Source organism: Ursus arctos, unplaced genomic scaffold, assembly GCF_023065955.2.
Source record: "Ursus arctos isolate Adak ecotype North America unplaced genomic scaffold, UrsArc2.0 scaffold_7, whole genome shotgun sequence".
Classification (NCBI taxonomy): domain Eukaryota; kingdom Metazoa; phylum Chordata; class Mammalia; order Carnivora; family Ursidae; genus Ursus; species Ursus arctos.
This window is the reverse complement of record NW_026623089.1, coordinates 39,084,173-39,155,620: the sequence shown is the minus strand read 5'-3', so window position 1 is coordinate 39,155,620 and position 71,448 is coordinate 39,084,173. Positions and strand designations below refer to the sequence as shown.

Genomic DNA, 71,448 nt, shown 5'->3' with positions numbered 1-71,448 from the left:
ATTTTACATTCCTACAGACTGATGATATTAAGCATCGTTTCATGTGCCTATTGGTCATTTGTAAGTCTTTTTTGAGGAAATATTTTTTTATAATTTTTATTTTGTTATATTAGTCACCATACAGTACATCCCCAGTTTTTGATGCAATGTTCCATGATTCATTATTTGCGTATAACGCCCAGTGCTCCATGCAATACGTGCCCTCCTTAATACCCATCACCGGCCTACCCCAATCCCCCACCCCCCTCCCCTCTGAAGCCCTCAGTTTGTTTCCCAGAGTCCACAGTCTCTCATGGGGGAAATATCTTTTTAATCTTTTGCTCATTTTTTAATTGGAATATTTGTATCTTATTGTTGACTTATAAGAGTTCTTTATATGTTTTGGGTACTAACCCTTTCAGAAATGTGATGTGCAAGTAATCTATCCCATTCTATGGCTTGTTTCTCAATTTCTTGATAATGTCCCTTGAACACAAAAATTTTTAATTTTGATTAAGTCCAATTTATATTTTTCCTTTTGCTTGTGCTTTTGGTGTCATATCTGAGACCATTGCCTGATCCAACATCATGGAGATTTACCCCTTTGTCTTCCTGTAAGAGTTTTATAGTTTTAACTGCTACATTTAGGTCTTTTTCATTTTAATTTTTACGTATGGTGTGAGGTAGGGATCCAACTTCACTTTTTTGCATAAGATATCCAGTTGTCCCAGCACTATTTGCTGAAAAGATTATTCTTTCCCCCATTGAATTATCTTTGTACCCTAGTTGAAAAAATTCCATTAGCTATTACTTTGTGTTTACAAGTGACATTGATATATTCACTTTTTTAATGCTGTCTTTGTCAGGCATTGCTATTAGGTTTCCATAAGTGTCATAAAATGAGTTGCATCTTTTTCTATGGTTTGGGACAATGAAAGGTCTAATGTGGTTCAATATCTAAAATGTTTGCTGGAGGAGTTCTCCACCCTAATACTTATCTTATTTGGTGGCAGTCCCAGGTTTCTAAAAAGTGATGAGTTTAAACCTAATGAATACTGAAGTCAGCTGAGTTTAAGCTACATTTTAAGAACAAGTCACTATTTAAGCGCAATTTTATCCCTTCCTTCCCCATCCATGTCAGCTTAGCTTATCCTCTACATTAAAAGTCTGCTTACCCAAGGTTCCTGTCATCTTTCATTTATTCTGAACACCCATCATTTTCCCCTGATCTCCAGCTGCTGCTACTTAATCTAAAGAAAATACAACCTGTGGAGTTGACGTGTTTGCTTTTCTAAATACCTTGCATCTGTCTTTACATTAAAATTTCCTTCTCCATGTGATGGTTACAGCATAGGCTCTGAAACCATGCTGCCTGGGTGTGAAGCCTGACTCTGCTGTACACCAGCCGTACAGACTTGGCAAGGTCTTAGCCTACTCACCTATCAAACTCGTCATTGGACCCACCTCATTAGATTGTGGAGAGCAAGCATTCCATGACTTAAAATTTACAGGGTATTTAGAACAATGCTAGACCCTTAGAATATCAAGGCTACATTTGTCTTAAAGGCTGAAATTCCCGAGCTTAGATGTCACCCTGATTTCTAAATTGAAATGTTCTCCTCACTAGTGGTCTACTATTTCTGGGTCAGCTGCCTCCCCTCCCCTTAGATCGTTCTTGGATTCTACCTGCCTACTGAGCCTCCCTCAAACACCAAATAGCTCTTCTAAGAAGAGCTTGACAAAGTTGGGCCATTGTCCCATCCCTTTTTCCTTTCAAATTTTCTCCAGCGCCTTTCACAGTGAATTTAGAAAGTCTGTGAATCTGCGGCATCTTGAAAATGGTGACAAGACAGCATCCCCAATGGGGCTGATGCCCATTCTAAGATGATCTCGTGGCATCCTGTTGCACTGAGCCTAGCAGAGAAAATGCATTCCACATGAGGCCCACATGAAGCCCGCATAAGGCACCATGTCCGTAGCTAAGCACATACACATAGATGACTGCAATCCCCAGCCCATGTAATACTCTTCCAAGCTCCAGATCCTTCTAACTCCCCTCTGAATGTTTCTGTCACAAGCTGAGCTTATTCAAAAGTGGACTCATCCGTATCCCAGCAAATCTTTGCTACTCCATTACGTGGAAATGGCCCCAATATTCACCAGCCACCCAGTTGAAAAACCTGGAAGTCATTCTGGACACCTTCCTCTCACCACCCTCATCAAACCCTAGCCGAAATCTATCATTTCCATCTCTCAAATATCTCTTGAACCCATCCTGCCTTCAATGCTTTAACTCATTCTTTGTTGCCAGCAATGCTCTCTCATCCACTCTCAGCCCTGCTCACCAGAATAATCTTCTGCAAATGCAAATCCGACTCGCTTACAATTCCTCAAAAGCTCTTTGCAGGTTTTTTTTTTTTTTTGAGGGGGGGGAAGGGTGGGAATTTAAGTTTTATAATCTTGTCTCCTAAGCCCTACTTGACCTAACTGTTCCTCTGGGTGCAACGGCAAACACAAAGATCTTCTTGTCAAGGGCCCATTTCTTGATATCTGTTCAGGATGCAGCCCTTTCTCACCTGCTTCACTAGGATTTCCCCATTTTTCTTGCATTGTCTCCTCTTCTCTATTGAATCATTCTCATTAGCATGTAAACTTCCTCTCTCCCCTATTTTCGTCTTTTTTTTTAGTTTCCTTTTTTCCAGCTACAACCACGGTTGCTTTCCCTTTTAAACAAAACTTGCCAGCAGAGTTGTCTTCTGCTTGTCCCTTGTGGTTGGCCTCATGTCCACTACTGGCCTGTGCCCAATGGGCCTCTGCCCCACTCAGCCTGAGACTGCTCCCATCAGAGCCATCAGCAGCCTCCATGTGCCAGAGAAAATGAAAAATGTCTCATCCTCAGCTCACTCCCACTCTCTCCCACATTTAACACCACTCATCCCTCCTCAAAATAATCTTAGTTTTGTTGACCCTAAAGAAAACTCCTATGAAAAGCATCCCCCATTTCTCCATCCTTCTCAGGCCACACTCTTTCAGTGTAACTCCACCCAGCTCCCTACTTAACCTTATCCACTGACTGTTGTGGTTTTAAATATGGTACCACCATCCCTGTTAGCTTTCCAATATGTTTCCAATCCAGACTGGTCTTCTGAGATCTAAATCATAAACCACTTCCCACTCAACATTGCTACTTGGATGTGTCAATAGCATTCAGAATTGACCTTGTCTTAATTGACCTCCACCACCACCATCCTGGGCACTGAGGCATGTCCATCCACATGTAGACACTTGTACTCACATACACACGTATACGCACACTCACACATGCACATTCCTGCACACACACAACCAACCTTCCTCCGAAATTTCCTGTATCAGTTACTGGACCACCACCGACCATTTGCTCTTGCTAGGAACCTGCGAGTCTACCTTGACAAGCCCATTTCCCCCACCCCCACATCCACCCATCCCCAAGTCCTTTGGATCTATTCCCCAGATATGTCTTGACTATATCCATTCACTCCCTTTTGGCTTGTGACAAGCCTTAGGCAAGCCACATTGCCCCTTGCCTGGACCACTACAGCAGCCTCGGAAACGATCTCCCTACTTATTCTTCTTTTGCTGCTGTACCAACCCATATTTCACGTACAACCAGCATGAGTTTGAAACATGAATCTGAGTATGCCACTTCTCTTTTTAAAACTATCTGCAAATAGAATGAGGCCTACACTAAGTTCGCATGATTGGGGAAGTCCCCTTTGAAAAAGTAACAAAGCTGAAACCTCAGGGATGAACAAGGGGTCAGCCAAAAGAGTGTCAGAGAAGGCTTGGCACTCCACTTAGAGGACAGAGTAAGTGCAAAGGCCCTGAGGTATGAAAGCTTGGAGCACTTAAGGAAAGAAGGCAGGCTAATGGGGCTGGAGCACGGTGAGTGAAGCAGTGAATGCTATGAAATGGTGGTGGAGAAGTTAGCAAAGCCTGGGCCACAGAGGGCCTTGAAGGTGGTAAAACAAGTACTTCCATAATTATTTCTAAATAGGTATGGACGGAGTCTATATTTGCCCACCAGCCATAAGCTCCACAGGGACCCATCCATGCCTGTTCACCGTTTGTTTCCCATGCCCAGTACGGTGTCTGGCACATAGCAGTGCTAAATCTTTATGGAGCTTATGGGGGAGAAATGTCTCCGGCATTCCAGCCAAGCCAAGTGGATGGCAATTGCCCAAACATCCTGTGCCATTCCCTCTTTCAAGATCCTCATTCTTGTCTAGCTCAGTGATTGTCAACCAAGCAGCACTTTTGCTTCCAGAGAATGTTTGTTAAGATCGAGGACATTTTTGATGGTCACAATTGTCGGGAAGGGGAATACTACTAGCATCTGGTGGGGAGAGGCCAGGGACATTGTCAAACATTCTACAGGGGAGAGGACAGCCCTCCCTGACATGAAGGCAATTAGTCAGCCTAGAATGTCAACAGCACCCACAGTAAGAAGCACTGGGCTTACTAATTTTACCTGTCCTCCAAGTCTTTGTGAAAATCGCCTCTTTTGTAAAGTCTTCCTTCTTTGTCAACCAGTGTGAGTTTGGGGGCCCTTTGCTGAGCTCCCCAAACCTCCTTTATGTGATTCATCCCCTGGATTTGCAATTGCCTATTCTCTCTGCCTCTCACTAGAAGGCTGGGCTATATGTTTCATCAGCCTAACACACAGTGAGCCATCCATGTAGTTTCTTGAATGAAAGCAGGCCCCTGAGCTGGGGGCAGACAGCAGCGTGCAAATGAATTTTGTAACAACATTTTAAAACATGTAGTTGACATATGAACTCATAGGTAGCATCTCTACCTCTGGGAACCTGCCTGTCTCCGGGTGTCTGTGCTGGTGTATAGGCTACAGAAATGGCAATTTCCTGTGGCTCCAACCTAATAGCATGGTTCACTCCTTTAGACATGGCCTTAAATTTTGAGTTACTCAAGTTTAATCCCACTAAAATAAGACATAGAACTAGGCATATGGTGGGTTGCTAACAATGAAAAATATAAGGCTGACGCTTCATTTGCAGTTGGCTCTCCTTTGAGTCATGACCTGCTTGATCTACCAGCAAAAATAGAAATCCCTGTGGCCACAGGCTTGCGGGCTTCGGATCTCGTGCCCATGGTCAGAAACGCTTGAAGCCCTCCTCTGGATTCAGCTTTGAAATGGACTCTGGTTGAAATGCTGTGCCCTTTGGAAGGGTTCTTCCCCTTCACTTGTCATGGCCCTCCCAGCTCTAGCTCCTGCTGGCTTTCTTCCCCCGGCCCCTGTAGTTCTGGTCCTGCTGGCCGGGGAAGGAGCAACGGAGGTGCCGGAGGTGAGGGCAGGGCTGGGCCCATCACCTCCAGCTCACTGCTTCTGCTGCTGCGAGGAAAGCACCCTGGCATGCCGCCTCCAATGTTCACTGCCTTCTGAAGGGCTCTGTGCCTCCTCCTCCAGCTGTTGCTCCTGGACCTGGCCCCGGGCCCGCCTTCTCTCCAGCATCTCCTCGAAAAAGATCTGGCAGCTGAAGCCCTCTTGGATGCCATACTGGGCGTGCTTGAGCAGAGCCTCCAACGTGGGGAAAACCCGACAGCAGGCCACGCAGCGCAGCCCGTAGTTCGTGGTGACCAGCCAGTCCGGGGTGTCCCGCAGCTCCTGCACGCAGCACTCGAGGGGCGCCAGCAGCTCCGCGTCGTCCTGCTCGAGACAGCAGTTGTTCTTGCTGGCTTCCAGCTCCCAGCGCAGGTCGGTGTTGGAAGCCGTCTCGAAGGAGGAGCCTTTCCGCCTCTGCCTCTTGATGAACTCGGCTTCGTGAATGCGCGGCTTCCTGCTGACCGGCTCGAAGCCCGTCTCGGTCTCCCAGGCCACGGCCACGCCCTGCACGGTCTGCACGTGCGTGTAGAGGGCGCACAGGCTCTGCTGGGCCGCGTCCTCCTCGTACGTGCACGAGTAGCAAGACTGGTACTGGGAGTAAGACTGGTACTCGGAGGAGGACTGGGAGGACGGAGAGCTGCTCCAGCTCAACATCGCTCGAGGCCTGCCGGCTGAGTAGACGTCCTCCTCGTGGGGAACAGCCGGCCCGGGCCGCGGAGATGTCTCCTCTCGCTTGTCGGCCCCTGAGAAGTGGAAGGACATTTTCATCAGTGCGCCCGCACCGCAACCCACCTTCAGGACTCCGAAAGGGCTCCAAGGGCCCTGGGGAGGTGCCATCCACTCCTGTGGCTGTTCCCTCATGAGATGGGGATAACGGTGCTTACCTCGGGCGGTAATGATGAGGATCAAATCACGGATGAATGTAATCACCAAAAACGACTAAACCCCAAAACACCATCTACTAGCGAATAGACAGATTATGGTACATCCACGCCATGCAAGCCTATTCACTGATAGAAAGGATTGATCTACTGATACCTGGAAGACATGGGTGACTCTCTCCTGCATATGCTAAAGGAAAGCACCTAGCGTAGAAAGGCGGAACGGTATAGGATTCCACCTGGATGGCATTCTAGAAAAGCCAAAACTATAGGGAGAGAGGAGAGATCAAGGGTTACCAGGAGCTGGGGGTGAGGGGGTTGCAGGGAACTGATTTCAACGGTCACAAGGGAACCTTTGGGGATGATGAAAATATCCCATATCATGATCATGGTGATGGTTACACAAATGTACACTTATCAAAATTCTTAAAATTGATAATATTTCTGTATTTAAATTAACAGCTTAATAAAACCAATTTAAAAAGCCATGCATGGGACACGCTTTGGCCAGGACTTCCAGCCCCACCATCCCCTTAGGCATTCGGGATGTGTCTCCGTCTTACACAGGGAGCATCTCGCCCTCTCCTTGAACTTTCACTACAGCCCATCACCATCTACGCGCTTGCCTACTTTACCTCCATTAGTATTGAAAAAAAACCCAGAAATTACATGGTTGTGCTTCCCATTTGACAGATTAGGAAACTGAGGCCCAGAGAGCTTAACTGACTGACGAGCTGGTATTACCCTTAGGTGCTGCCCATGGTCACTTCAGGGTGGTCTTCAAACTAACTAGATTAACTTTAATCTAGTTAAATCTAGTCTTCTAGATTAACTGGAATCCATTTATTATAAAGCACTTCTTTACATTATTCGGAAATCATTGGATTGACAAGCTAATTCTGTTTCTCCAACGTACATTAAAATATATAATGATGGACATTGAACAGTTTCATCCTCATACCTTCTGAAATCCCCTCATGTACTCACAATGGCCTCAGGCATACCCACCATTCATTTTTATGGCCAATACAACACTTCAGCAACAGCACCGAGGGGTGACCAGTGCCCACTCCTCCCCCTCCAGGACCTCCCTCCCAGGGAACACATCTGGCAGCACCCTCCGGCTCTTACTTCGGACCTACCTGACCAGCGCACTTCAACTCTCTCTTCCGTGGACTCCGGGCTGGCCAAGCTGAGGCTGGCCCCATCTGTTGGTGACCGTTCTCCCCTATGATCTGCCAAGTGGCGTTTCATGATTGGACCCCAGCACCCAGGGGACTCAGTGCTCCAGCTGTTTGATGAGAGTTGGCTTGGGCTGTGCTGAAGCCCTCCACTGGCCCCAGCCCGAGTGGCTGCCGGCCTCCCTGCGGTCGCTAGGATCCTGGCTTTATTCTGTGACCTCATCAATGACACTGGCCTGTTCTGTGACCCGTGGCAAGGACTGAGACCCAGCCTGGAGGCCAGGAGAGGCTTCCCATCAGGATCTCATTTCCCCGTGGGGCCTTTCCTGCCTTGTTTATTGTCAGGGACACAAACACAAAACACAAACACACACATATAAACACTTGTACACACAGAGAGACACAAACTCCTAAACATAGCCACAAAGATGCTTATACATATGTAAACACATATCTCACGGACACGTTATCACTCAGACACACTTACACTCAAACATACACAAACATGCACATTTAAAGACACAGACGCATACATACACATATAAACCAACACACACACACACCCAAATTCACACACATATTTACCTAACAACCCACATATGTTCACACACGCATACACACTAATTCACACCACATTCACTTCACTACACACGTGTTTGCATACACACAGTCATCACCCAACATCAGAATGGGCCTACCTCATACCAAGGAAACAGCAGATGACTGAAAATCTTACCTCCTCCTCAGTGTCCCTCCCCTGCCTCATTTAGACCTCGTGGCCCTTCATGGTCTAGGTCCCCTGGCATGAGGGACACCCTACCTCAGGGCCTTTGCACTTGCCCTTCTACCAGCACGCTCTCCTCTAGGTCCTGGTAGCTCACTCTCTCAGTCCAGTCTGCTGAAACGGCACCCGTCCACGCAGCTCTCCCCTTTACCCTGCTTTAGTGTTTGCCCTCAGGCACTTTTATGCATGTGCGCCTATACGCAATGGGTTTATCTATACCCATCTCTGTTCTTAAAGGGAAGCTCCATGAGGAAAGTCCATTCAATTTTCCTCTGTCACATCCCGAGCATCTAGAATAATGTTTGACACATGAACAAGCATTCTAGAAATAATTGCCAAACCGACGCATCACCAAACAGTACAATGGAGCTGCTGATGGTCTTTGTCAAGGGCGTACCAACCTAGCAGAGCTGCCCTCTCTCTGCATCTCAGTGCTCTGCCACCCCCAGGCAAGATGGTTCTCACCCCATGACACTGGGTCCCCTCCGTTCTCAGCCTGCACAGACCTCAGTCCAGACACAGTCACTCTGGCACGCCTTCCGGCCTGCCACCTCTCTCTGCTCCTGGAGGTCTTCCTGTTGGAACATACTTCCTCTAAAACACTTCTCTCCATTTCCCTCTCACCTCTGCTCGGCGTCACCAACTCTATGCCTCAGCATCCCCAAATCTAAACAGCTCGGAAAGGTAATGGATCGGAAATAAGCCCTATATTCCAGAAGTAACCCGAACACCGCCCACACAGCCAGGACCTAGGTGAATATACTCCTCTCCAGAATAAAAGGCCACTGCGTGAAGGAGAACAACACAGAGCTTTACAGAGTGATGAGAAGTCACACTTGTACCTACAAAGACACAATGTTCCCTGGCGGAAAGAGGAAATACTGTAATTGTGCTCTCTCTTATCAAATAAATCCAGAGGCTTGTCTTTTAAAAATACGGGGGTACCAACACAAAAAAATAAGTAGAGCAATGGAAGATAACAGTAGTCCAGAAAAAGATCACATTATATATTTGAATTTTCCTAAGATTTTATTTATTAAAGAAAGAGAGAAAGCATGCAAGAGCAGGGGGAGGGGCAGAAGGGGAGAGAGAGAGAGAATCGCCAGCAAACTCTCCGCTGAGCTTCAAGCCTGACCCAGGGCTTGATCCCATGACCCTGAGATCATGACCTGAGTCAAACTCAAGAGTCGGACGCTTAACCAACTAGGCCACCCAAGCGTTCCTATGTATTTGAATTTTTAAGAGATAAAGCAAATAACAAAAGTCAGGGAGGAAAAGAAGACTCAGGCAATAAGTGATGCTGAAAATTTTTATTTGCAATTTTTTTTTTTAACCACCATCGGTCTCACCTCATACAAAACAACTAGGAATATTTTCATATGGTACTAGGGTTGTGTTTTAATTAAAAGGGCGTAGAAAAAAATATAAGTTAACACCCTAATTGTAGGGTGGTTTTTCTGAACTCAAGGGATATCAATCATCACAAGCTTCGGGAATCTTTGTCATCTTTTTTTAACTTCATCGCTTAAAAAAAACCTCATTGTTTCAATTTGCATTTCTCTGCTTTTTAGTGAAACGGCTATGAGCAGCTCAGTGAAGGAAATGAACAAGCAATTCCCAGGAGAAGGAATGCAGATGGCTGAGAAACAGAGGAGATGTTCAGCCCAACTCGACCTAACTATAATGAGGAAACTACAAATTAAAAACACATGATGGGCAGTGTATTACGTTTGCCCCTAAGACAAGAATGAGGAAGACTGACAGTCCTCAGGGATAGTGAGGACGTAAAGAAGTGAACACTGTGCTACTCTCCTGCTAACTGCATACCTGCCTTTCTCCCAGGAAACTGGAGAGCACCCATTGCAATTAAAAGTGGGCGTGTTCTTTCACTCCGCTCTTTACTCATCCATCTCATTCCTGGGAAATGTTCACATTTTGTGCTATGTGCATGAAATAACACCTAGAGAAATATTTATTGCAATGTTATTTATAAGGGGGGGGAAGGAAACATTTCAAAGATCCATCAAAAGAAAAAAGAGTTACAAAAATTACACCATAACCAAACTGTGGAATACTATATTACCACAAAAAAGAGAGATCTACATGTGCTAATAAGCGAATTCATGTAAAGTGCAAAAAGCAAAATGCAAGGGAATTCCACTTAAGTGAAAATTAAATGTGCTGCACCCTCCCACAAAAGCCCTACACCGAGTCTTTGTTGTCCATGCGTGCAAAAGCGTAGAGGACATCTGAAGATAATCACATGCCTCGGGAAGAGGGAGAGAGATTAGATGGGGCTGTAGGAGATTATATTTTCCAGAGATGGCCACACTGGTCTATCTCCCATCCCACATGCTTGTCTTACAACATGAAGTCGACACTGCCCCACAGAGATGGGCTCCCTCTTCGGGAAGCAGGGTGGACTTTGTAGCCGCCTACACCAATAAAGGCAGGGAGAGATGCTTCCAGACTCTCAAGGCTGGGTCATAAAAGACAATAGGACTTCCTCCTGGTTCCCTCTCTCTGTCTCTCTGTTTCTCTCTTTGTACTTTCCTTTGGATTCAGCCACCACGTTGCGAGGAAGCCCAGGCCACATGGAGGTGTTCCAGCCAACAGCCCTGACAAAGGTCCCAGCCAACCAGAAGATGGGCGAGTGAATGAACCCTCGGATGATTCTGCCATCTAGCCTTTAGAATTTTCCAGCTGGGTCCCCACACATCTCAGAACAGACGCTAGCCATGCCCTCCGAATCCAGCCATCTGTCCCGCCTGAATTCCTGACCCTCAGAAACCGTGAGCATAGCAAAAGATCCATCTTTTACAAGATTGGGGAGCAATTTGTTACGGGGCCATCATAGTTCAACAGACTGATTTTCCTTGTAATGTTTAAGTGCGTCTGGTTCCAACAGCTCCTTGACCATCTTCTATAGCGTACTTGCTGTCCTGGTGGGGAGCTCTGCGGTTCCGCAAGGACAATAGGAGTTGTCCCCCCCCCCCCCGCCCGTCATCCATTCACGTGTTTGCTTACCCCCCGTATTCACATACAGCAGTTTCAGAGTTGTTAACCTGAACCTTCTGGGAAACTACTTTACTAACTATATTACAGAGTTTATATATAGTTGCTTTTGTATTTAACCTTCCTTTTTCTACTCAAAACACTGTTTCCCAGAGTCACAGGAGACAGTTCCTTTATTCCCATGGAATCGACATATGTTCTTCTTAATCTCCTCGATAATCCTGCCAGATAGGCATCATTAACCGTCCTTCCCAGAGGGAGCCTGAAGCTCAGAGGGGCTGGGCGAGGCACGGGCAGGAGGGATAGCGGGAGGCAGGGCTGCTTTGCCCTGCTGCCCTAATGCTGTTTCCTGCGGGCCCACTTCCCAGCAGGTGGCTTAGAGCAAAGCCCCACCAAAGGTGTGCGAATAGCCTTCACCCCCGCTGGCCTCTGGCTGCCTTGGGTCCACAGGAAGGCCCTCTTTCCCAGCCCCTCCCCCGGCTCCATGCCCCTATTTAGCTCAGGAAGGCCACCCATACAGGGTTCCTGCCCTCCCCCAGGGAAAAGAAGAATGGTTAAGGCCCAGGCCCGCCCAGCCCACTATGTCCCAGGCCCTGAAGTTTTCCAGCTGGTTCTCCAGCCTTGCCAAGAACTTCCGTGCTCCACGGCTGGGGCCAGCAGGGTTGGTGCACAAAACCCCAAAAGGACCGACACAGCATTTTCTCGGAGCTCTGAGTCCTGGCCAACTCACTTCACACATCGCATGTCAGCCCTAAACCTCGTCAAGAAGGCCTGGAGTGTTTTCCAGGCTTAACTTTTCTTCCAAAATCTACTCTTCCCAGCCTCTGTTTTTCTCAGCCGAGAAAAGGCTAACAGGAAACAGACCAGCCACGGGCATGGCAGGAAGCAGAGACGCCGCTTCTCCTTTCCCTTCCCTTCTAACTCCACAATCTACACGACAGGGAGAGTCCGATCATTCACCCCAGAGCCCACGAGTGTCCAGAAACTGCCTGTCCGCCTGGCCGAGGAGCCTGACGTTGCCGGGGGGCGGGGCATCAGTCATGGCATTTCTGTGGCCCCGCTGCTATAGGAAATGTTTTAAGCAGGCAACGCTCTTCTCTTCATGCTGGAAAGTAGGGCCCCTCGAGGCAGTACCCACCACCTTGCCACGACCCCCCAAAGAACTCCTCTGATCAGACTTAACCCCCAAAGGCAGGAGAAAAGCAGGGGGCTGCCCGAGATGCTGCCGGCCAGGCGCAGGGTGGGCTCCAGAGTGGGGAGTTTGTCCTGGGGAAGGTCAGTCCCCAGGAATTATTGATGACCTCTGTCCTGTGCCAATATTGCAGAGAAAATGCCAGAAGATATCTGACCCTTTGAGGATTCCAGTAAGGAAGTACTCTCTTTTGAGATCATTTTCTGTTGCTTCTTGTAACTATTTAAAAAGAAGTGAGTCAGTGGACCACGTAACGAAAAACTCAGCCGCAGAGAAATGTAATATGAAGAACTCTTCCTCAGGCTCCCCAAGCAAGTGGGGAAGGGAGTTTTGATTTTTTTTTTTTTTTCCCCTTCAGCCTTAATGACAGGCTGCTCCTTCTCCATGGTTGGTTTGGAGCTGTCTCGGGGTTTTGACTTTAACCTCAGGCCGCCCACACAAATAGCCCGGGCCTTCTCTGTCATCAGAGAGCAGGGAGGGGGATACCCTTCGGGCTGGGCCCTCGGGCATGGCCGTGGCTGTGCTCCAGGCCCCAGAGCCCTGCCTCCTTCCTGCCTGGTTCTGGCTCCATGGGATCTCGAATGTTCAACGAGACTTCTGGATGCAGAAGTGTCTTCTTCCAACATATGCTTCCTTGGAAGGGTGATTTCAGCTAGTAGGAAGGACAGCCCAGTTGGAGGCCACGTACATGATGACCCAGGAGCTCCAGGATCCTGGCAGCTGGCCACTCCTCATGCATGTTCTTAGCCACACTGGGAGCTCTGGGGAAAGGGCTGGGTCTTCCCTCTCTCTTTGTCCAAAATATGCTGGCCATAGGCCACCCTGGACACAGCTCTCAGGCCACCAGTTGCTAACTCCTACTGAAGAACCTTCTGGAAGCATAGCTCCAACGTGGAAGGTGAGATCCCAGAACCCCAAAGGCCAAAAGTCACCATGATATCTAAGTGTCCCGGGCTTACTCCATTCAGCCTTCAGCTCACATCCAAGGCATTTGCAATTCCCACTGACAAGCAGCGTTTATGCTCACAGATAACTAGAATGTTTTATTTCCATCCCCACAATTAGAAGGGCTAGTGCAGACCCTCATCTTCAGACTGGCTTCTTCCCATCCCGTCCATCAGAGAAAGTGTCTTCTGTGAGATGATACAGTTGCTTAATGGATGCAAAAGGTGTCCTAGGAGAGGCCAGCCACTGTCCCTTCCCTGACACACCACCCAAAGGCCCTGGAGCTTGATCCCAGGCCTTCCAGAATGATTTCTGGGAAGGCCGAGTTAGGCTATGTGAAAGTCCTATGGGAAATTTTCCCAGAAAGGAACCTGAGGCTAAGACTTAGGGGCCCGAATGTGAGGCACTGTGTTCAACCACACCAGTCGGCTGCCAGCTGGACCCCTTCGGGCCAGTGAGACTGGCTCCAGCCCCCTCCACGTTGGGGCGGGAGGCTTTTAGTTTCACTTTTCTTGCCCTTTGTTGGTTAGATTCATTCCCAAATATTTTATTCTTTTTGATGCTATGTAAATGCAGCTGTTTTCTCAATATCTTTTTCAAGTTGTTCCTTATTATTGTACAGAAATACAACTTTTTTATTCAACTTTGCTGATTTTTATTAATCCTAATTTTTTTTTCATGAACTCTTTAGGAGTTCATAAGATCATGTCATCTGCAAATACAGTTTTGCTTCTTCCCTTTCAATCTGGTTGCCTTTTATTTCATTCTCTTTCCAAATCGCCCTGGCAAGAATTTCCATCTACGCTGAACCAAAGTGCGGAAAGCCAGCATCCTTGTCTTGTTTCTTATCTTCAGGGAAAGCTGTCAGCCTTTCGCCATTGAGAATGTTGTTAGCTGTGGGCTTTTATAAATGGTCTTTTTTATGTTGAAGAAGTTCCCTTTGAATCCTAGTTTATTGAGTGCTTTTATCGTGAAAGGATGTTGATTTTTGTCTAATGCTTTTTCTGCATCAACTGACGTGATTATGTGGGGTGTTTTCCCTTCATTCTATTAATGTGGTGTATTACATTTCTGGACTTTCAAAATATTGAACCACACTTTGCATTCCCAGGATCCCATCCGGCTTTGCTCACAGAGGGAGGTCTGGCTCTTAGGGACCCCCGGCTGCATGGGATCATCCTAGTCAGGTTGGTGAAATGCGAGGAGCTCACGGTCAGGGCAGTTGGCTCCAGGGGGGCAGAACTGGGCTCCAGCATCCCCACAGTACACGGGGAATGGACGGATGGTGGCTGGAGACGTGCATCTCACATCTGACCCCCATCGCCTAAACCAGCCAGCATCACGGGACTGTGGGCACCCACTCCTGGGGAGGAGAGAGAAGTCCTGTCGGTGTCAGTGAGAAGGAGGTCAGCTTCACTTGGCTCACTTCACAAGGGAAAGACAACTCTTCTCAGAAGCCATCCCAAGTCCCCCTCAGCTGCCAGAAATTCAACAACCCTGATAAGGATCAGAGGCGAGCACATATGAATTATTTATTACTTATAGGAGGAGTCTACAAGCATCTGTATATTATTTCAATTTTGATTTATAGTTTTAAAACGATTCCCCCAAATTTGAATTCCCCCGTTTCTTTAAAACGATAACCCAGCAAATGTATTATTATTTCATTGGATACAACACCTAACAGGCTATTTACATGGCACAGATTCACAGGCAGTGGCACATTATGGATGGTGAAATATCACTGTACAGGCCAAAAAAAAAATTAGTTATATTGTTTACCTGTCTTAGTGAAAGAGGTATGAAGGCTCATATTTGAATCACAAAGTATACCCAAATGCAAGTGGGCTTATTAGAAAATTCCAGGTCGCAAACATTAGTACTGTGGTAAGGAGCAGGCACACTGTAGGACTCAACCCCCAACCCACAACAAATTAAATTGATCACAATAAAGCCCGACGAAGATAATTAAAAGGCAAGAACAGCAGCAATTGAAAATTGATCTCTCAAGACCTTACTGATGAGGTTCTGGAAACAAAGCACGCTTCCCCCAAATTGCCGGCTTTCTCTCTGCACGAGAGACGTGCGGGGGGAGCGTGGCTGCACTGCACGAGAGCCAGAGAGATGTCTTAGCAGGACCCCAAATCTCAGTCCTTGCTACACCTGACTCATACTGGGCTATTTTATATATAAATGCCAAAACCAAAATAATTCAGATTGCCGGTGTGTAGCCCTCAGTTGAATGTACAAGGTGAACCTGGCATAACCATGCATTACTCCTGCATAAAGCTGAAAAAGTGACTTGCATTTTTAATGAGTTCATTGACAAGACGGGCATCCAATGGTGTGCCAAGGCCACCCAGTTCTGGCTAGCGAGCGCCGATTGTTAAATCTTTCAAGAACTTTTTGCAAGCCAGTTGTTAAACACAGTCCTTATCAAAATTAAACTCATATAAACTGACAAATAAATTATATTAAGCACAAAAGTAATAAATACTTAAAACTCATCAATTCCTAATTATTTTACTCAGTTTTATGACACACTGGCAGCTTGCAAGAGGTCGTGAAGGAAGCAGTTTCGTGGTGGTAATTGGCAAAGGCTAAAATCAAGGCCTCTCCTCTCCCACCCCTCCATCACCCCAGTCAGCAAGTGGGTTGTTGATCATTGACCACCATACCACTGGGGGCTCTTGCTGGCAACTGGTGGAACCCACAGCCCTGGCTGTGAAGACAAGCCCCTGTTAGGCAACTTTCCCCAGTCTCTCTAACCTTCCAGAACTTTCCACACTATAGGCTATATCTTTTTTAATTACTTAAGTAATTTTTTATTGAAATATAGTTGACATAAAATATATTATTTTCAGGTGTGTAACATAATGATTCAATAATTATATACATTATACAATGCTCACCAAGACAGGTGTGGTTACTGTCTGTCGCCATACAAATCTATTCCAATATTACTGACTATATTCCCTATGCTGTATTTTTCATCCACATAACTTATTTATTTTATAACTGGAAGTTTGTACCTCTTAATCCCCTTCACCTATTTTGCCCATCCCCTGACTCCCTCCCCTCTAGAGATCACCAGTTTGTTCCCTGGTTTATTACAGCATTATTTACAATAACCAAGATATGAAAGCGACCCAAGTGTCCATTGATGGGTAAAGAAGATGTGGTGTATATATATTCAGTGGAATATTATGCAGCCAGAAAAAAGAGAGCTTGCCATTCAAGATGGACAACATGGATAGACCTAGAAGGTATTATGCTAAGTGAAAAAAGTCAGACAGAAAAAGGTAAATACTATATGATTTCACTTTATGTGGAATCTAAAAACACACAAACGAACAAATGAAAACCAGAAATAGACTCATATATACAGGTTGTGTCTTAATCCTTCTGGGAAGAGCTCAGGACCCTCCCATCTGCACATGGGTCACAATTTAGAAAGGGCAGTCTCTTTCATCATTTTATGATTCTCACAGCAACCCAGGAATGGGGCAAAGGAGTATTCTTTCCCCTCTAATAGATGAAGAAACCAAGCCTCAGATGAGGAAGGGAGGTTTTCTGAGTTCACACAGCCTGTGGGACAGGAACCTAGCTTTCTCAGCTAGACTAGCTACATGTGGTGGGAACATTTTATTTAGAAAAGGGGGAGGAGGCAGAGGAGGAGGAGGAGAAATAAATACAAACTCCAGGACTGGTAGACTCTGGTGGAAAAAGAAATAAGACCAATTTTCTGGCAATACGTAGCAACAACTTGAGGCCCATGATACCATCTGTCCTGGCAACCTGCTTTCAGAGATTTCTCCTTAAGGAGGGGTATGCCCAAGGTGTTGCTGGCCCATTTTTACCACGTGTCATTTACACTCACGAACTCCAAAGGGGCCTGTGTCCCGAGCAAGGAGTTTCGGCTAAACTGATCGGGTTCCATCAGCCTCCTCCGGGAATTTGTTAGAACTCCAAATTCCTGGGCTCGGCTCCAGTGTGGGTCAGCACTCTGTGTTTAAATAAGGCCTCCCTGTGACTGATTTGGATGCCTAACAAAGTTCGAGAAGCCCTGGGTTAAATAAACTGTGGGACAACTGAACGAAGAAATACAATGCCATTCATGAGGAAAGCAGAATGTATGTTCACAGCGTAGTGAGTAAAAACACACACCGGATCACACTAGTGGTGCAAAACACAGCGAAGTCTGGAATGACACGGCCAAAGTGTAGCAACATTTCTCTTTGGCAAGAGGGTTCTCTTATCCTTTTGTTTATTTTCTAATTTTTGTGCAATAAACACGTAAGACAACAAGCAGTCACTTACTTCTAGCTTTATTTAAATCCTCATGAAATAAAAATAAAATAAAACACAGGCCCACAAGTAGGATTCTGCAAAGCGCCATGCCTCCTACCCATCCATCCCTGGGATCCCGCACACCCGGGGCCAGGGACAGCTCCAGCCTCCGGATCAGGGGCACCGTTTGCCTCCGTGGGTGCCTCAAACAGGACTGGGAAGAAGAGCAAAACCCTGCCCCTGGCTGCACACGGTTAAAATAAACTGGCCAGAGAGAAGCCTCGTGGGAAAGACAGGACATTTGTTTGCAAGGCAACATAAACAGGGACAAAGGAAGACAGAAATGTGGCTCAGTGAGAGGCTGATGAAAGCCAGCTGGGCAAGCAGGCCGGGCCAGGGGGACAGAGCCTACAGGGCGGGAGGCTCCCCGGCTAGCCTGGGGGCGGGGGGGGGGGGGGGGGGGCAGCTCTAGCTACGGGGCTGCCCGCTGCAGTAGGGCCTGGAACACAAGCACAGCCAGGGCACGCTGGGTGTGATGGGCTTCGGCGCTTGGAGGCCTGAATTAGCCAGTTCCAATTGCCTGGAGGAGAAGTTCACCCAGAATTCTTCGGTCTTCTCGGGGCCCCAAGTTCGTGGAACAGAAAAGAGTCTGCCGTCTATTGCCAACTGTGTGCCAGGCACAGAGCAGTTTCATTTCGTCATTTCAGATTACGGTGGTCCTGCAGGAGACACCACGGCCGCCACTGCTGCCACCCAGCCCCGTCCCGCTCCCGTTTTCCAACCTGCCCAAGGTCAGATGGCTGCGGACTGCAGAGCAGACATCTGAACCGGGGCCCACGCGCGTGTGCAGAGCGCAGGCTTTCCCCACCACGGCAAGCCGGGCTGTCGTCAGTGGCCCTGGCGTCCTCCCCGGGTCCTCCCCGTGGCCCTCCCCGCCCCTCTGGACACCGGCCCCAGCCCAAGCCTCCGCCGTGCACCACTCCCGAGCCCCTGAGCCCCTGACAACGCTGGTGTGAGCCTTGGCATCGCTTCCACCCCGTAAAGGCTAAGGCGGCTTTACGACGCTTCGTTAAAATTGTGCCCGGCAAACACTAAGCACGTATTATAAATTATCATTAATTTAAAGAGACATTTCCCTTTGGGAGACAAAGTGCCTCACTGATCTCCCGCACAACAGCTGAGGCTTAGAAGTTACACCGCACTGAAGTTTTCTCTCTTGGCCTTGGCCTTGGCCTGAAGTATGCCCTTGGGTGTTTGCCCTCATTGCTCTTAGAGCACAGACTCAGGCTGCCCGCTCAGCTCCGGGGAGACAGTGGCGGGGTTCCCTTCGAGCCCCAGATGCAGTCTGAGGGCACGACCAGCCCGGCCTGCAGGCTCCAGGTATGAGCCACCCCGGCACTGTGTCTGCCCCTCCTCCCCTTCCTCACCGTCCCTTCCCTCATCCAGGTGAGTCATTGCCATCCTCACATAGGAAGCCACTGAAAGGGGGGAAGCCCCCTGAAGCCGTAGCGTGCCCATCCTGGCTGGCACCCATCTTCCCTTTTTTTTTTTCCTTCTTTTTTTAATTCAAGTATTCCACACGTCTATACATTTCTCAGTGTTCATCACGATAAGTGTGCTTAAACCCCTTTATCTGTTTCACCTTATCATCTTTCTCTATAGGGACATCAGAGGCTTTTCACTGCAAAATTTCTGAAAATTTGTTTTTAGACATTGTTTCCTTTCTAAAAAGTTTCACCCACGGAAAATCTTCTCTCTCTTCTAGAGCAAATCCCCTTCCTGCTGTCTTGCTCTTCCGCCCACCCCGTCTCTGGGGAAGGGCAGTCAGCCACCTCAACCTGGACTTACTGCAGGGGGAGACACCCCCGCAATTCAGGTGCGCAGAACCCTCCAGGCGGTCCTCTACGACTTTGGTCATTCTTCCAGGGTTAGGCCAGATCCATGGCCACGTGAAGAACTGACAGTGTCTGGACGCTGTGCCTTCTCTCACTCCTGGAGGTGCCCCCACTGACTGAAGACCTGTCCCACTAATGGGGGCAACAGCCATCTCTAAGCTAGCTGCTCCCACGCCGGAGAAGAGAAGGAGCATCGCCTTGACCTCCTACTTACTCCACCTCTCCTGATACCCACAGGTCCCCCTCAGCCTGACTCATGCCCCTGTCTGCAGCTGCCCTCACAGCAACCCCACGCTCCACCCCACCCAGGCCCAGGCCAGTCCTGGCCCCCTGAACGTGTTTCTACCATGTTATTGTCCTTTCTGCTACAGTAATCTCACAGTTCATTCTGTCCCCTTCCCTACTTAGGGACTCTCTTGGCCAAGATCACCCGAGGCCACCCCTTCAGGCTGGCAGAAACAATTCTTCTCTCTCTCACTCTCCCCAAGGGCACCCTGGCATTGGAGCCAAAACTTGGACAAAATGGCCAGAGAAGAAGATGCCCCATCCCAACATTAGGGTCAATCTCTCCCAGGGATAATACTATTATACATAATACTATCACACAGACTGTTTTCATGCTGGCCATGCCATAGGCACACTAGGGTTTAGGAGTAAAATTTCTATCTGCCCTATAAAAACTCTCATGTCTGTGCCAAAAGAATATGTATATAAAGAATTTTATTTATTTATTTATTTTTGTGATTGGCTCATGCAATTATGGAGGCTGGTGAGTCCTAATCTTCAGGGTGGGCTAGCAGGCTAGACACCAGGGAAGAGCCAATGTTGCAGTTCAGGTCTGAAGGCTGTCTGCTGGCAAAGTACCCTCTTGCTGAGGGGAGAACAGTCTTTTGCTCCATTTAGACTTTCAACTGATTGGGTGAGGCCCACCCACATCACAGAGAGCAATCTGCTTTTTTCCAAAGTCCATCCATTTAAATGTTAATCTCACCCAAAAACACCCTCACAGAAACATCCAGAATAATATTTGCCTATATGCCCAGACACTGTGGCCCAGCTAAGTTGACACATGAAATCACACCATGCCCCTCTAATTTGGCAGGATTTGAACTTTGAACCATCTCTCAACTTCAGGGCAGCTGCTGAAGACCCCGTTGTGCTCCTTGTAGCCTTCCCACTGCTGTTTCCCAGTGAACCCCTTTGAATGTCACTGTGCGCACGCCAGTTCAGAACCTAGTCAAGGATTTAAGGGAAATTCTAAAGCAGATTTTGGGTCTCCCCTTCTAAGACGGCTTTCTTTCTAGAATTGTCCCCCAAAACTTCTAGCCACTATGACTGCCTTGAGCCCCACTCTCTGTCTCCAGGCCCAGTACGAGAGCCACTTTCTACCTACACTCTCTTGCCCTATGTGCAACGTAAAGGATGTGTCCTCAGGGGTAGAGCCAAATAAATGTGAGCTCACCCGCTTCTCTTCTTCCAAGAGTCAATGTCCCTCTGGCTTATGCCTGCGTGGAGTGGCTCATCAGTACTTCAAATGGTGGTTTATGGTATTTTGCACTAAATTTATCATTGTTATTGGCAGGAGGGTTAGAATGATACACTACTCTGTCATATCCAGCTTCAGAATCCCCCAAGAGCTATTTTTCAAAGTATTTTAAGATTGCTAAGCTAAGAAATATTTTTGGACTAGCATTTAAAATTTTTTTTAATATTTCACTGGGGTCAGTAAATATAAAATGTGTAACTTCAATCCTTGGTAATTTGAACCAAGATCAAGTCCTGACGGGGTGTAGGAGTCATCAGCTCAACCTGACTCCCTCCGGAAGGCTGGTGGAGGGACAGGAGGGTCATCTGCAATGGCAGCAGGTAACGCCTTCTGGATGACGTGGCTGAGGCCACACAACGTCTTCCCTTGGAGTGAGTCTGCTGGGGACAGAGAGCACAGCCCTCGCTGCCTGCCGTAAACGTCCCATCAGAACACGTCGGGGGTCATTCTCGGACATTATTTTCATTCCTAAAATGTAATTCATTGCCAATACGTAAGAACCACCTTCTGATTTAAACTCAGGAAAGGACGAAAAATCAGAACCACATTGTAAGGCTTCTTTGCGGGCGTTTGTTTTTGCTAGGGAAACATAATGGGCAGCTCCGAACCACTTCCCTGGAGAGCTCAGGCCACACCACCGACTCCTGCCTGTCCGCAGAATGAGCCAAGGGGGGCCTCTTTTCTTGGGTCAGGGAGGACCGTGGAGTCCAATCAACACCTGCTCCAAAGAGGGGCCCAAGTACCTTCCTGGTCTCCGCTGCTGATCTAACGGGTGTGGGGGTTGTGCGATGCTAACCTGAGCAACCTCGTAGCAACTAGAAGCACCTGCTTTGCTTTATTAATAAATAAAGCACCTGCCAGTTTAGACTTCAGTGAGATTTGTCAGCGATCTGCCTAACCTAATTTATATGAACCATGGCAAACATTAGTGACACTTGGTTTATTGTAGGATTGTCATCAATTTTATGTTAAAATTAGCTTAAAAGAAACTTATCTTTGTGAGAAAAACATCAAGCTATCAGTGGAGGAACAGTCTACAGACGCCTGACCAGTGCTCCTCAGAACTGTCCAGAAAAGTCTGAGAGACCATCACAAGCAGGACGAGCCTGAGGAGGCCTATGGTAACTCAATGTCTTGTGGCATCCGGATGGGGTCCTCGTACAGAAAAGGGATATCGTGTGACAACTAAGAAGATGCAGATAAAATTGGGACTTTAGGTAATAATGGAATCAAATCGGCTCATTAGTTGTGACACAAGAACTATACTAATAATACTAATAATAACGAAGCCGGCAGTGGGACATAGGGGAACTCTCTGAAGTACTCTCATGACTTCAAGGAACACCTGAAACTGTCCTAAAATAAAACTTTATGCAAAAATATCTATAAAGAAATGACTGTCTAAAAATGAAGACTTCCTGAATCTCGCCTCTGAATTTTAGAATGGAGTAAAAGGTGACTTAACGTGTTTGCTGAGTGCCGACTACACGTCAGCGTTCTAAGAGCTTTACTACATGCATTACTTTGTTTAATGTTGACGAAGATCCCATCGGGTAAGTACAACTATTAGCCCATTTTTACAGATGGGGAAACTGAGGCACAGCAAGGTTAAACCATTTGTCTAGCTCACAAAGCAGCATTTGGCTACAGAGCCTACCTGCTCTATTATGTCCCTAAACTGCACAGAGAGAGGATTCCAAGTGATGAGAAGATCCTAAGTCAGTGGAAACTCCAGAACCATGAACACTCCAACCCAAAATATGTGGATAAGTGAGGCTGGGATGTATGAGGCCTGAGCAACTTCCCCACACTCTGTGTAGAGATGTGCCACTCATTTGTCATCCAGTGATAATGCCCATGTGAGAAATTATATCCTTGGAAGGGTGATTAATTTATCTGACAAGGCCGAGATGATGACAAATGACTCGGAGGGGAAAGAACCAGCCAGCAGGATGGGCCCCGAGCGCAGCCCGGCCCCGGCCCCTCTTACACTTCATGTCACAGGCACCACTCCCTCCGCTCGCATCTATGGGCCCTGCTCCTCTCCGCCTCCCTCTGACTGAGCAACCCCACGCACACTCTAGCTCACGGACAGGAGCCTGACCACTCCTCCAGGCTGACCCTCCCCTGCTTTCTCGCATGGATCCCAGAGCACATTCTGGAGCAGTCTCCAACGTGCGGGGGTTTTAACCCCAGTCCCCAAGCTTGAACACTTGCAGGAACATGGGGTTCCCTCTCCCCAAATGTAGCCCACTCTTCGGTGCCCTAATAGTTGGTACCAGGGACCCGAGGCCAGCTGCAGAGCCTTCCCGAGGCTAGCGCTCCCCAGGTCCTCCACATCCTAGTCAGTGGCACCAAGTCCTATGAGCGATGCTGAGTCACACGCTCCCTGTCGATCAAATCTACCTGCCAGTAACTCCTGCCGTCTTCGCCTCTAATCCCCGTCCCAACACACCCAGCCTCTGCATCCTTGCTGCCAGCACCCCAGCCCAAGCCACATTCACCTCTTACTTGGACTGGGACAAGGACACCAAGCAGCACTCTTGGGACCCCAGAGTGAAACTGACATGTCATGACTCACTTGAAAACCACAGATTTTAATCTCCATCTGCTTGTTTGTCTACTTTCAGCTATTTCCAAACTTGGATGATGGAAAGGAGTAGCATTTATTAACTTATTCAAACCCCCATATTTCTTAAAATTCTATGATATGTATACCTTAAAAACACACATAAAAGAATATATATACACATATGCATTTGCTTTTTATGTATTGATTTTAGTTTATAGATTCAATGGAAGTATATTTTTAATGTATAGACATAGAGATTGATACACGTTGTTTATTTGTTGACCTCGCCATAAAACCCTCTCCCATCTCACCTTCTCCTCTGGGAACTGAGTCCTGGAGGCAGCAAACCCCAGCTATGCCCATAGAGCCTGGCTGGCTGCTGCTGTCCCAGCCTGCTCCACCCATGTAGGGATAGCTCTTCCTCCTAGTGTTTGAGTGTTATTGGCCCCCCCCCCCTTTTGGGCAGGGTGTTCTGCCTGCCAGGGTGGGCAGTCTGGGACCTGCATGTGTTCCAGGGGCCCAGGGCCTACTTGGCTGGGAAGGCAGGAATTTCCCTTAACCCTTGGCCTCTGCTGCCATACTCCCAAACCACTGGGTGAGGCAGTCAAAATGGCCCTCACTCATGACATTGCTCTTACACACACAATGACTTCTCGTGGCTGCTTCCAAGCACTTCCAAGAGCTCTTGCCTATTGGAACCTCCACCCCCAGGAACTGCTACCAGGGAGAAGGGCTGTCAAGAGGGGAGTCAGAGAGCTTCCAGTAGAACAGCCACAGAAGGAAACCACTGAGCTTGAATTTGGGGTGGAAACCAAGGGGACCCTTTACAAAGAGTCCCATGCTGTCTGCCAGAGCATGTCAGCCTTTATAACCCAAGGAGAGAGCATTGGCTTTCAGCATACTTCTCTGTTCTTCACCCAGGAAACCTTGCGTGGGGCTAAAACAAAACCAGAGCCCGGGAATGGTGATAGGAAAATACATCATGGTGTGAGATGGAGGAGAGGACCCCACGGTTTTGTTGTCTCTCTAGAAAATGATTACTGAGAATCCTGAGGCATTCACCTTCAGTTTGTAAGTGTCTCTGCCATTCACAAACCAGAAGTCTTAATTAAAATGCTGCTAAAAGAAGCAAATCAATTAACAGATACCTTACAAGATGGTTTATTCTATCTTACACACAGAAGATTGCTTATGAGTATCATGTTACCGCTTTCGGTTATCAGCTAACGAAGGCTGCTAATGAACTACGTTGTTATCAAGTCAGATAAAAGACGCCCTGGGAATCCAGGCAAATTATTACAACACAGCACGTTGTTCTGAAATATCGCTCATCTTTCATCCCACACAAGGAGAGTAACCCAATCCAAGGAGAACCAGCCCACGCAACCACCTGGATTTCTGTTGAACTGGAAAGGCAAAGAGTATTCGAGAATGCAGCCCCGGAAATACAGGTTAATAGTACGGGGGAGAGAAATGTTAACGGGGCCTATGCCACACAGCCTTAGGTTGATGGCAATGATGAAAAGATGGGGGTTTCCTAAGCCTCTGTCGGTCGTGTTCTCCAGGCAAAAGCCGTTCACATTTGTACTAATAACCACAAGATAATGCTCTAAGCGTAACAATAACCCCTTACATCTGTGTAGGTCCCTGTAAGGTACGCCACCGGCTTTTTCCTTTGTTGGCTCCGTCTTGTGCGGAGCTGCAGACTGCAGGCCATTCCGAGGCCATTGAGACCTCCTCCTCTCACTCCGGCCCAGCGCTCCATTTCTTCCTGCGGAAGGTTAGTCTTCATTTGTAAGACCGGAGACTACCCCGTGGTCTTCATGTCTCAAGGACCCTGAATATTCGCAGGGGGATTCTTATGGCAACTGAGAAGGTGAGGCCCTCAGTTCTGGAAAATGATGCTTACCTGTTGATAAACGGTGGTTCTAAGGAGGCTGTGTCTTGACTTTGGTCCCCATTTGCAGGAGCCATTTTCTATGGGGAGGTTCCATTGATATGGACACAACCCTATCAGAGAATCATGAACCATGGAGGACCAGGATAGGCAGTGTGGATTTACTGCCTTCCAGCCTTTCTTACTGCTGGTAACGTACTCATGCCTCCCTCTAGGCAGTCAGCTTCTTGGGGAAGAGAATTGAAATTTTCCTTCAGGACAGAAACACTGTAGACTCTATTCCATCTATTACTTGCCCTGGGCATTGAGTTTCACATGAAGGTCCATCACCAGCTTTGGAAGCTCAAATTCATGACATCCCTGAGACTGAAACTGTCCAGACTGCCCAACCTGTCCTGAAGAGGGCCACTCATTTAGAGCTCAATCACTTGTTCGTCTCTGGAAAAGAAGAGAACCATCAGGAAGACTTATTACAGAGTGATTATGCTCTCGCTAATCATGGCATATGCTTATGCAGCAGCCCCAGTTAGGTAGGTAGGAAAGAATTCATCAGCATATCTTAGCAAGCTAAGGCATTTCAACATAGAAAGTACGTGAAGACCAGTGGCTTCTAGGTAAAAGGGGGAGGTTTTCAGATAGAGCTCAACTGAGAGGTTGTTTTCTACCTGCCAAACCTTGAGCCACAAAACTTCCCCCACTTTGGCGGCAAAAAGGGAAGAAGTCACCCCCAAGGTTAAAAGGCATATCTGCAGGAAAATACCACTGTACGTACTTGAAGAGATTGCACCGGTCTGGGAAGATACTACAAGGAACCAGGTAGACAGACCCGTGCAAAGGTAACTAGAGACTGATATATTCAAGTCTGAATTTGTGCTGTTGCAGAGCACGAGACTTGTCCACACATAGCGCATATATCTTTATCTCTGCATCCACGTAAGACTAGGAACACAGAAGAAAAGACGGGGTCACCAAACCAGACCCCAGTGTAGTAGAGCTCAGGCTGAAAGTAGGGCACAGAGCCTGCTGTGGCACTTTCGGCTAAAGGCCTCACCAGCACCTCCATGCACAGAGACTGAAATCACACCAACACGTCAGTGTCATTTCACATAACAGTCATAATTTTAACAGAATGGCGTATTTATGTGTACATTGAATGTTGCATACTTGTTTATGCCACTCGATTGTGCATGCTCTCTCCATGTCTTGATATCTAAAATGGGAGAAAGGACAGCAACAGCAGAAAGATGGGGCAGCGTGAAGCATCAATGGGATAAGCCAAGCCAAAGGCCATAAAAGAGACGATACCTACCTATCCCATGTGTGGAGGACCAAGGACACACATTAAGGTCAGGGATGCAGAGCTTGATGGCAGCAGAGCCAACATGGAAGATAAGCAATTGGAAACAAGCAAGGATAGTGACAGAGAGGTCTGAAGGGATTCCACGAGAGTCTAAAGGCTGTCAGATTTTTGTGCTTCTTCTTTAAAATATGGTGGGTCCAAAAATCAGAGTTTGAGTTGGATGGTCTAGAGGTCCACGGGCTCAACAGAAAGTTCATCTCTTCTATTTTCTTTCACAAGCCCTGAGTTCAAAGTGCCCTTTCAGGTGTTGTTAAGAAGAGGATCCAAAGTGGCTGGCCCTTGCAGCATTTGCTCTTGAAATACTGATGTTTACAGAAGATGGGAAAACCAAGAAGGCAGCCTCCTCCTACTCCTGATGGCCCTGAGCTGGGGAAGTGGCACCTGTGAGCTCCTCCATGGAGGAAGCTGTTTTCTGCCAGAGCAGTCATTCCTCTGTGTACAGGTGTGTCACCAGCCCCTAGAGAGACAGGCACAATGTACAAGAAAAGATAAGCTGGACAGAGGCTGGAATAGTAGCTGCTGGCTGGACTAGCAGTCCCAGGCTGCAGACCTGGGCTGGGTAGCAAGAGAAAGAGAAAGAGACTTTTGGAGACTGTATCTGTACTATTTCCACTATTATTTAATATTGATGGTTTTAGCCAATGCAATCAGAGAGGAGGAAACAATTAGAGGCATAAGAACTGGGAAAGGAGATCTACAAAAATGCTGATGACATAATATTATGAAAACTCCAGGAAATCAAGAAGAACACACATACAATAAAAGCATTCAGTAAGGCTGTCACTATAACATTAGCATACACAAATAACCCGTAAGCAATCAATGACCAAGTAGGAAACATCACGGCAAACTCCATTCATAAAGGCAACAAAAGCATAAAAATATTTGGGCATACACTTAACAAAAAATGTGAAAAACCCATAAGGTAAAAACCAGAAACTCTCTTAAGACACATAAACACAGACTTGCAAAAAATTCACCTTTCCATGAAGGACTGCTTAGCATTGTAAAGAAGTCAATGGTCTTCAGTCTCATCCATGAAGGTAATGCAACCCCAACGAAAATACAAAGGTGTTTGTTCCCTGGATAGAGTCTGGAGGTGGTTCTGAAGTTCAGATGGAAGAACAAATATTCGAGAATAGCCAGAAGAGAATAGCAAGAATGTGCCCCCGAAGCACAATGACAGTACACCAGATGGTGGAGTGAACCGGAAGCCTGCACGAGTGAGTGTGGGACTAGCACATGAATACTCACAGATACCAGGGAAAATAATATAAAGTCTAGGAATAGTCCAAGTCCACATGGAAATTTAGAATGCAATAAAGATTGCAAATAAAACTGGGGGAAATAATATTTTCAATAATGATACTAAAATTGATGGCCATTTGGGAAAAAGATAAAATTGGATCCATATGTCATACTCACATCACAATAAATATTGAATGGATCAGAGATCAAAATAAAAAATAAAACCTTACAGGAACTATAAAATATTATACGCAAACAATGAATCATGGAACACTACATCAAAAACTAATGATGTATTATATGGAGACTAACATAACGTAATAAAATTTAAAAAAAAGAACGGGAAAACATATATGTATGTATGTATGCAAACATGTTTTCATTTTATGGAAATCTTATATCTATAATTTTAATTAAATACATTTTTGTAAAAGGAACATGGGAAGATAAAGCAGAGACTCTTGAAAATAGTTACCTCCGTGAAGTGGGTAGGGACAGGATAGAGTGGCCAGGCATGGGAGTGAGACTTCTCTGAGTTTACTTGTTTACATATTTTTATCTTTGAACTATATACATGTTTTACAAGCTCAAAAAAATAGACTTAAAAGAATTAAGAAAGGAAACATTAAAATAATATACACACAGAAACAAACCCTATATCAAATTGGTAGCCTAACCATACAGAGAAAATAATTAATTCAATTTGACTGTAATGCTTGGTACACCCAGAGGACTAAATTCTAAGAAGAAAAAGAACTGCCAAGAAATCTTCAAATTACTAAGCAAGTTTGTAGTTGTAGAGTGTTGCGACTGTGGAAGTATTTTATGTAGTATTAGACGATAGAACAAAAGGGTAAAAATATTTCTATGGAACAGGATCTTCATTTTGGGTGGGGGCAGAACAGAAGTCTGGAGTGAGAAAAGCTTAAGTAGAGCCTTACGTATGGAGTTTATGGTTTAAATATACATTTCCTGACTGTCCATTGAGAGTGCCTAGGAGCAATGATGTCTCAGGAGCTGTGAGCACAGATTGTGTCCAGATCTTGGCTTCTAAAAGCTATTCTGAAGAAAGAAAGAAAGAAAGAAAGAAAGAAAGAAAGAAAGAAAGAAAAGAAAAGAAAAGAAAAGAAAAGAAAAGAAAAGAAAAGAAAAGAAAAGAAAAGAAAAGAAAAGAAAAGAAAAAACAGGAATTTATGGGGTACATGGGTGATTCCAGGTCTGAGCAGGGACAGGACAGGATGAGCCTAGGATACCTTGTTATGTCTCAAGTCTAGGAAGTGGGGAAAAAAACCACCCAAAATCTAGGAAATGCTCAAAAGCCACCAAGAAGTGACTGGTACTGGACAAACTGGGGACAATTTGAGCAATGTGATGGCCATGAATTTTAATACACTGAAGTTCACAGTAATGATATTCAACGAGAAAGAGAGAAGGGGAAAGCAGAAAGTCTTTTTATCCAGAAGAATACCAGCTATCGAATTCAGAAGGGATGCTAGCGTTAGAAACTCAGTATTTTGTAACCCCCAATGCAATAACTGACTCAAACATGGGTCATGAACAGATGTAAAATTGTTGGGTGAAGAGTCATTGGGGGGCCAGGATGTTCACACGGTCTCAAGGCATCACCCTTCAGATTACCGACTAATTACAAAGAGGAAAATTTGTCTCCCCAATACAGAGATCTAGCGGTCACTTCCTTATTCAAGTGATCAAAGGCAGGGGTGCCTGGGTAGCTCAGCTGGTTAAGCACCTGCCTTCGGCTCAAGTCATGATCCCAGGGTCCCGGATCAAGTCCCACGTCAGGCTCCTTGCTCGTCAGGGAGCCTGTTTCTCCCTCTCCCTCTGCCTGCCACTCCCTCTGCTTGTGCTCTCTCTCTCTGACAAGTAAATAAATAAAATCTTTTTTAAAAAGCGATCAAAGGCAGCATCACCCACAGTGAGAGAGCCTCGAGTCATGTGCTTCCTGACGCGGTACAACATCACACACGCAGTGTCACCCCCATGGTGTTCTTACAAAAGTCTCAGTCTGCGTCTACTCAGGAGGAAACGATCAGACCAGTCCAGAAGGCGGGACATCATACAAAAGTACTTCGAAATTGACAATGCCGCATGGAAAGAAAGCAGAGAAGTTGTCCAACATAAGAAAAAGACAAAACGGAGACAAAATCAAATACCACAGATTCGGGTTTGGAAGACTAGAGCTATAAAGATACTTTTTTTTTTTTTTAAAGATTTTATTTATTTATTTGACAGAGACAGAGACAGCCAGCGAGAGAGGGAACACAAGCAGAGGGAGTGGGAGAGGAAGAAGCAGGCTCATAGCGGAGGAGCCTGATGTGGGGCTCGATCCCAGAACGCTGGGATCATGCCCTGAGCTGAAGGCAGACGCTCAACCGCTGTGCCACCCAGGCGCCCCTATAAAGATAGTTTTGAAACAATCAGAGAGATTTGAATATGGGCTGTGTACTAAATGCTATTACTGAAATACTGGTCATTTTCTTAGGTGTAGTCATCATATTGTGATGATGCAGGAGACACCTGGTTACGTATTTAGAAGTGAACTATCTCAACTAACTTAGGGATGATATTTCTACTAATTTTAAAGTGGATCAGAAAAAAAATGTATGTATACAGAAGCAAGCAAATGGAGGGAACGGTTAACTTGGGAATCTAGGGGAAGGATGTGTATGTTTTTGTTGCACTGTTCTTTCAATTCTTCAGTGGATTTGAAGAGTTTTCAAAAGAAGGAAAGTGAGAGCACGTGGGTGGTGCATGAGGGGTGGACAAGTGGGCCTGGGGAATATAAACTGTGCCAATCCCACACCATTAGACCTCGTCCACTGCGAGACCCGAAAGCAACAGGGCAAACAGACACTTCAGCCCAATTGATAGCTTAATGACACAAAAGTTTTGGATTTTTTTTTTTTTATCATGTGGACTAAGTTGGCACATTCATGGTTTGGTTGACCTTTACAGAAAAATTTGGCAAATAAAAGAAAGTTAACTATCCTGTTTCTAAAATCCCATTTTCTCAGCTCTAATCAGGCAAAGGTCCCACAGCTTCATTTTAAATCTCCCTGAAGTACCACTAAATTAAGACTTTCTGGAAGGGGGCAAAAAAAAAGAAAGAAGATGTGGATTCCTGGTGTCATGGCTCATGGCTAGAAATCCCCTCCCATCCTGCGTGGGGGCCACCTCGGGAGAGCCACTGCCTTTCTCCCTTGCAGAACGAGTGATCACTCTTACAACTCACCTTTCGGAGAAATTGAGGTTTGACCTGCAAAACAGGAGAATCGAATGTTCATTAAATCATTCCTCTGTGACAAAAAGCACATGCGAAGTTTTGCTCCAGGAGAATGGCTTGCCTGTCCTTAGATTTTCCTTTCGCGTCTAACTTCTTCCTGACTCAGCCTGACTCCATCTAGTGTTACTTCTGGAAACTTGATTTTGTGCCTCCCTTCTCTTCAACAATCCCTGTTTGCAGGGGAGCTCTGGTGTGATCCCTGCCAAGAACAGCTCCCCGCACGTGGTGGGGGCTACATCCCAGAGCGGGGGAGGGCCCCCACCCAGCTGCCCGCCACCCCGCTGCCCTGCGTCTCTTCCTTCCCTCCCTCCAGCCACCTGCTTTCCTCCTGCACCCTGCCGGCGTTCCCCTTCTGGGACTTCAGTTTCACCATGGTTGTCTGTGAGCGACCACCACAGCCACCCCTTACGGACGGACGATGGAAATTGCCTCCTCTAGTTCTGATGTTTCCGAAGAATTCAGAACTTCCAAACGCACGCAAAACCGGGACGTGTTCTGACATGGTTGTAGGTGGGAACGTCAAGCCACAGCAACTGTTGCTTCAACAATGTTTTTAAAGTGGTCTGTTGTATTGCACGCAGTGGCACACACACACACACACACACACACACACGCGCACACACGCACACACACACGTGTGTCAGTCACTGGCTACAAGCCATCACGGCTCCTCCACCCCCCCCCCCGCCCCCAACACAGGCGCACGCATGTGCACACGCACAGGACTGGAAATTAGGATTTGGGAACTCTTCCATTTTTTTTAATTCCGTGACTAAGATATGCCTGAAACAGGGTCTGCAGAGACTTCTGGGGGGCACCAGAGTTTCCAAGGCGAAGTAGCCTAACTCAAAGCACCCCTCCATGTGTGTGGGTGGTTTGGCCAAGGTAGCACGCCCACCCCCGTGGGTGGTGAGAAGATCATCATGACCATGCAATCGTGACAGGAGGCCACCGCTGGCCACAGCAGTCTGTCACCACGGGCCCAGGGTGCCTCAGTCACCCAGCAGAGGGCCCCGGAGGCCATGCTGTGGGCAGAGTCTTCACCACCACAGACACCCCCCATCTACATAAAACTGACTCCCATCTTGTACTCCCCACCACGGACACCAGCTGGACCCCCAAAATGCAATGCAGGCTCTAGACCTGGGGTTCATCTATTCATTTCCAGGTCCCCTCCTGCCCCGCATCAGGAGCTAATCCTTCTCACCCAGTCCATGGCCTTCCACACCCCCGTCTGCCCAAAGCCCTGCGTGAACCCCTGATGAAGGTCAGGCTGCCTCGATTCCATAGTGGAAGCGCCTGAGTCAGCACCCAGCCCGGGGCAGCAGGAGTGCTGGCCCTGGGTGAGCCAGGACAACGATGTCCTCCTGGCAAGGGGTCCCAGCTGCACCCTCAGCAGAACCTAGCACCGTGCCAATCCCCCAAGCGCTGCCAGGAGACAGAGGGGCCCGGCGAGAAGGCCCCTTAGGGCAGGGAAACAGAGGGACAGTAGGAGTCAGCCAATTTGGAATTCGACTTTCCCCGTAAGTGGTCTCACAGGTTTGGTGGCATCTGAGAGCTGTTTAGCATGTTTCTCCTACAAAGAGGAACATGACAACTTAGCCAGTGCGGCTCTGGGTGTGTAGACACATAGCGTCGTGGCCCCCAGCCCACAAGTGCCCCCAATTTCACCACACGTTTCCAAAAGTTCCCTGGGACTGGTCACCCATCCCTCCCCTGCGTGAGAACCCCAGGTGCAGAGGAGGTGACCTTGCCAGCAACAGGAGAACGGAGTGGCCGCGGCGGGGCCTAGAGAGCTCGGCCTCGCGGCCCCACTGAACCCAGGCCGGCCGCGTGCTCCAGCTTTCCTACACTCGTCCAGGTTTACACCTAGATCCTAACACAGTTATGAGCAACGCCTCTTCACTCTCCACAAGTCCTGATTTGGATGATAAGGTAAATGGTCCCCGTAATCATACTCCTCTCCCCCAGCCCAGGCCCCTGTGGGGTGGCCAAACAACACGGGCTGGGGGCGGGGGAGGATGGGACAGAGAGAGAGACAGGGAGATAGTGGGAGTCAGAGAAGAAGAGGGGCAAGGCTTGGAGGCAGAGTTGATGAAACATTCCTCCGTAGGGCCGAGAAACCAGAACATCTGAAGGAGGGGAGATCCTCAGGAAAGTGAACTTCTTGAGAAAATCCGTTCCCGGGGCATCACCCTGATGACGGCGTGCCACACATCTGTCTCTTTCTGCCCTCACACGTCCACCACTCCTCCCATACACGCGCCATAGCGCTTGCTGAGTCCCAGGCCCCGGGGAAGGACTGGAGGGGAGCCCATGCTCCAGGTCCCCTCTAAAACCCACCACCCACTCTGCCCAGACCTCTGTCTGCATGCCAGGCCTTCCTGAGCACCCCCTCTACTTGGAAGTCTCCAGAAGCCTCAGATTCACTGTGTTTAAAAAAGGAGTCCCCATCTCAGCCCCACAGGCCACTGCCCAAACCTGCTCCACCACCCACTTCCCAAGGGCACCACCATGCTCCGGCCTCCCCACCCCCACAAAAGCTCTACTGTTCTGGATTCTTCCCTTCTGGTGGCTGCACCCTGGCTCAGCTCCCAGGTCCTGGGCCCAATGCCTCAGTATCACTCCGATCCTTGCCCAGCAGGGCTTTCTTTGCAGCAGGTCTGAAGCCCTCGGTGGGGGGGGGGGGGGGGGGGGTCCCAGCAGGGCCTCCCGTCCAGGCTACTATAGCGTAAAGATATTCCGTCCCTCTCCTGCCTGCAATCCGTCAGTGAACCAGAAGTTTCAGGATAGGGCGCAGACCCCTTCACTTAGCATACAAGACCGTGAGTAAAACCACCCCTCTCTCCAGCCTCTTCTCTGCAGACCTTCATGTGAAGCATTGGCTTCGGTCCCACGAATGCTGTTCCTGGGGTGTGCACACCGACACACATCAGCGTGCTTTCTGCCTGTGGACACTTCTCCTTCTTCCCCTGGGGGAACTTCTTCTCATCCCTCAGTCTGCAATCCCAGTGCTGCTTGCACCTGTAGACATCCTGCTTCCCAGCTGGACCCCTCCGCATCCCCGGGCACAAGACAACGTGCTTAGCTGTGTCACGGCACCCCCTGACCCCAACACTGTGCTTCGAGCACCCAGAGTGTGCCGGTCTCCCCTGCAGACTGAAAGGGAGCCGTGTTCCCTTAATCCCCAGCACCTAGCCCGCACCCTAATGCCCATTCATTCATTCAACACTTCTATATATATGAAGTACCCACTCTGTTCCAGGCATGGTCCTAAATGGGGCTACAAAGATGAAAAGAAAGACCCCACCCTCAAGGACCTTACACTTCAGGGGGAAAATCATCAAAAGAAATAGACGAAGAAATATATCACATGATGTCAGTGAAGGGAAAGTAATACGAAGAAAAATAAAGTGAGGTGAGGGAAAGATAATGATCAAGGGAAGGGGTTTCTGTTTTAAACAGGCCATCTGAAACGAAATGGTGGCCTTGAAGCAGAGATATGAAGGAAATGAAGGGCAAGGCTTGCAGCTATCTGGGACAAAAGCATTCCATAGGACCGAAAACAGCAAGGGCAAAGGAACTGTGGCACGATTGTCCTCAGAGGACATAGTCTCTGCAGAAGAGCAGTGTGGCTCATTGCCAGCAGGGAAGCCAGGTACCCTGGAGCAGGCCCTGTGGGCTTCCCAAGTAGGTCATAGCAAGGGCTAGGGGCGTCATTCGGAGCACTGGGTGGACGCACTGAGGGGTTCTGCGTGGGAGCTGGGGCAGAATGTAACCGAGGGTATGCAGAGGCGCTCAAGCCCCCTTTGGCTACTGTACCTTGTGGCCCCCCACTCTCACGACTCCTGCCCACTGAACCAAAGAAGGGAAGAGGGGGCAGGGGTGCATGGGGTACATTCTAGTCTCCTAGGAAGCATTTTGGCGTGGAGAGAAGGGCTGGGATGACAGGCAAGGAAGCACAATGAATAAAACAGGAGGGAAAATGATACCCCGCACTTGCCACGATAGTGACCTTACCTTGGGACTGTCTTCTTCAGTGTGACGGAGTCTAAGGAGAGGAAGCAGAGCATTAGGAAGGGGACACTGTGATCAGTAGCGTGGCTCGCTCAGTGCCAGGCAAGCAGGAGCGAGGCAGAGCCCACCTGACTCAGGCAGCTCTGAAAGGCTCCCTGGGTTGGGGCCCCTGGGGGTGGTGGTCTCGGGCTGAGGTCTCTTTATCCTTCTCCTTCGGCTCTGTTGGAGTTTCTCCATCCAGGTCCCATCACCAAGCCCCCCTTAGCTGGGCACATAACTGAGCCTTCCCTAGAGACCTCCTACCCCATCACTCCTCATCATCCCCCTTCGCTTGCCGCTTCCGGACCCTCTTGGTCTAAAGGGATCCAGCACGTCTCCTAATCATAGGGATACAAAAATAATGGTAAGCAAACCCCTATGACCAATTAAGCCCCTCGTGCCCTTGGGCATGCTGGCATCTCAGGAAGCCCTGGAGGGCTGTGGCTTCTCTCCCGGGCCCAGACTCCCCCTCTGCATATCTCCGCGGATAATAATCACATTTTCCAGAGACACAGTGAGGCTCCTTCCTCCTCACCCTCGGGAAAATGTCATGGAAAACCGCATCGTGATCCCATTAAGCAGGCAGACAGGACTGGGAATGAGTTTTCCAAGTCCCATCTTGAGAGAAAGGGGGTGCGAATCAATGTCATATTTTGCTATCAAAACTCACAAACTGACTGCGGGGTCTGGGGGCTGAGCTTCCCGGCAGGTGCCACAGGACACCGAGAACCACGCCAGGGTTCACAGCAGCCCAGCTCTGTGTGGACCAAGAGGACACAGCACTGCTCTGAGGAGGACCTGCCCAGTTTATGACAAAAAAACAACTCAGCAGCACCACCGATGCCCACCCAGCCTCATCACCTCCTGGGATCCATTTTATCTGGTCACATTTTTGGATACGAAATAGACATTTCTGTCCGAAGCCTACTCACCTCCCTTCCCCACCTTTCTCCAAGAAATCCGACTCTTAGGAAGGGAAAAGAAGAGAGAGGGAGAGAGAAAAGTGGGGCGGGGGAGAGGTGGACAGAGACACAGAGAGGTCACTGTGTTTCTTTTCATCTCAGTCTGTCCGTCTTTCTCTAGCCAAGTTTCGGAGGGGCCCTGGCGGCCTCAGGCTGCCAGGACTGCCCTGGTCTGGGTGGGGCGGAGCCGGGCTGGAGGTCACAGCCCCCTTACCGTGGAAGCCTGGGTTTGTGCTTCTCAAGTCCGAGGCGTCGATTTCAAACAAATGCTTCTTGATCGTGCAGATCTTCAGGACCAGGAAAACAGCCGATATGGCTACGCCCAGAGCCGTCCCGATGATGGCGTACTTGATGTCTGCAGGGAGGAATTGAACAATGGGTATCCATCAGGCACCACCCTGCAAAGGCCTTCTACAGCTCCCTTCACATTCAGGGTGAAGCCCAAAGTCACCCGAAAATTCCACATGCCAATCCGCTCAAGCCCAGGGGCACATTTGCCCCCTGCCCCTTGCCCACACCCCATCCCCTCCTCCTGGAACCCCAGCCTGCTGTCTTCTGCCGTGGGAGTCATTCCCCAGTGGCTGATGGCTCCCTTCTCCGGCCTCGCATAGCCCTACCTCACTTGCCTTTGCATTAATCCATCACCTAGTACGTGCTAATTGCCTGTCTGCTCTGTGGTGAGCACCGAAGGCAAAGGAAAAGATCTGACTCCGTCTTGAGGGCCTGCAGTCAGCGGGGCAGATGGGAGCTCGCCCTAACGCCAGGTAACAGGGGGAGCTGGGCTGGCGGGGGAGCCGAGAGCCTTCCCGGAGGAGAAGGGATGAAGATGTCTAGATGGCCGTCTGCGGACCGCGCTGTGCCTGCTGAGGGCAGCCCCTGAGGTGGAGAGGAGCTGGGACCGCGCAGGTGGAGGGAGGACCGGGAAGCATGGCAGAGTGCCGGGCGCCGTGGGGGCTAGAGCTGCTCATCTTACAGAGATCTGACGAGGGCAGCCCTGGTGACACCGGTGCCCTTTGGGGACAGGCTCTCCAGCAGGTCCGTGCCCCTGGGGTAAAGCTGTGGGAGCTCCTCGGGCAGATGAGGAAGCGAGCGCTGCCCCTGTTCTGTGATGACTGGCAGGAAACTAGCCACGCTCCCAGCAGCAACCCCCCTCCCGCCCCTCCCGCCCCCTCAGCCCTGCACAGAGGAAACTGTGCCACCTACCAATTTCGGTCCCAGCAGACTTGCCCGTTGCTAACACTGGAGCTCCTCCAAAATCTGTGAAAAAAGAAGACCCAGAGTGTGGTCAGAACAACACTCGTAGCCGTGATCAGACCAGGGGTCGAGGGCCAAAGCCCTGTCCCCAACCACTGTCTCCCACAGGTCCGGGAAGGCCTGCTCTGGGCCTCTCTCCTGCTCGGCCTCCAGGCCCAGGAACACCGAGGCGGGCTGCTGGTTGCCACGGAGCGCCCTGGAGCCCTGCCGGGCGGCAGAGTCCTCCTCCCCACCCACGCCAGGAGCACGGTTCCATCAAGTTCCGCTCAGCCGGCTCTTTCACGTGGCCTCCAGGACGCACGCTCTGACTCCTGCCTGCTTCTTCAGCCCCTTCCATTGTTCCCACGAAGCCTCTCATCCCAGCCAGACTGCACTGTTTCTAGTTCCCCACCCAGGCCGGGGGATCTGCTGCCTCTGGGCCATTCCCTCTGCCCGGCCCCATCTTCTAGCCTCTCTTCCTTCCCCTGGTCTTGGATCCCATGTCGCTTCCCCCTGAGCCCCCATGCCTGGCTCAGCTGTGTGCTCCACGGGGGCTGTGACCACACCGTTTATTGGACGGTGTTACGGAGCGTGGCTGTGTGCCAGGCACCTTCTGTCCTAAGAGCTTCTCAGCTATGAATCCACGGGCTGAATCTTCTCGCCAGTCTCCCCTCTGTGCTCTCTGTGCCCTGTGGAGAATGTTCTGCACCCAGCATTTGACACAGCACCTGGCGCGAAGGAGGCATTAACAGACATTTGCCGAATGAATGCCGGCGATAGATCGCACCGCAGGGGTGCCTCACACTTCTGGCCAGAGCTAGACAACTTCCATCAGGAGACCGGGCTCAGGCTGGGGCCACCGTCCCTGCAGACCGGCCCTCGAAGACCCATGGCAGAGCTGTATGCCTTGCAGGGGAAGGAGTCCAGTAATGGGCCACTTCCTTCGAGGCGACACTGGGGATGGCACTTGCATGAATGCACTTAATACTCGCAGCGACAGCTCCAGGGAGCTAGGCGCTGTTATCACGTCCGTGTGATGAATGAGGAACCAGAGGCATTGAAGACTCGATAACGGGCCCAAAGGCCAAGAGAAGTGGGTCTGAGCCATGCCACTTGCACTGGTTGCCCGTGATGCCCTGTAAACGCGAATCCCCAGGAGCTAATGGAATGACACCACAAGCCACAAGGTCAAGGGCTGCAGGGGCTTGGGCTGGGGGTGGGTGGATGATGAGACCCAAGCTTGGTTCTAGGTACAAGCTTCCAGGCAAAGGCAGAAGCAGGAAGTGTCACGACCCCTGCTTTTCAAAGGGAGCAGGTGACTTCATTGGGAGGGGCCTAATCTTCCTGGCCTAGCTCTAAGACAAGCTCGCCTCCCAATTCCCCAGCTGTCAGAGCTTGCATGATGGCCAAGGGCCAAGGGCCACATCTGCTGACTATAGACAATGCTGCCTGGGGTGACATGTTGGGTTGACACTCTACAGAGGACATCTCACTCTGCATGTGTTTGGTGGGGGAAGGGATCATCACAACGGAGTGTGGGATGTTCCTGGGGGCCTCACTTAGTCGATGGATGAAACTGGGGAGTTATGAAGCAAAAGCACACAGCCTTGCTACAATCACAAATCCTCTTGGAAAGTCAATGACTTCTGTCTTTCCGTCCACTCACATAAACATCACAGACACCCCCATACAATACGACCTTGGTCTTGTCGGTTCTCCCAAGCCCCTGCTGAGCTCGTTTCTTTACATTCTTTACATTAAACCTGCCGCTCCAGCTAGGTTGAAAACCACTCCGGGGATGGGACAAAATCTTAGACGTTGCACATGGTTGGGCTGGGCTGTTATGAGTAGCTGAGCTAGGAGCTGACTTCCAGACTGATGCCCAAAATTCAGAGCCGCGTGTACCCCGTGCTCACCCTGGCTCCTTTCCTGACACCAGTCTGGTCCCTCTCTGCCATTACCTGGCAGCAGGCAGGGGACAGGGCAGGGCAGATCATCAGCAAGTGGGGCCAGGCACACAGAGGGGCAGTCTCTCCCCTGCCCCCTTCATGCACAAACATCTTTCCTGGGTCTTCCGCTGGTGACCATCGCTCCCCATGAGATGCAGGCAACGTAAAAACTTTATATGAGCCGGAGATGAAACCTGAATGGAGAAAGAAGAAAGAACACAGACCAGGAAGAGCAAGATGGAAAAGGAGAGCCAGAGAGAAACACAGAGAGACTTGGTCACACAGGGACGCACAGAGGCTGTGTCCTAAGAGCTCAGACCTGGGCAGCAGGGCTGAGAAGGAAAGAGGAGAAAGAACATTAAGCGTCAAAAACAGGCCGGGTCTAGCCCTCCCTGACAGCACCAGGCCCCAGTGCTCAGTCGGCAGCCCAGCCTCCTTCATCTGCCTGGCCCCCCAAGGACACGGTCCTGAGCGCTTGGCTCTTTCTGCCCCTCCCTGGCAGGGACTCGTGGCTGGAGTTCAGCTCAGCCCTCACTCCTCACCCCCAGCCTGCACTTAGACACCATGCTCCGCATTCCATTCTGTACTGGCCCCAAGCCCTGAGGCTGCCCCTAGTCCCTGGCCCCAAACAGGCTCTTTGGGCTTCAGGCTCTCCTACCATGTCCGTCCAAGGTCAGGGACTGAGGGACTGAGTAAGTGCCCTTCCAGCTGCATGCAGACAAAACGGGGCGGTGGACACACTGGTCCCAGTATTCCTGCTAGCCAGCCAGATGGCCACTCGGCGGCAGCCTTTCCCCTCCTTGGGGAGGAAATTCCCTCCTTGCAGCCTTTCCCCTGCACTCTGCCTCTCTGCCCTGCGTTCTAACAAGGCCCTGGGTGAGGATCCATCCGTCATAAGCACACTAGCCCAGCCGACCCCACCCCCGCCTCCTGCCAGGGTCTTGAGCTGGAGGAGTCCCTCCTGGGCCACAGACCCCCTGTGAGGCCCCAGTGCTCATTTCCCCAGGTTCTGCAAACTAGCTGGAGGATGGATGGCCCTAACAGCACAGCCGGAGGCTTCCAGCATTCTCCTGCATTCAGATCTGTGAGAGCCCCAGGAGGAAGTCGCAGGGTACGTTCTTTGCTGGAATTCTCTGGGTTCTCTTGCAAACAGGAGGAGGAAGCGTAGCAACCAGAGGATAGACTCTCCGACCCAGGGGAGAGTTCAGGGGGGCTGGGCAGGGGCTGGCTGGACGAAGGATGGTCTCCCTGGAGGCATGCGGGGACTGTGCTGACTAGTTCACAAGGCAGTAGCTGGCCCAGTGCCGGCCAAATCTGACTTGACCCGCAGCGCGCCTCAGGCTGCCCACCCTGAACCAGGCACCGGGGACAGGAGCAGAGGCCCCAGAGCCCAGGCCTGGCTGCTGCTAGCACAGAGAGCACAGGGCTGCCTCTAGATGGGTCTCCACCCTCATAGCCCCCCTGTGTGCCCAGGAGCTCCCACCAAGCCGCACACCTGAGGCTACACCTGTAGAGAGATGGTGCTTTTGACTCAGGTGCACAAAGGCACTTACGGCTCTGAGTCTAGAGTCCCTGCTACTTCCTTGTGCCCCCTTTGAACGTGCCGCTGCCCAAGGATGCTATTCCACCCCTCCCTGCCCAAATAGCCAGTCTCCAGCCCTCCTCTCCGCAGCCCCTCCCACCCCAGTCACGTAGAGCACCGCCCGCTTCTGCAAGTGATTTCCAAACCAGAAGGAGCCTCCTGCGAGAGTAAATGGTCCCGAGGCCTTGAGGCTCGTTGGGTCCCCTTGCCTGAGACAAGAGAGGGCAGCCTGCAGGGGAAGGGAGCAGTAGGGTTGCTGAGAGTGAGCTGAGGGTGTGGCGAGCCTTGACCCGTCTCTGTTGGAATCTGACCCACTGAGAGCCCATCCCTGACGTCCGGACCTCCTGTGCAGCCCACGACACCTGTTGGGCCCACCCTCAGTGGGGACCGCAACTCTTCACCACCCTTATTTGGGCAGAATCAGACTATGTGTTTCCAGTTGCGGGGTAGTGGGCGTGCAAGCACTCAGATGTCGTTCTATAAGTATCTGAACTAAAAATAAGGAGAAGCCGCCCTAAGTGTTTGTCAACTGATGCCTGGCCATTTTCATCTGCGAACTTAAATATTGCAGAACGGCTCCTAACTTTAGATCTCATGGATTCTAATGTGCCCAGCCAGAAGAAGGGGCTCCAAGTGTCTAGACAGGCATCCGTCCTCTCCTAACGCTGTCAGGAGTACTCTGGCCTGCAGTGTGCTCTGGGTAGGGCATCCGAGAGCAACCCCAGACACCTGTCCCCCATAAAGGAGCTCATGGAGTGACAAGGGAGACAGAAGGAAAAATCAGAGAGTTAGGGTGGTGTCCAGCACCTTCCTGCAAACCTCTGTCTCCACTAGGCAGAGGAAGTCTGAATGGGGGTGTGTAGGATGGACGCTTGCTGTGTGGCCTGCACCCCTCCCCCGACCCTTTGGCTGCTAGCAGTCCCTTGGCTTTCCTTTGGGGAACCACCTCCACGTGATTCCCCCAGGGCTGGCTCCAGGACGAATACATGACCCTTACCTGATTAATTAGCATATTCCATCTTCCTGTCAGCAGGGATTGGTTGAGGGGTGGGGCAGGGGATCCAGTTCAGGCCAGTGAGACTCAACTCTGGGACTTTGAGGGAACTATGGAGAAACAGGAGTGTCTTCTGGAATTGGTAACGGTGGGGCTGAGGGAAGCCCTCTGGTTGGAGAGAACCTGCTGGGACTGAAGGCCCCACAGAAAACGGTCCAGCTGAGACCAAGTCTTACAGATAGGTCTTGAGCCCCTGAATCCAGCTGTGCCTGAAACACCTCTTCTTGACTTACTGATCACCTTAGTAAGGAAACACTTTCTTTATCCTAATCGGATCCGAGCTAAGTCACTGTCATCTGCAGTCAGAAGAGTCCTGATGACCTCGGTGACGGGTCCTTCATAAAGCGTCACTGGAAATCAGGTTGGCGAGGCAGGGAGGGGAGCAGAGAATGCTGCCTGGGAACAAGCTGCTCACAACACAGCGTCTGGTAAATCCAACTAGGGTCCGCAGGTGAAGCAGCCATGGCCCCTCCGCCTGGCACACGCCGCCGACTTTGATGAAACGCCGTCCTTGTTCCCGTAAAAAGTTCTTACTTATCCTTCAAGACCTAGCACAAAGCCCCCTCTTCTGGAAGTCCCCTTTCTCTGTTTGTTCAGGATCACCCCTGCCCCCTTGTCGCACCTCTGCCCCCCCCCACCCCGCTCCACTTACACCGTGCGGCAGGTAAGCAGTTTCTCTCCAGGACCAGGACGACCCGCGAGATTCCTTGGAACTCAATCTCTCTTCCTGGGAGATGCAGAGAGAAGCTGGAAGGGGGGGACCTTGACCTAACTGGGAAGCAACCCCAAAACCACCAAGCATGAAACCAGAAGTGGCTTCGAGTGGTAAGACTGAGTATCCAGTACTGAGTGATAATGCGGGCTCGGGAGGGAAGTCAAGTTCAGCCAAAGAGACATGAGTGACCACTGCTCCTGTAACTCTGAGATGGGGAAACACTCGTGGCACACACGGCACACACGTGGCTGCCATTTCCGTGGATGCCGCTGTCTTCCCTGCCTGAGGTCCCAGATCAAGTACGGCGCCTCGAGCATCCCACCAGGAGAAAGGATCAGAGCGGGAATTGGAAGTGCGGACGGAAAGGGAACAGTCCGATTATTTTTCACACGTGGTTTGATCCTGGGCCTCACTCTTCTCCTCTGAAAATGAGAACTTTAGACCCTAACATGTAGAAAGGACTCACTGAGACAGCTTCTTTCTTTCTGCCTGTTTGTCCCCAGCCCCCTGAAATGTAAGCTGACCTCGGGGGTCCCAGTGAAACACAGGCGTGCTTCTACAGTCCAGCTGGCTGGGTGCTGTGGCTGTTCGATACCCCTTCTCCTCCACAGAGCAGGGTTTCCCCCTGCACTCTGCCTCTCTGCCGGGTCTCAGCACAGGAGGTCCGAATGCGGGACGGAGGCTTCAGTCCTCTCCTGAGCGCACCGCCGGAGGAGCCCCGGGCTGACCTGGGTGATGTGCGCTGGGCTCTCAAGTCTTCCCCTGACGCGGCTGTGACTTCCCAAACCTCAGGCTCCCTGTCCACAAGCCCGGGAAGCTCCCGAAACTGCTCTTGCTCCATCCCACCTTCCGGCCTTTTTGGCCAGACCGCAGCAGCCAGCTCCGAGTGAACAGGCCTCGCCGCTCCTCTCCCAGGGCCGTGGTGGTCCCCGCTTCCTGGGAAAGCTCCTAGACCCCGGCCGAGCACGCACCTGCAGGAGCCGTGCATGGTCCAGAGACAGAAAGTGAAAGGAAAACTGAGAAGCAAGGACGGCAGAGCAAAGACTGCTCTGAGGGGCCTCCGTCCGTGGCCAGAGTGCACACCGAGTCAGGCCACCAGCTCCGCAAACCCAGCCCGGCACCCCCAGGCCGGCCAGCCGTGCGCCCTGATGCCCGAACCTGCCCGCCAAGCAGGGAATTCCTCGCACGGGGTTCCCGTCACACATGGAAGTCTGCAGCCGTCAGCCATCCGGGAGGACTAGGGGGACCTCTTGGGGAGTCAGAGAAGGGCCCCTGGAGTAAGAATCATTTAAATTAAAAACAAAAGGACAAGTAGGACCTAGTGAAGATGGGGGGCCGTGTAATGGGCCAGGCAGGGCACGTGTCCAGGCAGAGGAGAAGGCACCAGCCAAGGCCAAGAGGACTGGGAATAAAAAAGACAGCTCAGTGAGTCAGAGCAGCAGGGGCACTGGTAAACTGAGGCTCTCGGGGTTTTCCAGAGGAAGAGGACGGGACAGCTAGCCGGGACACAGCCGCCCTGAGCAGGGGCTAGAGTCCGGAGGCCACCACGAAGAAAGAGAGGCTGACCCGAGGCTCCGAAACACACGGGAAAATGCCTCCAGCTTCCAGAAATAGCATCATAATTAAGAGGAAAATAATACTGGTGGGTGACCAGACAGTACCAAAACTTGTGCCCACTTTGTTTTTCCTGAGCAATCTTTGCTAATTAATTCTTAAAGATTCACACACTGGGATTAAAACACTCAGCTACAGAAGCCAAACTGATCAATACCTTTCCAGGCTAATGGAGGGGCCGGAGGCAGGGTGCGGCTTCAGCCCAAGGTAGAACCAAGGGCATTCCAGGAGTGGGGAGCGGTCCCAAAGGCGTAGAGCCCCCCAAGGCATCCCAGGCCCATGCTGGCCAGCGGATGGTGACATCAAACACTGTCACACCTGGCAGGGGTGCTGCTGAAACCTTGAGGGAGCCAGAGATGCTGGAAGCCAGGGGGAGCTTGAGGCTGCCCTGGTGGGATGCATGGTGGTGTCCAGGGAGGGCAGGACCAGAGGCCCGAGCGTGGGGACACCCGGCTAACCCTACAAACACTGGTTAAGGGGGTGGGTCCATCTTTGAATGTCTCCGTGGGGGGCATGAACACTTCATATGACTGACTCCATGGTGGGTAGAAAGGAATGACACTTGGAACCAGAGCATCTGACTCTCCGTTCTGCCACTGTTCAGCCAGTGGCCTGGGGCCAGACAGGACATGACTCGCAGCTCGGTGGCCACTCTCCAACGGAGCTGACCACACACAGAAAGCCTCAAGAGCCACACATAGGTGCTGTGAGGATCCCCTGAAGCTGTGTGGGCACAGACCTCAGGGGCAGGAGGGAGCTCTCCTCTACAGGCCCCCAGCCACCGAGTTGAGATGGTGTCCTTAGCGTTCCTAGAGGCCACAGGAGACGTGGGAGCACAGCAGGCCGGGAAGCAGCTCTGGGCCACACCCCAGGTCAGAAAGACTGTCCTCCCGGTCAACATGACCAGAAGCTGCAGAGCCGAGCAGACGCCTCCAGAAGGCTGTGTGAGGCCAGGTGGGGGGCAGCCACTCAACCTCGAGGCTTCAGACCAGGGAAGGCCCGTTTGCAAGAGCGCCTTTGCAGAGAGAGCAGGGGAGGCTGGAGGCCATGCGGAATAACTAATTAATGATGGTAAAGTATTGTGGAAGGGAAAGCGCTGCATAACCGCTAAGTGGTGGGGTTATTATTATTCATGCAATATTCATACCATGCTCTTCAGCCTCTGAGAAGCTCCGCTCCGCAGTCCTCGGGGACCAGCTGAGGGAAGCATGTGCCCCGGGGGCGGGGCTGTGGGAGGACAGCTGGCCTGGCCCACGGGGAAAGGCCCATGACACTGCAGCCGAAACGGCAACCCCCAGCCAACATGAAAGCCCGGGGCTTGGACGACACCCCTCCACCTGCCTCCATCTACCAGGACCGAGGTTCTCTGAGCCCTACTGTGTGCCAGAGTCTGTGCCGGGCATTTCTTTTTCAAGGCAGCTCCTAACATTTGCAGAGTCAAGGGCATGCCACAGTCTAAATATTTAAAAGTTAGAGGCCCGTCCACACATGGCCCAGCCCGCTTCCCCTCAGGGCCCTGCAGTCCACTCTCCAGGCATCATCTTTCCGAGGGGGAGGCTCAGCCCTGCCGAGGGCCCAAAGGCTGGCTGGCTGGTCTTTGGGGCAGAGCGGGAGGAAGCGGGGCCTGGGCTAGGCCTCCTGGATGTGAGGATGCTGCAGGACAGGGCCTGGCCTTCCACCCAACACCTCGATTTCCCCCCTGGACTTCCGGCCAGCACTGAGGCGTGCCTCCCCAGCTAACCTGCCACGCGGAGGAAGGAAGTGAGATTTTCTGGCTATCTGCCAAGGAATGCCTGTTGGTCACTGAAATAAGAGCCGTCCCTCTCTTGCTGTCTAGTTCCCAGGCCCCCACAAGGCTGGGTTTCCTCCCTGGACAGACCACCCTCACTTTTGGGGGCCCGGTACACACACAAGTCCCCCTCCCTTATGGATGCGCGCTGACCCAGTTCCTGAACTTCTAAAACACTTTATGACAAGACTAGAAAGAAAAAGTATGTGTGATATGGGGGCCATTTAAAGCCAGAGTACGGACAGGGGCCTTTCTCTTGGAGGCCTTGGTCCTCATCTCTCCAGGGAGCCCCGGCAGGTGAGGGGCCATCTCAGGGTCACACACCTGAATAAGAGACTCCTGGGTTGGAGCCCGGGTCAGCCTGGCTCCAGGAAAGGGTCTCACGCTGGCACACAGGCTGGACAGTGGCTCCAAGTTGACCACGGTTTCTTCATGTGTCACATGTGGCTCAATGACTAGGGTTCATACGCAGCTTGGAAGGATCTCTGTTCATAGTGCCCCCAGGTCAGCTAAGGGATCCTCTCGGAGTGTCTCCAGAGCCTTCCCCGGGTCAGCCCCATCCAACATTGTGTTCTGTGGGGCAAAACCTGGGCCAGCCACAAGCTATGACAGACACCAGAACCTCCGACCTCAGGCCACATGCTGCTTCCAACGGGGAAGCGAGTAGGAGGCGTGCGAGGCAGCCCACAAGCCAGCAGGCCCTGCTGGTGTGGCCCTGGACAAAGCCAGCCTGTCTGCCCTCTCCCAGGAAGTCTGCCTTCAGCCAGTGCACCGGCTATGCTGCAGCTGGCCGGCTCTCCTCCAAGGCTGTGGCAAAGCCCTGCAGGACGAGGCCCACCATCCTCCCCACGGCTCACCAAGCCCTGTTCTTCTGCTGGCCCGCGCTCGCCTCTCAGCCTCAGCCCGTATTCCCCTCCACTCTGGCTACCCTGGCGCCCGTGCCTTGGCAAGGGCTGTCCTCTCTTCTTAGAACTCCATCCTTCCCGTCCCCACCAGATTCGTTCCTGCGCAAAGTGCCTGCAGACTGGCTCCCGGAAGTGGAGGGTCTACTCCAGGCACGAATCAACCCACAAACAAGTACTGTGGCTGGGCATTTGCGGGGCCGTGGCCTGGCAAGACCAGATCTTTGCCCCGACAGAAGTGACACTACAGAGGGGACAAGATCCCAAACAGGCAGCCATGAAGACAGATACTCTACTAGGATAGTGAGGGGCTCTGGAAGAGAGTCTCGCCCAGGGCCCTAGGGAGGAGGAGCACAGATCCCGCACAGAGCAGACGATACGTGAGAAGGCTTCAAGGCTGGACCAGAACTTGATAGCTATTCCATGGAGCTGAAGAGCAGAAGCCTGGGGTGGGGCACGTGATGGGGCTGGGAAGGGCCTGTGGTCACAGTGAACACTTTGGTCTGCCCAGGTAGCAGTGGGAAACTGTTAAAGGATTTTAGCCAGGCAGGGGCATAATCAGCTCCCACTCACTATGACTCCTCCTCCAGGAAGCCCTCCTGAACACCCTAGTTTGGATCAGGGGCTTTTTCTCTGTCTCCCTCCACGTTCCGTTCACCTCAGCACCTAAGACACCACATTGCACTGTCCTTCCTGTAGACTGTCAGCTCCTTCAGATCAGGGCTTGACTTTGTGCCACAGCAGAGGCTGATAAAAATCAGTATTTGCTTACTGAAGGAGAAAGCTCTGACGTCCGTGGGTCCCAGTATCATAGGGGGGCCCCAGAGCCCAGCTCCAGGCCTGTCACCTCTTCCCTAGAACAGCAACTTCCTGACAACATGGCCCAAAGGTCTGCATGGGTTTCTGAGGGGGTGCAGCCAGGTTCCAGGCAGAAATTCCCCAGCTGCTCATCCGTTTTGTTCAGACGAGCATGGGAGAGCAAGCCAGTTCATCTTACTGAGAACCATTAGCCCGTTATTTAATGGAATCAAATTTAATAAAAGGAGCAGTTCAGGCAATTCTGGAGGATAAATGAGGGTCTGGATGTGACAGAGATGCTTACACTGACTTTAAAGAGGAAGCACAAGTGGTTTAATTTGGAAGTGAGTGAAAAAGTCTGCTGATCTGTGTGATGGCCACACCAGCTCCCATCCAGGGTTCAGGGACCACCGGGAATTCCCAGCAGGCACTTTGCTGAGGTCACCACACTGCCCTTACCTGACAGCATTTTCTTCCCTCAGGCTCCCCCAGGATCAGTGCTGTGTGTCTGGGAGATGTTAAGGAGCCCAGAAGGCCCTCCCCAAAGAGCTTCCTCCAAATCGCCCATCCGCCAGGCCCTTTACAACTCATTTCAGACCTCCGTTTCTGGAAAGACAGACCAGGCTTACTTTTCCCTATTCTTCTCACTAAATATAGCTTAAAACCTAGATATTATATAAAAACACAAGAAGATCTTGAAAGATGGAGAGAAGAAGGCAAACGGGCTGAGGACCTTGGGAGCCCCACTGGACGCAGCATATGGCCCGAGGTTGAAGTATGGCCATCACAGCTCATAAAAATAGAGTCAACAAAGCAGACTTTCATTCTCCACTAAGATTTCTAAATTCTGTTTGACAGTTTAGGCTAAAAAACAACATGTCTAAAGTAGTTCTCAATATATGTAGAGGAAATATTTAAGAGAGGAAAGGGACATAGAGATACAATTTCCACTTTTCACTCGAGCTGTTAGAATGTTGACGACAGTAGATGGTGATACGTTATGTATATATAACGTAAGACCTACGACAACCACTGACAAGGCTATGAAAAGAAATATGTTCAAAAACACTACAGACAAATCAAACGGAATTCTAAAAAATGTTCCAGTAACACACAGGAAAGAAGGAAAAAGAGAAACAACAGAGAACAAGGAGAAATCAAAATATAGAGTGGCCGACTGAGAGCCCCAACATATCAAGAACTACATGAAATGTAAATTACTTATATCAACCAATTAAAAAACAGGTTTGCAAAGTTTATTTAAAAAATAATCAAACCATATGCTGTCTACAAGAAGCTCACCCCAAATACGACATAGATAAGTAGAAATTAAAGAATGAAAAAAGAAATCCATGTAGACATTAACAAAAAGAAAGAGGAATGATTATATTTGTATCAGATACATTGCAGAGCACAGAAAATCAGTAGGGCCAGCAATATGACATGACATTATATTACATTACATAATGATAAAAGAGTCAATCCACCAGATAGATGCGGTAATCCTAAATCACTATAATCAAACAACGGAGCTATAAAATATGTGAATCAAACACCGATGACACCGAAAGGAAAAATAGATAGATGCACAACTACACTTAAAGGCTGCAATAGCCCTCTCTCAACAATCGATAGAACAACTAGACAGAAAATCAGTAACGATATAAAAAAATTCAACCATACTATCACGCAACAGGACCCAACACCAGCAGACTACCCATTCTCTTCACTTAAATAAGATATATCAAGATATCTAGACTATCTTCTGCATCAAACATCAACAAAATTAGAATAATTTCCACCATCCAAAGCGTGATCACAAAAAACTCAACTGGAAATCAACAATAGAAAGACAACAGGAAATTTTCCAAACACTTGGAAAGTAACGATAATTCTACAAAATCCATGGGTCAAAGAGGAAGTCCCAAGGGAAATCAAAATAGTTATTAACTAAATGAAAATGAAAACACACGTATCAGAATTTGTGGGCATAGCTAAAGGGGTGCTGGGAGGGCAATTTATAGTAAGTACTAAATGCTTACGTTTGGAAAGAGGTAGTCTTTGAACAATAATCTCTCACTTGAAGAAACCAGAAGAACATCAAAATAAAGCCAGAACACGCAGAAGGAAGTAAGTACTAAAGACGAGCAAAAATCAATGAGTTTCAAAACACAGAAAATAATAGAGAAAATGAGTGAAACAAAAAATCCAATTCCTTGAAAAAATCAAACTGACAAGCCTCTAACAAGACTGACAAGGGAAAAAAGAGAGATGACACCAGTACCAGACGTGAAGCAGGACTATCACTACAGGTCTTACAGACTATCAGAAGGGTAACAAGGGAATACTATAAAAACCGGGTGGCTTAGGGCACCTGGGTGACGGAGTCAGTTAAGCATCCAACTCTTGGTTTCAGCTCAGGTCATGATCTCAGGTTCCCGAGATCAAGCCCCATGATGGTCGACACACTCCGTAGGGAGCCAGCTTGAGATTCTCCCTCCCTCACCATCTGCCCATCCTCCCCATGTGTGCCCCCTCTCTCTCTCTCATAAATAAATCCTTAAAAAAAAAAAACCTGGTAACTTAGATAAAATGGGCCAATTCCTCAAAAAGTAACAACTGTCACAACTCACCCAGTATGAAATAGATACTTTGAATAGCCCTATACAATTAAGGAAATTGAACTCATTATCTACAAACCCCAAGAAAGAAATCCACAGGCCCAGACAGTTTCAGGGGAGAATTCTAGCAAATGTTTAAAGAAAGATTAACACCAATTATGCACAATCCCATCCAGAAAATAGAAGAGAAAGGAACACTTCCTAATACATTTTATGAAGCCAACATTACCATGACATTAAAACCAGAGAAAAAATGGTGCAAAAAAAGACAACTACAGATCAGTGTCCCTCATGAATACAAACCCAAAAACCCTTAGCAAAATATTATCAAGTAGAATTCAGCAAAATAAAAGAATTACAGATCATGACCAAGTGGAGTCTATTCAAGGATGCAAGGCTGGTTTGATATTGAAAAATCCATCAGTGCAATCCACCACGTTAACAAACAACAGAATAATAAAATCATATGATCATATTGAGTGATGCAGGAAAAGCAGCATTTCATAAGATTTTAAACCCACTTATGACAAAAATTCTCGGGAAACTAGGAAAAGAAAGAAACGTCATCAACTTCATAAAGAATCTACAAAAAATCCTACAGGTAACATCATACTTAATTATAAGAAACAAGATGTTTTCCCACCAAGATCAAAGATAAGGCAAAGCTATTTGCCATCACCTTATCTGTTCAACATAGTACTGGAAGTTCCTGCCAGTCCAATAAGGCAAGAAAAGGAAATTAAAATGGCATACCATTCAGAAAGGGAAAAATACGACCATTTGCAGATCATGGTCCACATAGAAAATCCCAAGGGATCTAAAAACTAACTCCTAGAATTAATAAGTGAGTTCATGAAGGTGGTGGAATAGAAGATTGACATACACAAATCAATTCTACTTCTATATACTAACAGTTACACATAGAAAGAGAAAATTTAAATACAATACAATTTATTATCACCCCCCCCCCCGAATATTTAGATGTAAACCTAATAATACATGGGCAGGTCTCACATATCTAAAAATCCACATGGTGATGAGAGAAATAAAAAAGAATCTTAATAAATGGAAATACAAACCATCTTCAATAAAGATGTCAACTCTCCCCAAACTGATCTATAGATTTAAGGTAATTCCTATAAAAATCCTTGCAAGATTTTTTTGTTGATGTAGATGAGATTATTCTAAAATTTACGTGGAAAGTTTAAAGGAAAAAGAATCGCTAAAAGCCTTTTTTGAAAATGAAGAATATAGTAGGAGGAATCACTGTACCATCTCGAAAGTTACATACCCACAGAAATCAGAACTGTGTGGTATTGGCAGAGGGACAGATCAATGGAAAAGAAAAGATGACCCAGAAATAGTCCACACGAGTATGACCAACTGATTTTGGACAAGGGAGCAAAATCAATTCAATAGAAAAGGGTCGTTTTTTCCACCAATGGTGCTGAGCAATTGAATATCTATAAGCAGCAACAGTAACAGTAAAGTAGGCTGAGCTAAATTCACCAGTGAAGTCCAAGTGGATCACAGATTCAAACGTAAAATATAATGCCATGCAACTTTGTGAAAGGTGAAATAGAAATAGGGTGATTTAAAAGGGATCCACGAGGCCATTATGGAGATGGGCCTTATGCACGTCCTCGCTGGGTAGAACCATGAACTTTTGAACTGGGTCAGACTGCAGATATTGCAAGGACTCAGCTGGAACACCTACATCTTGCTAAGAGAAGTTAAGAGAAGGCTTAGTGATAGTCTTAGCAACCGATAATATTCAGTCAAGGTTACTTTTCTGCTCCCAACACCAATCAAAACTCTTTGTGAATAACATACAAGCATTCCCTTTGTCTTCGGAAACCCTTGACTTCTGTCCCCTGGGGGGAAAGGGAGGTGCACTATTTATTTTGTTGCCCAAAACTTCTGTGTTCCTGAGTTACAATTACAAGGCCCCCAATTAATGATTTTGTTTTTATTTTAGCTCAGCCTTTTCTTTGCTTTTCTTTTTTTTTTTTTTTTTTTTTTTTTTTTTAGTTGACAACCTTTAAGAGAAAACAAAAGATAAAATCTTGGGGACTTAGGGCATGAGCGGTGAAAACTTCTCAGACGTGCTAACAAAAGCATGATCCATAAGAGAAAAAAATATCAGTAAATTAGACTTAATTAAAATTAAGTACTTTTGTTCTGTGAAAATTCCTGTGAGGAAGATGAAAAGACTAGCTAGAGACGGGGAGAAAATATTTTCAGATCACCTATTTGACAAAGGACTCATATCCAGAAAATATTAAGAACTCTTTTTTTTTTCTTGAAGATTTTATTTATTTATTTGACAGAGAGAGAGACAGCCAGCAAGAGAGGGAACACAAGCAGGGGGAGTGGGAGAGGAAGAAGCAGGCTCCCACCAGAGCAGGGAGCCCGATGTGGGGCTTGATCCCAGGACCCTGGGATCCCGCCCTGAGCGGAAGGCAGACGCTTAACACTTGAGCCACCCAGGCGCTCTTATATTAAGAACTCTTGAAATTCAATAGTAAAGGAAAAACCAAGCAAACCAACTAAACCAATTAGAAAACGGGCAAAAGTCATGAAGAGAATGCCGGCTTGATCAGGACATTTCTCCTCACCTTCCTGGGGTCCTCCCTTTTTCCTTTATGTTTCACTGACTTTCTGAGTGACCCACTGTTCTGTTTTCTTTTGTTACATGTGATAAATTGTTGCACAGCAAAGGAAAATGAACATGTCAAGAATTCACTCTTCCTGGAATCCACTCACTGCATGATTGTGAACCATTGTCTTGGCAGGAATCTGAAACAGGGGAAAAGCTGTCAGGAAAGATTTTTACAAAGATCTCAGGGACTAAGAGCCAAGGAATAAAGTGATGACTTTGACTTGTAAGATAAAAACGAATTTAATTCTCTTTACCCCGGCCTCTGCCATCTTTTCATTATAAATTAAGGGGGGGGAAGCCTCTGCTTTCTCCAATAACTCTGGCTCTTTCAATGAAGAATGTTTTAGGCACTGGAACATAATTAAAGTGATATTGTATTTCTTTTATTATCACGATTATAATAATACATAGATTTCAGCGGGTGCTTTCCAACAGAATTAAAACGGAGACAGATGGCTGAATTTTGGTTGGAATTAAGAGTCCATAGGAATGTTTTATCTGGCAGCCTTTTAAAAAGGAAGGAGCAAACCTCTAAGAAAATACCTAGAAATTTCACCAGATATTTTCAATAGCTATTCTTAGAGCAATATTTTAGCAAAATTTAACAATATTGATCGGTTGATAGTTAAGTGGCAAATAATTTATTTAGAATTGTGACAACCTAATCCAAAATCTAGCTGTAAGTCTTTTGTCATCATGTCAAAAGAACACGAGCCTTTCTCAGATAGATATCTTCTGCTTCCAAATGTGAAGCCCTTCAAAGGACCCAAGAGCAGTTATGCGTTGTCTAATACAGAATGGATAACTGAAATCATTAGAATATCAGGCAAACTCCAACATGAGGAATGCTACAAAAGAAAAGGAGGTGGAAGCTTGTAAAATACCAGTGTCATAAAAAACAAAGGCTGAGATGTTCCAGGTAAAGAAGGTTAAAGAAACAAGGTTACCAAGTGTAACATCTGCCCCTCCACTGGCGCCTTTGCTGAGCACAGTGACGGCTGCGAAGGGCACTGGTGGGTCCAGTGAAAATACTGGACTGTGATACATTGTGTGAAGGTATTTGGTCCATGATAACTTTCTTGATGTTGCTAACCGTGCTGTGGTTATGCAAGAGATTGTTTCTATCCTTAAGAAATACACACTAATGTATTTAGGAGTTAAAAAAAAAACCCATGATATATACAACTTACTCTCAAATGGCTCTGAAAAAAAGATGTGTCTCTCTTTCTATATATATAGAAGTATATATATTTATATCCTCATTCGTTTTGTATAAATATATCTCTCTAGAGAGATAACATAAGAGAAAAAAGCAAATGATGTAATTTGATTAAGAAATCGGCAAACCATACGGGTGCCCTTTGTATTATTATTGCTATTTTTCTTTAAGTTTGAAATGCTCTTGAAATAAAAGAATGAGAGAACAGTTTAAAAAGTCATGTCAGTTTTCCATGATGACACTACTTTCTATTCTCAATTGGGAGGCAGTTTGGTATTAGAGCTAAAAGTACAGGTTTTCAGCATCGAACTGTTTGCATTTGAATCCCCGCATTTCCACTCACCTGCTATGTGACCTCTGATAAGCTACTTTATCATTTTGTGCCTCAGGTTTCTCATCTGTTCAATGGGCATGATGATAAGAGCATCTGCTTTGTGGGCTGTTGGTGAGAAACAAATGAGATCTACGTAGAAGTGCTGGGCGAGGCACCCTGCTCAGAATCAGCTCTCAGCAAGTGGGCTTTGATGTTGCTTTCAAGGAAAGCAATCTACGTGCAAGAGAGAAGGTGTAGTAAGAGCCAAGCTGAGTTTCATGTCAAAGAAAAAGAAGAGGGAGGAGAAGGAGAAGAAGGAGGAGGAGGAGGAGGAGGAGAAGGAAGTGAGGAAGAAGAAGAAAGAGGATAGGAAGGGAACTTATCGACAAATTATCAAGAGTCATAAGCTACAGTGAATACAGCGGTGTGGCCTGACTCAACACAGACAGACACAAAGAGCGGCACAGAATGGGAATCCCACTAACGGTTCAAATATGCATTGAATGGGTGCAAAATAGAAGAAGCCCTGCAAAGCAGGGGGAAAGGAAAGACTGTGAAATAAATGATATGAAGACAATTGAAGTTTCAGATAGGAAAAAAAACTAAAACTAGATCCTTTGTTTTGGACATACTCAAAAATAAATTCCAAATAAATTAAAGGTGCAATCATGGAAAATGCAACCACTTTAAATTAAAAAAACAAAAGTTTCTTCAACAAGAGAGAAAAACCAGACACAACTAAAGTCAAAGAATAATAAATGTGATTGTATCCCATTTAGAGACTTCTGCAGAGCAAAGGATGCCACAAAGATAAAAGATAAGCAACATACCGAGACAGGATATTTGCAACACATGACAGAGCCAAATAATTAATATCCAGAAAAAATACATAAAAGACCAATAATGAAAGAAAACCACAGGAAATTTACAGAAAAAGAAACCTGGCTGTCTGATAGACAGAGGGAAAATGGTTATTCTCACCAGTAGTCAGGAACGTGCAACCTAAAAACTTGGAGATAATATTTTACAACTCTGATTGGCAAAAGACGAGAAGTCTGACACAATTGAGTATTACTAAACCCGTAGGGGGACAGAGAGGTCCAGATCCCGCTAATGGAGAGCAATTTGGCAATATCCAATGAGAGGAGAATTGGGCATACCCATGACAGCAATACCTCTTCCAGATTGTCTCCCAGAAAACAGCTGCACAGGGCTTCTAGAAGATGGGGCTGAGAAGGCTCATTGCAGCATCAGCGACCGTGCAACAAGTAAGGACGACCAAAATTTGGTCAGCACCAGAAGGTACAACTAAATTATGATGTAGTGTTTCAACAGGATCGTGTAGGGAATTGAAACAGATACGTGTGATCTGTCTGATCAGCGTGGGGCGCTAAGGCAGCATGTTGAGTAGGCTGTGGTGACATTTATGTCACACGTTGAACCCCTAGAAAGCAACACAGGAAGGAGGCACGGTCAAAGCAGGGGTGCTCTTGCCTCCGGAGGAAACAGGAAAACAAGACAGAAGAGGGGAGCCCAAAGGGCATTAACTCCATTCCTGACATTCTATTTCTTTGATGGAGATATTGATTTATCTACTTTCAAATACATGTATCTAAAAAAACAGCCAAATTTTAAAATGCATTAATTTGAGGTGTTGGGTCCATGAATATTGGTTACATCGATGTCAGTCTTAAAAATGATTTTAGAATATTAGAAAACTGGTTTTCCTAAAACTCTCCAACTATTCTGTGTGCGGGAAATAGTGGCTCATGCAGGCCTGGTCGCACGGGAGTCACTAGGGAGAGATGTCCCTCTTCCTCCCGTATCCCCGAGAGCCCTCATGCACAGCTCTCGCATATGCCCTGGGGTGACTGGCCTGGTCACCTGCCCTCTATTAGTAGCTGTCACTAGGTAATCCCCCAGGTTCCTTTCACCAGTTTGTAAAGGAAAAGCTCAATTATTTCTTAAAACTTTCAAAGGCTCTCATGCTTTTTTTTGGTGCATAGAAATTTATTTATTTGGTATTAAGAATATATATGATCATTATGAAAAATGTCAATATAAAGAAACAAAAAGATGCCTCATGATCCTATTTCTTAGAAAGAATAAAAAGAAACTATTAACAGTTTGCTCTGTTTCCTTCTAGTCAATTCTTGGACAGGCAAGCAAACACATGCGAAATACAATTCCATACCGATACCACTGTAACTACCACTTTGTCACTTCTCCTCTGCCCATGTCAGTTCTGACAAAGTTATGTCTTTCATGTAAACATATTGGATATCGTTGGACACATTCGAGTTATATTGGTTTAGCCAGATTCCAACTGAAAATCATTTCTTTCTGGTTTCTACTGGGGTCAGCCATGCTGAATAATATTCTATTAAATATTTAGGGGAGCTTTTACCCGATTATTTCATCAGGATGAGTTCTCGAAGGTGGAATTTCTGGGTAAAAGGCTGTGAACAGCTTGCATTTTGCTACATATTGTCACATTGCCTCCTGAGAAGATTGGGTCGATCCGTGTTCCAAATATCCGATAGTGAGTGCTTACCTCCTGTCCAAAACTAGCTCCGGCTTTAAATGTGGGCACAGACTGAGTTCTCTCAATAGCCCTGTGAGGTTGGTACAACCGTTATCCCCAAGCTACAGATGAGAAAACTGAGCACGGTGACGATGGACAGCCTGCCCAAGCTCCCAGAGCTGGTTAAACAGCGGAAGAAAATGAACAGTCAGGCTGTTGAGAGCAAGGCACACAGTCCTAAACACTACTGTCTCTACCAATAGCATCGGAAAACGCTAACTGGCTGTGATGCCTTGGCCAGCTAATTAAAACCTCATCTTTAAAATGCAGATCATGGCGAGACTTATTTCATGAAGTTGTAGTAGGGACGGAAAGAGCTAACGTAAAGTGTTTAAGAGAGTATGCAGCAGGACGGAAGCACTCAAAAATGTTACAGGTTACTCTTTCTTTTATTATTTGGGACCTTGAGCATTTTCAAGACTTAGCCTTTGTTTGTAATTCTTCAGCAAGCTGCCTGATTGTATCATATGCACATTTTTTTTCCACTGGATTTCTTAAATTTAACTTCCTTCCCCCACCCCTCTGCCAGGACAGACTGGTCTGTCTATCTAGATAGGGCAAAAGCAGAAACAGGTTAAGACGCCTGCCACCTTCTGCCACGTTAACTGAGCACACTTTGCATTTTCTGCCCTGAACACACTTCGTTTGTGCCTGCTGGTTCTAACCACCCCTTGTTGCCACTGCCGCTGGTTACACGTGCCCATTTCCAGGTGTAAACTGGTAGATGCCCTCTGCCTGGCATGCTAACTCCAGGAAGCCATGGTCTTTGTTCACTCTGGTCTGGATATAGGCTTCAGAGAGTCCTGCCCATGGGAATAGCATTGCCCATGTCTGGGATACAAGCTACTGCTTCCTCAGACAGAAGATCAGATCTGGAGATGGACTGCCTGCCTTCCAGGCTTGACCCAGTGCAAGTTCTGGGAAACAGTATCTCTGTGCAGATGAGGAACATTTGTTGCCTTTTTAAGAAATAACAGTTAATGTCAAAGCAGATTTTGCAAAGTGCGTGTCTCTTTCGTCTGTTTATCTCTGTCTCTACCTATCATTCTAACCATCACTCTGTGCCTTGATCTTTATCTCTCTTGATTTTTCCTCTCCGTCTGCTTCTCTGCTCTTACAGTTCTCCCTCTATATCCGGCCCTGCTTCTCTACTAGTCCCTGCCTTTCTCCCTTCTTCCTTCTTTTGATGCACAGAATTAAAGATGACTTCAAAAAGCCGGGATACCTCTGGGAGCCTCCTCCACTCCCTAATAAGACTGCTTCACTGCTAACTACGGAGAAGCATCCATATATGTACGTTTTCTCATTTGATGTAATTATTTTGGGTTGACTTAATTAAATCGAACTTAATTTGCATACAATCCTAGAAGATATGCATTATTATCCCCCCTTTTATGGGTTCAGAACCTGAGAGAGGGTCTAAGAAGCTTGCTGCTGTCAGCAATGGAGCCATGACTCAAAGCCAGATTTGTCTAGGTCCCAAGCCCAAAGCTCTTTCTACCACGTGACCCTTTCCTGTTCTCCTCTGGCCCAGAAGCATTTGTCGGTTGCAGCTGGAATGAGGCAGAAAAAAGCATTGCTCACTGTCTCATGTCTCAAAATGAGAGAAGCCATCTATCCAAAGGGACACATCTGTGCTTGAGGGATCCCACTCACCCCTGCCACGAGAGAGTCCCGTCCACCCCATCTCTGCATTCCTCACTCACCCAGGAGAAGGAGGAGGGCTCTCAGCATGCTGGCCCCCGAGCCCATGCTGGCTCTGCTTTCCTGGCTCCTCTCCGAACAGGGACTGCAGGCTGTGTGACCCAAGGCTGAGAGGGACAGGAGCACAGACACGTGACAGACAAGGAGGAAGCTGCCTCCACGGCCAAGAGGCGGCTCAGTTCCTCTTGGCTCCGTCAAAGGGCAGGGCTGAGGCACGCCCCTGTTGTCCTGGTTCTGTCATCCGTGGAAGGGAGCTAGCCCACGAGGAAGGCTCCCTGAGGCTTTTGGGGGTGCTGGTTATCACCCCACCTCTCTCCTTTAACCCATCCCCCACTACCACCACACATACACAGCATGGAACGGAAGTGCCCCGGGGGCAGATTCTTGCCCAAAGAGCCAGGCTGTTAAGTCTCGGGGGGGTGTGGGCAAAGCTGGTCAACATGGATGTCCAGGTCCTACAGCAACCCCCATGGCCTTGCGTCAGGGACGGGAGGCCCCCCCACCAGCCCTCAGTGCATGCACCCCAGTCACTGTTTCCTGTGCCTTGCACGCCTCTCAGTCTGGGGAGCTGGACTCTCTTCTCAGAATAACATTTTTAATGTGCAAAATAAAGTAGCTAGGATCAGAAAAGAAACCAGTTATACTGAAATACAGTTATCAAAATATCGAGAAAGCTGACTTACGATATGGAAATATTTGTGCTTCTTTCTCTGCACCGTGAACGGCAAGATCTAGCCCAGGTGCAGTATGCCCACAATCTTGACACCATGACAAACGCAAACGATATTTAGAGACGTCTGTACCAGCTGGAATGTGCAGGAAAGAACGCGCAGTTGCTATAGCAATAAGTCACCCGTGTGGCAACACCGCGTGGCTTATTGGTTACCCTCACGTTAGAAAGACACATCAAGCTTCCATTAGGGGTTCAAGGACAAGGATGTGATTTTTTCCCATCCACGTTCACAGACCCCACATTAAGCCCCTTATGCTGGAAGACCCTTGGTTCTCAACAGGCTCAAACCAACAGATGTGGGGCCACGTGTTTCCATACTTCGCCTTGACACTTGCCTGACGGTCGAGCCACCGACTCCAACGTGCAAGAAGCCTCACTTTTAAAAACGTACAGCCACTTAACGACACGCGTTGAGCCCCGTCCAGATGAGCGGACAGCGGTGAGCCTCTTCTCATCCTCGAGCTTCCTCGGCCAAATCCCTAACCCAGCTAACTCGCTGAGCACGGTTGTCCCTCTGAGCCTCACGCAAGTGACGGACATGAGCAGAGCAGGCTGTTTGTGAGAAAAGCCGTTTGCTTCGTGTTGGTTCCTTAAGGTTCCATCCTTCTATCCAGACACACTTTATTTCATCCGAAACACTTTGGGTCAGTCTTCGCCTACACCAGGAAACATATTCCCTCTTGCTTCTCCTGAGACGTGGGAACTTTTTAAACTTTTACCCCACTTTTTTTTTCCTTTTTTAAAATTTACATTCAATTAGCCAACATATAGTACATCACTAGTTTCCGATGTAGAGTTCAGTGATTCGTCAGTTGTGTATAACACCCAATGTCATCACATCGCACGCCCTCCTTAATGCCCATCACCCTGTTACCCCATCCCCCCACCTCCCCTCCAGCAACCCTCAGTTTGTTTCCCAGAGTCAAGAGTCTCTAGTGGTTTGTCTCCCTCTCTGATTTCTGCCCATTCAGTTTTCCCTCCCTTCCCCAACTGTCCCCTGCACTATTTCTTATATTCCACGTATGAGTGAAACCACATGATAATTGTCTTTCTCTAAATGACTTATTTCACTTAGCATGATGCCCTTCAGTTCCCTCCATGTTGATGTAAATGGTAAGTATTCATCCTCTCTGGTGGCTGAGTAATATTCCATTGCATATAAAGAAGCATCTTCTTTATCCAGTCATCTGTTGAAGGACATCTCAGCTCCTTCCACAGTGTGGCTATTGTGGACATTCCTCCTATGAATGTTGGGGAACAGGTGCCCCTTCGTTTCACTACGTCTGTATCTTTGGGGTAAATACCCAGTAGTGCAATTGCTGGGTCGTAGGGTAGCTCTATCATTAAAGTCTTGAGGAAACTCCATCCTGTTTTCCAGAGCGGCTGCACCAGCTTGCAATCCCACCAACAGTGTAAGAGGGATCCCCGTTCTCCTCATCTTTGCCAACATTTGTTGTTTCCTGTCTTGTTCATTTTAGCCATTCCAACTGGTGTGAGGTGGTATCTCGTTGTGGTTTTGATTTGTATTTCCCTGATGGCTAGTGATGTGGAGTATTTTTTTATGTATCTGTTGGCCATTTGGATATCTTTTTTGGAGAAGGGTCTGTTCATCTCTTCTGCCCATTTCTTGACTGGATTCTTTGTTTTTGGGGTGTTGAGCCTTTACCCTACTTAGTGGAGATGTTTGTAGGGGATAATTTCACTTCCTGAGCAAACTGCACGAGAATGCCAGCACAAGCCACGTGAGTCATCGCCAGCGGCTGGTGACCGTGCAAGCAGGCCCAGGGCTGCTAGGTGCACAAAGAGGTGCCGTGTTCTGTGCAATCACTTTTTGAAATGTTGGCAACTAATTGTAAAATGTTCTTACATGGGGCAGGTCAAACCAGACAAAACTTATGTAACTTCTGCTCTAAAATACCTCTGGAGGAGCGCCTGGGTGGCTCAGCCGTTAAGTGTCTGCCTTTGGCTCAGGGTGTGATCCCAGGGTCCTGGGATGGAGCCCCGCATCGGGCTCCCTGCTCTGCTGGGAGCCTGCTTCTTCCTCTCCCACTCCCCCTCTCTCGCTGGCTGTCTCTCTCCGTCAAATAAATAAATAAAATCTTTAAAAAAATAAAATAAAATAGAAATAAAATACCTCTGGAGACGTCTTCTGGGGCTCAAACTTTCATATATAAACCCAGGAAGGGAAGTTCCTGTAGCAACTTCTGCTTTTCACCCCGCCACAACCTCCTGAGACCGGAAAAGGCAGCATCTGCCACCTGCTTGAACGGAGAAGAGGGAAATACAGACACCAAAATTGTCCTATAAACTAGAAATCTGAAAAGATGCCCTGACACCCAGGCCGTGACCTGGGTGGGATGGGGGGCCTCCGTGCAGTGTGATGCCCCCCCCCCCAGCCAGAGTGGGGACCCCGCCCCGGCTCCTGTCACAAACGCCTGCTTCTTAACCTGAGTCTGCTCCTGCGGCAGCGGTTGCGATGACGCCCACGAGACTGGGAGCCTGTGACTGCCGGACCAGGGCACCTAGTCCTGCGCCCGACGCAACTCAAGAGCTCCGCGGCGGCGGCGCATCAAGGAATCCGGTTGGTTACGTGCTTAGCTCCCACCCAGGCGGAGCCAGCCCGGCCTCCAGCCTGCGACCCGGAAGGCCGTGGACTCTGCCCGCGATCCGGAGGTCACCTGCTCCGCCAATCCGAAGAGAAGGAGCCCACGGCCCTGATACTCCACAGGGGGCTGCCCCTCGTCCAGCACGGTCACCATCCGGCCTCAGGAGCTCCTCTCTTCCCCCAGCGGCGCGGCACCAGCCGCAGAGCTCAGAGTCATACCCCAGGTGCCTGTAGCGCCCGTCGGGAAAAACTGCCAGCTCCACCGTCCTTCTGCGAGGTTTTTAAAAATGAAAGATAGGGGAGATTTGAAACTCTCATGATCTATTGGGCTTCAGTAGAACTCGGCGCCTAACAGTGAGAAAATAACTATTCTTCTCAAGCCTGCACGCAATATTTACAACAACAAAAAATCACTACGTCTGAGCCATGAAGGAACTCTCAAAAATGTCAAAGAATGGCTGACATACAGATCACGTATTTTACCCCAGTGCGATTGAATCAGGTGACAGTCACAAAAAGTACCTTCAGTTTCCATATGTTTTGGAAGCTTTAAAACACATTTCTAGGTAACTTGGAAGTCAAATGAAAAATTACAGTAGAAGTCAAAAACAGCCAGAACCTAACGATAATGAAAATGTTTCATATCTGCATGTGTGGATTGCAAGTAAAGTATTAATGAGAAGGAAAGGATGTAAGTACTTGAGAAGAAGGGCTGAGAAGGACTGAGCTAAGCAACCAACTGGAGAGGTTTGGAAAGAATAAGCCTAAGAAAAGGCAGAAGAAAGGCAATAATAAATGTGAAAGCAGAAAAGAATAAACCAGAAAGCAAAGATTTGATAGGGAGGGTCAACAAGTCTTAATTATTAAACAGCTAATAATATGAAAATATAAAAAATAAATTAAAAATAAAAAGGTAATAATATGACAAACTTCTCATACAATAGAAAAGAAGAAAGAGAGAAGATACAAATAAGAATAAAAAATGTGGTAAATACCTTCTAGTGAGTTAAAATAGAAAAACCATATTATTATCTCAATCAATGTAGAAAAGTATTTAATAAAATTCATCACCCTTTCACGATAAAAATATCTAATCAACTAGGAATGAATAGGAGAGTTCTTTACCTGATAAAACATTCTACCTCAAAAAAAAAAAAAAAAAAAAACCCCAGCAAACATTATTATGGTGAGCCACAGAGATGCAATCTCTTTAAAATTAGGGATAAGAAGGTATGCCCTATATCACCATTTCTATTCATCATTGTCTGGAGGTCTGGTTAGTGCAGATTTTTTTTAAAGGAGGACCATGAAGAATAAGCACTGAGAAGGAAGCAAAAACCTATATTCTCAGGTGATATGTTTGTTTATACAGAAAGCCTCTAAGAGTCAAAGACTACTTGTCAAAAATAATAATATGAATGAATATAAGGTCACTTTTTTTTTTAGTAGACTTCACACTCAGTGTGGAGCCTACTGCAGGACTTGAACTCATGACCCTGAGATCAAGACCTGAGCTGAGATCAAGAGCCGGATGCGTAACTGACTGAGCCACCCAGGTGCCCCAATATCAATATTTTTTTAAATCCACTGGATTGCTATACACCAGTAAAGAACAGAGAACATATTTAAAAAAATAAAAATTACACCACCACCAATAATATGTGTGTACTAACACAAATATATATGGAAATAATCAATCATATATGGAAAACAATAAATATATTTAAATATATAAATTTATATAGTATTTATATGTTATACACATATTTTTATATATATTAGGAATAATTGTAGAAATATTTATATTTTATATAATATAAGCATATTATATCTTATATAATATAGATATGTAATAAATATGTCATTATAATATATGTTATAAATCTAAGCAAAGTTGCTCAAGACTTACATGGAGAAAACCTTAGTTAACAGAATCAAAGAAGACTTCGACAAGCAAAAAGTTTGTCATATCATGTATAAGAAAACTCCAAAATCTTGAAGATATCAGTCCTTCTCAAACTGATGCATCAGTGCAGCCTGGTGCTCAAGCTCATTAATAACCAAAAAAATGAAAATCAAGACCACAATGTGATATTTTACACTTTTAAAATTGTTAAGAATAAAAATCTTAAGTAGTACGTTTGGAACAATATAGATGAACCTGGAGGACATTATGCTGAGTCAAATAAACCAGATATAAAAGGACAAATGCTGCATGATCTCACTTACATTTAGAATCTAAAACAGCCAAACTCACAGAGGCAGAGAGTAGATTGGTTGTTTCCCTGGGGCTGGGGAGAAGGGAAAACGGGGGGGTGATGGTCAAGGGGTATAAAATTTCAGGTATGCATGATGAATAAATCTGAAGACCAGCAATGTGAATGTAGTTAACAATACTGTATTATACGCTTAAAATCTGCTAAGAGGGTAAATCTTAAGCATTCTCACCACGAGAAAAGAAAAAGGAAAAGAAAATGGCTAACTATGTGAGGTGATAGGAGCGTTGATTAGCTTGCTTGTGGCAACGAATTCACATATACCAAGTATCAAGTTGTATACCTGAAATGCACACAATTTTTATTTGTCAATTATACCTCAGTAAAGATGGGGGAAGCAGTCTTGGGTAATGCTAAAGTTAAATTGAGATTGTGGGGGGGGGATAGGGTATAACATCTTTGTAAACAATTTTCTATTCTCTGGGAAAGTTGAAGGTTTGTTTATCATAGGATTCAACAATTCTACTCCTGGAGACATAACCAGGGACATTCTTAGACCTGTGCATTCAGAGATACAGAAGAAAACATTTATAGAGCATGTTTGAAATAGCAAAAAAGACCTTGAAAGAACCATGAAACACATCCACAGAAGAACGAACAAATATGTACTATTCTATAGTTATAAAAGTGGATACATTATAGCAACAGACAACTTGGATAGATCTCAGAAAAGTAATACTGTGTGAAAAATCAAATTGCAGGGACGCCTGGGTGGCTCAGTCGTTTAAGCATCTGCCTTCAGCTCGGATTACGATTCCTGGGTCCTGGGATCGAGCCCTGCATCAGGCTCCCTGCTCAGCGTGCAGTCTGCTTCTCCCTCTGCCTGCTGCTCCCCCTGCTCATGCTCTCTCTGTCTGGCAAATAAATAAATAAAATCTTTTTAAAAAAATCAAATTGCAGGGGCACCTGGGTGGCGCAGTCGTTAAGTGTCTGCCTTCGGCTCAGGGCGTGATCCTGGCGTTCTGGGATCGAGTCCCACATCAGGCTCCTCCACTAGGAGCCTGCTTCTTCCTCTCCCACTCCCCCTGCTTGTGTTCCCTTTCTCGCTGGCTGTCTCTGTCAAATAAATAAATAAAATCTTCAAAAAAAATCAAATTGCAAAAGATGACAGAATGATACCATTCTCACAAAGCACAGAAACAAGCAAAAGTAAACATAAAGAGTCTAGGGAATACATGTGTTTTTTTCATTAAATACTATTTTTAAATCATTAGAATGATAAACACATAATTCAGGAGAAGGGGTGGATAAGGCAAGAACACGCAGCAGGACACAGAGGTCAAGTTCTAGTTCTTTAATTGTGAGTAAGCACTTCGGTATTTGTGTTATTATGATGATTCATTAGTAGGAAGGATACATGCTGAGTTTTCCCAGATTCTAAGTCCTATGTGCATTATCTCGGTGCAGTTATAAGAGCATCGCTTTTCATTCCCAAAGTTTTGACAAAGGCCAAAAAGTTTGGGTTGTAAATTATATGGTCTCCTTATTCATAACTCCTTATTAAAGATTCCATAATTTAAATGTCATCAAAGCAAATATTAATACTAGCAGAATTGTTTTGATAGAAATTCAAATTAGTTGAATCCTTCTAGTCATAAGTATCAATAGATTTAAAATTTTACACAAGCTTTCAAACATTAATCCCACTTTAAAAAACATATTTAAGCCATTAATTAAGCAAGTGTAGAAGGATGTGTAAAGATACTCACCATACAAGTTTTTAAGAATTAAAAAGCAAATGACAAATAAAGACGAGAATCAGCCTAAGGGGGCCCACGTACATACTGAAATAGCGGACTGGATAGTGTATACCAGCAAATGTGTCCCTTTACCTGCGTCAACTAGCTCGAGTTTCAATAAGCAAATTGGTGTATGTATCTGTTTCCAGGAAAAGAAGGAAGGTGAAGAATGTAGACAAACATGGTCAGTGGTGCTGCCCACTTGTCCAAAGCCTTTTGCAAATAAAGAACAGTGTGACCTTTGACTATGGTTAGCGGAAATAGTAAAGTAGGTATGTGTGCATTCGGAGGTTGGCTACAGGGACTCCCATACATAAATGTGATCTCATCTTACCATAAACACATGTGTATTGTTGTTTTAATATTATTTCCTGATTACAGAAATTACATTTATGCCTTCACATACATATGACTTCATTTCTTTCCCTGTTTTTGCATGGCTGAACATAGCTCTGCTGCTGACCCAAGAATAATATTGTGTTTCTAAATTTTCTCAAATATGGCCAGGTCATGATAAAAAGTATAAAGTCCATTAAGGTACTAATGCAAATTTCATTATTAAAGTAATCGATCTTGAAATAATGAAACTACTGAAACTAAAAGCAACTTTCCCTTCAAATTTTTCTCTAGTGCCCCACCGGAGCCAAGGAGCTGCACATCCACCAAAGCGACTTTGGGGAATAAAGCCGGTTCACAAGCACGAGGCCCTTTTGGTTCAGGGTCTCATAGCTAAAGAAACCTAGGAGTGGCCTGCTAGGGTCCCCACTCAAAGGACGCTCCGGGGACAGAGCGTCTTTCTCAGGCTGGTCTCCAACCTCATCCACACTGGGCCATGCACAGGCTGTTAGAGATTTAGGGCACTATGGCATATGCAGTATTTCCCACACTCTTGAAAAGAGGAACTTCGTTCTCAGCCCATATCTCCTACAAAACAGCAAAAGTTGGCATTTATCAAATTGAAAATCAGCAAAAATGCAAACTACCCGGATGCCCTGTTTCTTGACTTCAACTTTTATTAAAGGATTGTCTGCTCTCTGGGCATCTCAGATGATGATGCAAGAAGCTTCATGGAGAACACTAGCAAACCCTGCCGCATTTTCTCAGAAGGAATTACAATTTTCCTGGCTTCTCGGCTTGAGAAATGAGCCTTGAGTCATCCACAGAGTCTCAATTTGCAAATGGGATTCTGCCCTAGAATCACAAGAGCTTAGCATAAACACCATTTTCTTTGTATTAACAAAGGTTGTCAGATAAATACAGATTCCAAAAATGGGACCTACATGAAAAATCTGTTCTTACCAACACAAACCCAAAGATCTAACTACTTGGGGAATATTCCCAACAGGATATTGCTAATTAAAGCAGTAAGACTTGGGATGGAGAAGAAGATAAAAATTTTAGAGAAAGAGTGTGGGGTTGAGTCAGGCTTTTTAAAAATAAATTTAGAGGGGTGCCTGGGTGACTCAGTTAAGTGTCAGACTCTTGCTTTGGTCTCAGATCATGCTCTCAGGGTCAAGAGATGGAGCCCCAGATCAGGCTCCGCCCTCAGCAGAGAATCTGCTTTAGATTCTCCCGCTCTCCCCCTACCACTCCCCCCCCAATAAATAAAGAAATCTTTTTTTAAAAAAAAAATTAGAAAAGAAATTTAGAGTCAGCTATAATGTAGTGATTAAGAGCACAGACTCAGGGCCAGATGGCCTTGACCCTAAACTCAACCTCTCTGCATCTAGTTTCTTCATTTGTGAAAGAGAAATAAAAATGTTGCGAGGGCTGTTAGAGAAGTGAAGGCTGTTGTGAGGAGTAAGCAAATTAATACATATGAGCCTCCTAAAAAATGATCACCGCATTGTGAAGTGTAAATGTAAGTGGTTGATGTTATTTTTTGTAACGTTGATTTACAAAAGTAAACTCAATTGCAAATGACCTATAAAACAAATATTACAAATCTGTACAATGGGTGACTTAAAAAAATGGAGACTTACCACGTTCCCTCATAGACTAGCATAGGGTCCCCCACAGACCAGCACAGGGCTTCTCGCAAAAAAGGGAGAAGGGACGCCTGAGTGGCTCAGTTGGTTAAGCATCAGCTCAGGTCATGATCCCATGGACCTGGGATCGAGTCCCACATTGGGATCCTTGCTCGGTGGGGAACCTGCTTCTCCCTCTGCCTGCCGCTCCCCCTGCTTGTGCTCTCTCTCTCTCCCTGACAAATAAGTAAATAAAATCTTTTTAAAAAAAGAAAAGAAAGAAAAGTGAGAAGATTGGGAAATCCCTAGGCTCTAAAGTGAAAATTGTGGGAAAACCTTGTGGAGATAGAAGGTGGTTGGGTCTCAATTTGTGAATGTAGGAAATGGCAGCCTGGAGCCGAAAGGCCCAGGCACCCCAGACCAGGTTTAGGCTGGTGGGGAGCTTTCTACTTGACCTACCTTCACCTGAATTGCCCAGATGAAACAAAGGATCAGTGGGGCCAGATGCAGTCATGAGTTGTCATCAGGACAGCATTGAAGGGAAGGGTACCAGTGACACCAGGGGGATTGACTGGCCAGCCCGTGAGCACACTCTAACACTACTTCCACCCCTTCCTCACCTTAATACACAAAGGCCTTCACCATGGAGGCCACTTGATTCTCAGAACTGAGAGGAAGTCCAAGTTACTGAGTGGTCCCAGGAGGGCTGTGAAGCCTGGTGGCTGGGGAGTAGTGGCAGGCAGGTAAATAAGTGCTTGAACCCAGGTCATAAAGCCAAGCAGCCCCCACCCAACACACCCCAACTCTCTGAGTGAAGCTCACATAGCCGGATCATGCTTGCAACTGTGGCTCATGTCCCCAGCCAGGTCATGAGTTCACAGGGAAAAATAAGGAGATAGTTGAAAAGCACAAGCACTAAGTATGAAAAGCAGAAAAGCTAAACATATGATGACATAAGAATTAGCATCAGTGGTCCAGGGGGAAAAAAAAAGGATAAAAAAAAATACCCAAAGAGATAAGAGAGGATATTGGAAACATTAAGCAGAAAGAAGCAGTTTATATTAAAAAGAAGAAAAATGGAATCACTGGATATGAAAGTTTGTAATTAAGGAACACTAGAGAGGAGATGAATAGAAGGAAAATACAGCGGGAAAATTAATCAGTGAGCTTTGAAAGATCAGGTGTAGGAACTCTCTCTGAAAACATCAGAAAGAGGAAAAAGAATAAGAAGGTGGATGTTAAAAAGCTTGGAGGACAGAAGTGAGAGTGTCAGCATTAACATAATTGCAGTAAGGAGAGAAAAAACTGAGTGGGGATATTTGGAGAAATGATACATTAAATTTCTCAGATACAGAGATTAAAGATTCAGACTGAGATGGCTCAAGGAATGTTAAGAAGGATGTCTTAAGAGAGAAAAAAAAACTTAGGTATGTTTTAATGAGATTAAATAACATCACAGAAAAAGAAAAACTCTAAGAGCTTCAAGAGAAATGTACATCACTGACAAAGGAAAACAAATCAGGTTATATAACTCAACAGAAACAGTGGATGCACCATAAAATGGGGACTTCAAATTAAGAATTTTATACCCAGCTAAACTCTCATTTAAATGCAAAGATAAAGATATTCTCAGGAATGTAAAACTTCACAATCTCTGCCAAACGCTTGCAAGAAATACTCCAGCAAAAAGAAATAGTAACAAAGTCAATAAAGATAGAGGAAGTTAAATTTTTAAAAAATTTGTCTATTGCCCAAATGTGGAATTAATCAAAAGAACGGAGAGAAATATATATAATATATTTAATCTGTCTTCTTTCTTCATTTTCCATATCTTTTTATTTGTAAACTAATTCAGGATACACACACATATACACACACACAGACACACACACATTTTTTTCCTCATTAAAATTCCTGATGATACTTGTGGGGTGGGAGTGGGGGAATGAAGATAAAGGCTGGGAGGATATCAGAAGGAAGTAGGCATATGCTAAAGTAATTACCTATTCCAAGGAAGTCATAAGTATTGGCAAGCTCAAGAAACTGATGGGGAGGGGCACCTGGGTGGCACAGCGGTTAAGCATCTGCCTTTGGCTCAGGGCGTGATCCTGGCGTTATGGGATCGAGCCCCACATCAGGCTCCTCCGCTATGAGCCTGCTTCTTCCTCTCCCACTCCCCCTGCTTGTGTTCCCTCTCTCGCTGGCTGTCTCTATCTCTGTCGAATAAATAAATAAAATCTTTAAAAAAAAAAAAGAAAGAAACTGATGGGGAGAAAATCATAGGAATAATCATGAGAGGTTAGGCTAAACATCAGAATAATAAAAATGGACTATAAATTTTAGATGAACAGAAGAAAAATTATTCCAATGGAACATGAGAGAAGAGAAAGAGAACAAATAAAAACAAAAAGTAAAGTGAAGGAAAATGGTAAAAAAAAAAAAAGTGACAGAAATAAATTGTAACCTAAAATAACTACAAAATAAGTAAAATAAATGTATATGCAAAAATAACATTGTGACTTTGAAGTAAAACAAAGGTTTCTTTTTTAAAAATTTTGTTTTTTAAAGATTTTATTTATTTATTTGAGAGAGAGCCAGCCAAGGAGGGGTGGAGGGTTAGAGGGAGAGGGACAAGCAGACTACCCGTTGTGCAGGAAGCCCAACCCCAGAACCTTGGGATCATGACTTGAGCCACGCAGGTGCCCCAACAAAGATTTCTTAAATGAGACACAAAACATAGTAGAGAAAATTGATACATTGTAATTTATTAAAATTAAGAACTTTCATGCATCAAAAGACATCATTTAACAGAGTGCAAATGCAACTTATAGAAAAGGAGAATGTATTGGTAATGCATGAATTTGTATTTCTAGGCCTTAATATTTTTATAAATCAATAAAAC

General features: G+C 47.3%; 2 protein-coding genes across 4 annotated transcripts; both read right to left on the bottom strand.

Moving 5' to 3' along the window:
• Positions 1-2,451: 2,451 nt before the first annotated feature.
• On the bottom strand, positions 2,452-7,692 carry FAM170B (family with sequence similarity 170 member B). The gene is made up of 2 exons (XM_048219274.2): positions 7,372-7,692; positions 2,452-6,091 (listed from the first exon to the last, which is right to left on the bottom strand). Exons 1-2 carry the CDS (start codon positions 7,642-7,644, stop codon positions 5,354-5,356), a joined length of 1,011 nt encoding a protein of 336 aa, XP_048075231.1. The 5' UTR covers positions 7,645-7,692; the 3' UTR covers positions 2,452-5,353.
• Positions 7,693-23,846: 16,154 nt separating this feature from the next.
• On the bottom strand, positions 23,847-59,366 carry TMEM273 (transmembrane protein 273). Of its 3 annotated transcripts, none has more exons than XM_026481545.4 (6): positions 59,229-59,364; positions 37,691-37,744; positions 36,702-36,842; positions 35,490-35,520; positions 31,419-31,442; positions 23,847-25,995 (listed from the first exon to the last, which is right to left on the bottom strand). In XM_026481545.4, the coding sequence occupies exons 1-6, from the start codon at positions 59,272-59,274 to the stop codon at positions 25,971-25,973; spliced, it is 321 nt and encodes a 106-aa protein (XP_026337330.2). In that variant the 5' UTR covers positions 59,275-59,364; the 3' UTR covers positions 23,847-25,970. The 3 variants fall into 3 exon arrangements, with proteins under 3 accessions (XP_026337330.2, XP_048075230.1, XP_048075229.1); XM_048219272.2 differs by lacking the exon at positions 23,847-25,995 and adding an exon at positions 27,517-30,580 and having other exon boundaries at positions 59,229-59,366; XM_048219273.2 differs by lacking the exon at positions 31,419-31,442 and having other exon boundaries at positions 59,229-59,365.
• Positions 59,367-71,448: the final 12,082 nt, after the last annotated feature.

Excerpts from the sequence above, each read along its gene's own strand:
- FAM170B (XM_048219274.2), bottom strand. The coding sequence starts at position 7,644 with ATGAGGTCACAGAATAAAGCCAGGATCCTAGCGACCGCAGGGAGGCCG. Across the intron at positions 6,092-7,371 it reads GCTGGTCAGGTAGGTCCGAA|CGAGAGGAGACATCTCCGCG; the intron begins GTAAGAGCCGGA and ends GGGGCCGACAAG.
- TMEM273 (XM_048219272.2), bottom strand. The coding sequence starts at position 59,274 with ATGGGCTCGGGGGCCAGCATGCTGAGAGCCCTCCTCCTTCTCCTGG. Across the intron at positions 31,443-35,489 it reads CTGAAGAAGACAGTCCCAAG|GTCAAACCTCAATTTCTCCG; the intron begins GTAAGGTCACTA and ends CCTGTTTTGCAG. Across the intron at positions 30,581-31,418 it reads AACCTCAATTTCTCCGAAAG|GGGCGCCTGGGTGGCACAGC; the intron begins GTGAGTTGTAAG and ends CTATCTTTATAG.